Raw genomic sequence first — 72,089 nt, 5'->3', positions numbered from 1 at the left:
TCCATGACAGGCAACTAGTTCAAAAGGACATGGAGCAACATTGTTTAGACATTGCGTTGTGAATTATAGTGGGAGTGGGAATTTCTTTTCAAGTCAGTGTAGGGTTAGCAGGTAGGCCAATACCCAGTGGTCTAATAAACAATCCCCCAGACCCCAGTGTCTTATCACAGGTGTAATTTATTTCTGCCTCACCTCATAGATCAATGCAGTCAGTGGTGGGAGGTGGGGCAGTACGGGGCTATGCAACACAATGTGTGGGAGGGTCTCCTATATACAGGCCTTTAAAGATTAGATTAGGCTCCTTCCATGCTCTGGCTCTGCCAGCTTCAACGTGTCACCTTCAAGGCCCTGGCATCATCCAGGTGGCACACAGGGGAAAAGCGAGAGCACATGGGGAAGGCATGCCCTTCCTGACTGCCATGATGGCAAAGTAACACAGCCTTTCTCACATTTCATTCCCAAGAAGAGATCATATGATCCCACTTCTAGGTATAAGGAAGTCCATAAAATGTAGCTTATCAGGGTGCACAGGAAAAGGAAATACATTTGGTGAATATCTGGATAGTCTCTTCCATGGGGAGTTTTAAAAAAGTATTTGGGGGCACCTGGTTGGCTTTACCAGGTTGGTAGAGCACGTGACTCTTGATCTCAGGGCTTGTAAGTTCGAGCCCCACTTTGGGCTTAGAGATTACTTAAAAATAAAATCTTTGGGGCGCCTGGGTGGCGCAGTCGGTTAAGCGTCCGACTTCAGCCAGGTCACGATCTTGCGGTCCGTGAGTTCGAGCCCTGCATCAGGCTCTGGCCTGATGGCTCAGAGCCTGGAGCCTGTTTCCAATTCTGTGTCTCCCTCTCTCTCTGCCCCTCCCCCGTTCATGCTCTGTCTCTCTCTGTCCCAAAAATAAATAAACGTTGAAAAAAAAAATAAAATAAAAAAAAAATCTTTGAAAAATAAATAAAAAATAAACAGCTGTTTGGATTTTTATCTGCTGGTTATGGTTTTGGTCTAATTCTAAATGAAAAAGAGGAATTGAACTAGATATCCATTCTCAAAGGCCTTCTTATGGTTGTGCATGAGGGTTTTTAAAAGTGCGTCCTTTGTTTAAAAAGTGTTTTATTTTATTAAATTTTTAAAAAATGTTTATTTATTTTGAGAGGGAGAGAGAGACAGATTGTGAGCAGGGTAGGGGAAGAGAGAGAGGGAGACATGGAATCGGATGTAGGCTCCAGGTTCTGAACCATCAGCCCAGAGCCCGGTATGGGGCTCAAACTCACAAGCGGTGAGAACATGACCTGAGCCGAAGTTGAACACTTAACTGAGGGAGCCACCCAGGCACCCCAAAAGTGCTTTAGAGCAGGAGCACAATCTGAAGAATTCTCTGATTCAACAATGCCCTCAAAGGTAGTCACCCACCTGGTGCCTCAGATGGAATGTAGGCTAGGAGTCTAAGCCTTCAATATGGAAAAAAGGTTTCTCCCTATAATCCTTGATTTACTAGAGATAACTGAAGTTTTTCAAGGCCTAGTGTGTTTTATTGTCAAGATTCACTTTCTGCTCCATTCTGAGAAATCATTAGTCCAGGAGCTCCTTAACTCAGACTGCCGAACAAGCCAATTCCAGAGGGGAACACGGAGATCCAGTAATACAGGTCATCTAAGAACTGAAGCATATCATATTAAAATGCTTTGCTTTGAAAGACATTTTCAAGTGACTACTTAAATCATATAGAATTCAGCTAATTAAACAGTCAATTTAAATGCCAACTCTACTAACTGGATTTTGAGTTACATTTAATCTTAATTGTTTCTGTTCTCTAAAAATATACATGAGAACTTTTTAATTTTAATTTCACTTTTTACGCAGCAGTTAACTCTCCCACACAGTCAACTCCAACAGCCGCAAAAGCAGAAATATGCTTGCTGAGGGTACAGTTTCCCAGTTTTAAGCTTTTTAAAAATTCATCTGTTGAAGTGTTTAGATTAAATTCTGCCCTTTATCTTACCAGTCTCACAAAGACTGAGCAGACAGAGTGGTCAGTTTGAATGTAATCATGGTCACATTTTGACTTTACGTAGTCTTTTTTGGATTTAAAATAGTTTCTTCTCCAATAAAATCAGTCTTGCCTCTTTGGATACATTGGGTTAAGTAGAAGATACTATTAAAAAAAACAAAACAAAACAAAACAAAAAAGCAAATAAAACACATCCTGCCTCTTCCTCTTGATTGCCAAGTCAATATTCTGGCTCTGTTTTCATTTGTTCACTTAAAAAATATATTAAAAATTGTCTACTTAGCCATGGGACTTTGGGCAACTTACTGTGCATTATAGAGCTGTAGCTTCCTTATCTCTGAGATAGGAATAGTCTCATAGGTTTGTTGAGAAGACCTCAAAGAGGACGAAGGATAGGAAGGGGCTTTGAAAAGCCTGTCAAGGGCTGTAGAAATACTGGCTACCATTATCAATGTTACCCTAAAACCCCAAATGATAGAACAATAAGTGCTGAAGTTTGGAGAAGGAAGATAGTGTGATTTGAGGAATCTCTTTGAGAGCGAGAAGTGAGAGTGGGGAGGTAGGATTTGTGCAGTGTCATGGTGGAGTTAAATACGTGGAGAGGAGAGCAGTGGTCACCTCAGAAAGAGCTGTAAGATGTGAAAATGCACACAGGTGGGAATGAACAACTCAAGCTGGCTGCCTCCGAAGCAGGTTGTTGACTTAGGTGTATTGAGGAGTAAACTTAAAAAGTAGATTGGGATTAAGTGGAGAGGGTCTTTTCATCGACAAGGACCTTAGGTGTTTGATTAGGATATAGTGGGAGGAGGTTAGTATCTTCACAGAATCCAAAGCAGGCTCCAGGCTCCAAGTTGTTAGCACAGTGACCAACGTGGGGCTAGAACTCACAAACCATGATATGATGACCTGAGCTGAAGTCGGACGCTTAAACGACTGAGCCACCCAGGCGCCCCTGGATTGGTATCTTTAGAAGACTCATCTGGCAAGAAGAGAGAGTGACCAGGTGTGCCAAGACAGGTCAGAGGACAGCCATGCCAAACCTGGTGAGAAGAAATAAAAGCCTGAACCGTATGACAGCAGTGGAGTAAGAAAGAATGGTATATGAGGGAAATGGAAAATCACTACTGTCATCATTGCACCACCACAAATACCACAAAAACCAAAGCACTGCAAGAGAGTAGCATGGATTTTGGTTTTGGTAGGATGGGTAAGGAAAGTAGTCAAGAATGATTCTAAGCTTTAGAAGTTCGGTGACTAGGAAAATGACATCATCAATAGACAAGATGGTACCCTTTGGGGGAGAGAGGGAAGCAGGCTTTAGTGTTGGATATATTGAGTTTGAGGTGAAGGCTGGAGATGCATGTGAAAAGGTCAGAATTTCACTGCCTGCAACTCCTTGCTTTGAATGTTATGTCCTTGTAATATTGAATACGGTAATATTATAGTCTCTTTTTTGCATGCACCATACTGTCATAATTCCATGACTTTTGCTGTTGTCTCTGATGAAATGTCCTTCCTACACTTATTTTTATTATTTTTCAAAGTCATGTTTAGTGATGTATAATGTATGTACAATAAAATCTATCCTTTCTAAGATGTATGGTTTGAGTATCTACAAAAATATACAGTCATGTAATCACCACTACACTCAAGATATAGGCATTTTTGTGTGTGTTTCTTTGGAGTCAATCCCCTCATCCCATCTTCCAAACACTAATCTGATTTTGGTACCATAGTTTTGTCTTTTCCAGAATGCCATATAAATGGAATCATACTTTGTGTAGCCTTTTGTGTCTGGCTTCTTTCCTTAGCATAACGATTTTGAGTTTCATTCATGTGTTGTATGTATCAGCAGTTCATTTCTTTGGATCGCTTAATAGCATTTCTATGTACAGGTGTGCCATACTTTGTATGTATACGTTCACTAGTTGAAGAACAATTGAATTATTTTTATTTTTGGCTTTATGCTTAAAGCTACTATAACCTTCCACATACAGGTCTTTGCATGGACATATGTTTAAATGTTTCTTGAATAAGGACCTAGGAGGGAGATTGCTGGATCATAATATAAATATATATTTAACTGTATAAGAAATTGCTAAACTGTTTCCTATAGTGATTGTACCATTTGCATTCCCACTAATAATGTATGAGTCCAGTTCCTCTGTATCCTCACAGGCTGTGGTTGTTTTGGGTGTCTTCTCTTTCTCTCTCTGTCTCTCTCAGGAAAGCCAACTACAAGTTGTTAGCAGCTCCATGGAGATGCCTATGTGGTAAACCCCCTGCCCCTGCCCAGCAGCCGTTGAGGGACTGAGGCTTGCCAGGAACTACATGAGTGAGTGTACAAGTGGGTTCTTCACTCCTGTCGGACCTTGAGATGATCGCAGCCCCATCTGATAACTTGGCTGCAATCTCATGAAAGACCCTGATTTGAAACCTCCAGGCTCAGAGGCTCCCAGAATTCTGACCCTGAGAGACCATGTGAGATAATAAATGTCTTAAGGTGCTAAGTTTGGGGTAAACGGTTATACAGCAATAGATAATTTGTACACTGGACTAAGACACTGCCATGAAGGTCAACAGAGATGCCAGGTCTGGGATAGAGATTTCATGTAGAACTATAAGAGAGGACTAGTTTTGCATGGATTATTCTTGAGGTCAGAGATTACCACCCTAGCTCTGGGACCGCATCCAGAATATCTTTATCTCAAAGGGTATAAATAATTTTCAAAACAAAATTAATTTAAAAAAATACAGTTTTGGGGGGCCACATACTCAAATAATGGTTGTGTTGTCTCAACTCTCTGAATTCTAGGTGTCAGTCTCCACACTGGTTTTTTCCATCTCTTTATCAACAATTGTAATGCTATGTTTTATGGCATTCTATTCTTTTGACAATTTTCAGGTATTTTTCAGGTAAAGTTCTTTACCTCCCACACTTCCTCCCCCTTCTCCTTCTTCTTTTTATCCTTGGAATCCAGCTTTAGTGTTTCATGGAGTGATCCAAGTTGAAACGGCTCCCATGGAATCTGGTCAGGCATAGAGAAGGACGAAGTGGGGAAACCTTTACCCCTATTTCCAACTGGTCCCCAAATCCAAGAGAGTACATTTATCCTGAAGATGTGACTATGGGCAATATACGGGTGTGGAGAAGGGTTGGTGGGTAATGGCTGATTCACATGGCCTCTAAAATGCTGGCGAAATATGGAGGGATGCCTCTGTGGGAGGCAGAGTCTCCCAATGAATGATGACTGGGACTCACACCAGCTCAAATGAGGGTTTGGCAGCAATTAAGGGCTGAAATTAGACAGACTCCTTCCATCCTCCGATTCAGTTTGAGCTCCAGGGTGGTTGGGTATGTGGGGAGGGGGATGTCAGGATAATGTTTGTGACAGGGTCTCTTTTTCCTTAAACACATTTTCTTTTGAATAGAAACCAAGATTTGAGGCCAGGAAAACTGGCACTGCTGGCCCCTCCTTTTTGTAGGAACAACGGGATTTCTGTTAGCCACACCAAAAACCGTGTCCAAAGGAAATCTCCTTTACTTTATAAAAGTGGCTCCAATTCTCTCCCACCAAGTTCTTCACTGTCTCTAAACCTGCACATGGCCATTCATACAGCCACAGAAGGAAAGTACGCAGGTTTCTGAATGTAGCACCCTAGCTCCTCAGGGCAAAATAGCCAAGCCCTTTAGGGCAGAGATGCTTTAGGCAAACCCACGTGACATCTAATGTCTCCTAAGACTTCCCCTGAAAAATTAGGGTAGGAAGTTCTGTTGGACCTCATTTGCCTGTCTCCCATACTGCACTATAAATACAACTGAACCTCTCTCTATCAGTACCATTGCTTCTTTTTCGGTTGTGTACAAAACCCGTTTCTTTTGTGAAGCTTTTCATTGATAGCTCATCACCAAAAGCTTTCTGGAATGGAAGCAGAAGGTATGTGCAAATCAGAAAGAAATGGGAAATAGTTAAACAAATTACTTTTCACCTGTGAGATTTTCCTCCCTTTCTCGGCAGCCTTATTTGCCTCATCTATTGACATTTCAGACTAGAGGAAGATTACGCATAATTGTACCAGCAGGTTCTTTATCTCTCTGTGGGTTCAAGTGACAGGGGTTGTTAGCCTGAGAAACAGGATGTTTGCATTATTGATTAGGCTATGCTGTTTTGACTGAAATAGTGGAGAATATTCTTGGCTGCTTTGCATGGGTCAAGTTGGTCTGCTTCTTGTCCATCAAGTCTGGGGAGATTTTGTTGCTGCATCTATTAGATATCACATCTCAGGTTGTTCTTTCAGACTGTCAGTCACCTTACCTGCTGTGCTGATTAAAAATCTTATCTCAACCAAGAAACTCTGCTGCTGTTTTTGTGTCTGTGACCATGGGGTAGTTGGTGTTTTGGGCTATCTTTATTGTAGATTCCCATGGCTGCGTGTTTCAGCTGTTTTTGTGGAATGGAGGCTCACATAGCTGAACAAATGACTTTACCATTTTCAATTTAGTTATGCTACAGGGGCAGCCGAAGATGAAAACAAACCATATTGTTTCTTAACTATGTTTCCGGCTTACTAAACAGTGTTGTACAGTCATGGTTCTCAAGCTTTGGTGTGTAAAATGCAAATTTCTTGGCTCAACTGACAGAGATTTTGATTCAGTAGGTCTCAGATGGGACCCAGGAATATGTATCTTAAACAGCCTGAAAATTCTGATTTAGTGGAGAAATGGGACATACTGCAAGAAATATAGCTACACAGCATCAAAGAGCTGAGTGGAAGTTAGGAAATCAAGATTCTGTCTTAGCTTCATGGTAAGTCAAAGAAAATGTTGAAGGAAAATCCCAATACCTCAATTTATAGCAACGAAATGGTTAGCAACTTAAGGATATGATTTACATCTAATTTCTCTTTGGTTGGTGATGTACTTTGCTTGGTAAACTTGATAGGTAGGCACTAAGTAATGAAACCAAATACTTAATTATCTTAACCAAATTAGAACATCTATTATCATTTATGGAACAATTTTTATTAATATGAATCACAGCAAAAAACCCAAAACTAGACCCCAATATTTGAGAATTTAGTAACATTTCAAATTAGCCCAGAAAGAAAAAGGACTGATTATTCCTTCCCCACATGGTATTATAACAACTGATTTGCCATTTAGATTTATTTTTTTAAGTATATTTATTTATTTTTGACAGAGAGAGAGAGAGAGAGAGAGAGAGAGAGAGAGAGAGAATGCATGCATGAGCTGGGGAGGGGCAAAGAGAGAGGGAGAGAGAATCCCAAGCAGGCTCCACCCTGAGTGTGGAGGGCTTGATCTCATGACCTGAGCCCAAACCAAGAGTCAGTCATTTAACCGACTGAGCCACCCAGGCTCCCTGCTATTTAGATTTAAAAAGAAGCTGGATTTCTACTTCACTCTTCATTCACAAATAAGTTATAGGTGAGTTAAAGATCTAAACTGAAAATAAATAAAGCTGTACACATTCTGGAGTAAAAAATGAATACTTCTTTTTAGTATCTTGGCATTACATAAAATCAACAAGTCTAAAAGTTAAAGATAGATACCTTTGCCTACATATACTATTGTATGGTAAAAGTTCCATAAAAGAGTTAAAAGTCAGGCTTAAAATTAAAGATGAAATTAACAGCTTGAGATTTTTTTTTTTTTGAGAGAGAGAGAGAGAGGGAGAGAGAGCACGAGTTGAGGAGAGGCAGAGCGAGAGAGAGAAAGAGAATCGTAAGCAGACTCCACTCCTAGCATGAAGCCCTATATGGGGCTTGATCTTATGACACCAAGATCATGACCTGAGCCAAATCAAGAGTCGGACAACTAACTAATTGAGCCATCTGGGTGCCCTGAGAAAGATTTTTGAACAGGGAGTTCATGGAAAAATAACCCATGAATGAACTATAATTTATTTTTATTTAATTATATGTTTTATTTTTTAGAGAAAGAGAGAGAGAGAATGTGTGTGAGCAGGGGGAAGGGGCAGAAGGAGACAATCTTATGCAGGCTCCATGTTCGGGGCAGAGGCTATCCCTGGACTCGATCCCATAACACTGAGATCATGACCTGAGCCAAAATCAAGAGTCAGATGCTCATTTGACTGAGCTGCCCAGGCACACCTGAACTATAATTTATGAAATGATGCTGAACCCTGCTCAAAATTATATAGATGCAAATGAAAATAAAATTATTTTTTTATGTATTTCATAAAACTAACATATTTTAGAGCACCGGCTTTGAAGAATGGTGCAAAGCACTTGAGTAATCTCTATACAAGTTTTAAATACTCATATTCTTTGATCCAGCAATTGCACTTATAAAAATGTATTCTAGAACTATGATTGTATGTGCAACCAGAACAAGGATGATAATTATAGCATTGTTTACAGTAGTAAAAAACTGGAAATGATGCAAATGATCATTAACAGAGGGCTGGTTAAATAATTAATGGTCCATAATCCTTTGTGCTATTTAAAAAGTATGGCTAGATCTGCATATCTGCATGTGGGAAAACCCACTAAAATACATCATTAGGTTTAAAAAGAAGAAAGGAGCGCCTGGGTGGCTCAGTTGGAAAAGCATGCAACTCTTGATCCTTGAGGTTGTGAGTTTGAGCCCCATGCTGGGTATAGAGAGTACTTAAAATGTATACATACATACAAACATACACGAACAAACAAATGTTAAAGAAAATAAAAAGAAGAAAGAAGCCAGGGCACTAAACAATACGTATATTATATTTCTCTACAGTTGGAGGGGTTCAGTATAGCCCTCCGCCCCAGAATGTGCCATTTTGGCATGTGGATTATTTTGAGCTGAAGGCACTGAAGGCACTTGAGACCCTGTGGAGTCAAGAGAAACTTCTGCCCCCCTTCCTTTAACCACACAGAAGAATCTAAATTGTGAGTCTTTCCCAGAAGAAGGATTATTAACGGAGATAAATTTTATCTGAGTGACCCATCTGTATTGCAGGGCAAACATGTGCTCTCCTTATTGCCTGTAAAGTGCATTCTTTTCCTCTAAAGTCCCAGGCCCCTATCTCCTTCTCCTTAGTTCAGAATGACATACAGTATATACTTCATTTTGCCTGACTGTCTTTGGAATTTCCATGTCTATGTGGATTCCCGGTACAAATGCCCATTAAATTTTATTTTCTCCTATTAATCTGTCTCATATCAATTTGATTCTTAGTCCAGTTAGAAGTACCTTTGAAAGGACAGGAATTCTTGCTCCCTGACACAGTATAATCTCTGAAAACATGTCTATATACATAGAAAATGTCAGCAAACAAGAAATTGTTAAAAATTAACTTTGGGACAGGGAATGAAGGTTTTGAGGTAGAAGGAAGACTTATTTTTTGTTGTATGTACTCTTGGGTTGCTTGAAACTTTAAAATCATGTAATGTAATTTGTTATTGAGATTACTGAAAAATACACTACTTGAAAAAGCAAGCATTTATCATGCCTCAGCTGTTCTTCTGATTATAGCATAGTGTTTGTGATATCACACTTTGCTATTAGGAAGATCAAATTAGGTTTAATAAAACAAATCAAGTAAGCATATGAAACACTTGTAAAGGTTGTTACTTAAAAAAATTCAGTGCGTAGATGACAAAACTTCACTGGGAAAAATTCATGCATTTAGCATAACCTCATAAAACTCACTGTGTCCTGCTACTATGTAAAGATGATCCTGACCTACTCTCCATACCATGCTAGGCTTTCAGCACCTTGCCCAGTAGGGGTGGCTAGTTGCCTTGTCATCCCAGTGTCTTCAGCCAGTCTACCTTCTTGGAAATGGGCACTCCAAATTTTAGGATCTGGAGGGTAAGTATAAATGAATGAGGAGTGGCTTGGATCTCTTACCCACCAGGCCCTACCAGTTCTCCAAGAAGAGGGAAAATCGAGCTGCCAGGTACGGGATAGAACTGTCAATAATACAGGAAAGCAGCTACATAAAACAATGAGACTTAAGAACATATTTTTGCTATTGGTACTTTACCCAGTAGTAATTGAAGAGTGTTATTTCCCCATTAACTAAAAATTCATTTCCCCAATTATAATGAAAAGTAATAGATGCTCATTTTTGAAGGTATGAAGAACTATAATTTATACTATGTTAACAGAAAGAAATATCCCTAAATTATGAGCACAAATTCAATTTCCTCCAACTTGTATTCTGTTTATCCTGTTAACAAGAATATGAATGGGGAAGGGGAGTTAGATATAATTTACTTATATATACATACATAGGATAAAAGCAGAAATATATATAAAAACTGAAAACATCATTCCTTTTATTTTTGTCTCCGGTTTTTTTTTTTTTAATGTTTATTTTTGAGAGAGAGAGAGAGAGGCAGAACATGAGCTGAGGAGGGACAGATAGAGGGTGGGGCGGGGGGGACATGGAATCTGAAGCAGACTCCAGGCTCTGAGCTGACAGCACAGAGCCTGACGCGGGGCTTGAACTCATGAACCATGAGATCATGACCTGAGCCGAAGTCGATGCTCAACAGACCAAGCCACCCAGGCACCCTTCATGTTCTTATTTAAATTCTAGTTTAATAACATATAGGATAATATTGGTTTCAGGTCTAGGATGTAGTGAATCAAACGTGACTCCTGAATAGGGAAACTGGGGCCTGGGGAGGGGGAGAAGTCACACATGGAAGGGACTGTTTCAATAACTTTTTTTGTCTAATTTATTATTTGCCACACCATTTTTTTTGAATATGAAAGCACTGTAAACTTTAAAAACACTATGAAAACTTTAATATGAATCCTCTAATATGCCTCATTCTTATGCAGAAACATGAAATAAAAATGAAACCCATTACTAAATCATAAACCAAATGAAAATAATTTCATAACAGCACACAAGAAACATCCTATTTACTTAATCATGCAGATAAAAAACAAAGAATGATCAAAAGAAGGCACAAATGGAGGAGAAAGAATAGAACAAAATGTCTGAATGGAGGGAAAAGGAGGCTATCCCTAAGACTAGAGAGATTTCCTTCCCCTGGAGCTATAAAGACTCAAGATTTCCACAATAAGTGTGCGACTTTGAGAATGTACTTCTAATCCTTCAAGATGTAAATGATAGAAATTCATGAATAATGGTGACAGCAACTGTCACCAGGCAAAGGTAAACGGATAGAGTGGATACTAGGAGAAACTATTGGAAGGAGATAATGGAAATCTGAAAAGGTGTAAGAACTGAAACAATCAACTTATCACAGATAATAAATCACAGAACAACATTGCTTTCTTTGATCTGTGTCTTTTTGTTAAACAAGAGTTGCTTTTTGTATCACAAGAATCTTCTAAACCCTCCCCTGGGGAGGTCCTTGGTGGTTTATATCTAATGCCAATTCCTACAGAAATGGAAAGAGGGACCTTTGAGGGATTATATAATCTCTGGGTCAAAGCCATAGCTGAGTCCTGAGGAGCATGGTAGTTTTAGAGAGTCATGGATTGGGAATCTTGGAGTTACATGTCCCATAGCTGGCAAGCCGTAACATGTATTTTTTTGTTTAAGAAGAAATACAGCTTTATCAAAGTGAAAAAAAAAAGGGCACAATATTAAGAACCAATCAGTCCTTCTCAGAATCATCTCATTCTTTCTCTATGCATCCTTATTAAATCCAAATACATATTTAATGTTAGAAAAGTCTAAATAGGTATGGGTTTTATTTTTCTGTTTCCTCCTAGAATAACGTAAGCCTGGAAATGTTCTGTATCTTTATCTGAAATTTACAGCTCATCTCCTATTTTAAGTAAACATCAGGTACTTAGCTAATTAAATGCAATACTCATAGGATCTTGTTTATAGGAAAGTGTCAGCTTTCAGGATGTTGTGTGCAAGTCTTGATAAAATTACGTAGAAAATGACAGTGTACCCTCTTTTCATAGGCTGACCTTGCAGTCACCACCGCCTGAAAATGGCTCAAAACAAAAAATGATCTGAGGGTTGAAACAAGATAAGATCAAATTGATGTCATGGTAATTACATGAAGGACCATTCAATCATTGGGTGGAATTTACTGTTGATCCCTGGGCTTAGATGCAGGTGGGAACATGCAGTTTTTATTACTCTGCTGGTATAAAAGACAAGTGAGGACTTTATTAACTGTAGTTACTGAGAAATCACAAGGCAAAGCCAAAATCCCTCTTCAGATCCACGGTCAACTGCCCTGAACACATCCTGCAAAAAGTCCGGAGGAAGGTAATATGAATGAAACAATTTTTGAGATTTTAATTGAGTGCAGAGTAAAATATTCAATAATATAGGGCGACTATGCATAAGCCTTAGTGAGGAGAGAGACAGACATTTACACATTCTCTTTTCAACACTCATGATTGAATTGGGAGGAAGTCTGCAAAACTGTGGTCTGTGATCACAGGCTAAGATGTTATCTAACAGAAACCAGAAACCAAATGTCTCCTGCTGAGATGTGCAAGTGCCTGTCAGTATCTAAAAAATTTCCTTAAGAAATACTGGATGTCATTTGAAAGACATTTGTTTGAGTGGCTTACAGGGGTCAGGTAGAAGGAGAGTAGACATTATGTAAGTTGCTGATATTGTTTTACCATAAGTTTTTAAATGATGCATTAACTATATCTTCAAGCTGACCAGTGATAAAGGAGCTCACCTCTTCAGCTGAAGGACCACAGCTTCTGACATCTTTTGAGTACATGTTCTCCTGTAGACTTGAATATAGCAACACTAACAATTTTTGGACAGCATTGTTTCCATTTTCTTTTTTCATAAAATGCTACAAAAATAAGAGTCAGTGCTATTTCTCCAACTATTACTGATGACCTTGTAATTCTGAATCTCTTGACCAAATCCAGTTGGTTTGTTCCAGTGAGAGTTTCTGGACACTTTTGCTAACCTTAGTTATATTTACATGAGCACTAGTTGAAATGGCAGCTTACTGAGAAATTGAGACTAGAAAATAAAAGTGCTCTCTTGTTTGTGTTGAGGAATAGGATTTGGGCGCATGGAAGAATTATGGGTCCTTTGGGAATGTGGAAGCTCCATTTAATCTGCATAGGAACTTTCATTCCCTAAGAACTTCCAATCCTTTCCTCACTCAAAAATAAAATATTTTATATTAGAACAAAGGAATCTTCTTAATTTTCTGAAGATGTCTTTTAAATAATTACTTGACCTAATACCAAATCAATTATTCAAACTATTGGTCACCCAAATTGCATTGTAATATGTTGTTATATAGTCTTGAATTATTTTAAAGAGATAAGAACAGTTACCATTTATGAAAAGTTCATGTGCTTTCATTTCAATTTTAACTTTGGTTTTGGTTTAAGTTTCTTTTCTTTTCTTTTTTTTTTTTTGGTAACAGAGTTTTTGAAATTTTGAGTCATATTTCTTACCATTTCCTGCTGAAAAAGGTAGCATGTGAACAATGTTAGAAAAGCAATTGATTATGTTCCAGAACAGATTCTTGGTTTCATTGTACATTTCTTATAAATGTGGGACTCAAATTTACGTGAAAACTCAAAGTAAGAGCTGGGAAATAGAAATAGCAAAATTAGAAGGTTAATGTGCATCTTGTTCAAAAACAGATCAAGATAAATCTGACTTTCACAGAGAGAAAATGTAGAGCAATCAAGATTTCCATTGAGAACAGTATGACCCATAGCACCAAACTTCTGTTTTTACAGACTGTGAATCCTAGGGTAGTTTGCTATCAATTTGTGACCCTTGCAAATTCTGGGTTTGGTGTATAACGTTTCAACATTACCTATTGTAATGTTGCACAAAGTAATCTGGTCATTCCTCGGTTCATCAGACTCAGAGATAGCATTATAAAAATGCTCTACCTTCCTTAATACGCTGGGGTCTAAGAGAAAGTGAGGGTTTAGATGGGGCTTAGGCTGAACTGAGAGTGGAACCAAGGGCAGTGTTGGGAGTCAAAATAGAAAAGACAAGGCACCTGGGTGGCTCAGTCAGTTAAGCGTCTGACTCTTGATTTGGGCTCAGGTCATGATCCCACCGTTGGTGGGTTTGAGCCCTGCATCGGGCTTTGGGCTGACAGCATGGAGCCTGCTTGGGATTCTTTCTCTCCTCCTCTCTCTGCTCCTTCCCTGCTTGTGCTCTCTCTTTCAAAAATAAATAAACTTTGGAAAAAAATGGAAAAGACATTTGTAACAGCATGATCTATGTGTAAATCAATGTCCTAAAGGAGGTAATGGATTAACTATATACCTCTGGGCTGTAGGGGTAGTACAGGCGGAAAAGCATGATCTTAGGATCAGATCACTTTCCAAGTGACTTTGGCAGATCTTTTTAATTTTCTGAAGTGTAGTTTTCTGGTCTATAAAATAGGTGCCATAAGGATGCTTTCCTCCCAGAGGTGTAAAAAGAATCAAACAAGGGAATGCATGCGAAAGCCAATGTTTCTACCTTTCTCCCACAATCAGACACTAGTCCTCATAATTGATCAAGTATAAAATGCCTCTCGATCTAAATGAAATGGCTTTCTTAAGGCTGTTCTGAAGAAGGTGAAGTCAGACAAATATGTAAAATAAAAAATTGCATTGGCAAGTTATATTTAAGCTGGCACAATATAATGTTGCTCTAAACAAAAAATGTCAGCATCTTATTTAGGGACATACCATCTGAAAAAATCATTTAAGAACTTCATTGTAAAATATAAAGATTTGCAGGCAGTATAGTGAAGTGTGGTTCAGAGCTTCGAGTTTGGAGTTATAAAGAGATGTTCTAAAATCTTGGCTCCACCAGCAAAACATTTTGTGACTTTGTATGGGTTACTTTGCCTCAAGAATTTCATTATCTGCCAAAATGAGAATAACACTTCACAGATTGTCATCAGTGTTGAATATGTTTGTGTGTTCAAAGTGCCGAAAGGAACATTTATCACACACAAGTGCTCCATTAACTGTAGGCATTATTTTTAAAGTATAGTTATTATTATTACCAAAGCCAGTATTGCAGATACTGTGTAGAACGCTAACTCCAACATTTTTTCACACATTGCTACATTTCCCAAATAGAGTAACTGGATATGTGTTATATAAATAACCATCCACAGAGGAAAAGTAAGGAGAAAGTAGAAAGAGGAGAAAGCAGAAAAGCAAGATTGGAGTCCTATATTTCAGACCCTGGAGGAAAAATTTTTGTTATAAGAGACAGCGATAGATAATTGTTCCAGTTATCTATCGCTGTGCATCAAACTACCCAAAAACTTACTGGGTAAAACAACAAGTTATTATTCTGTCATGGTTCTGTAGGTGGCCTGGGCTCACCTGGGCAGGGTGAGAAACGGGTTTCTCGTGTATTTGCTATCAGACAGTGCCTGGGCCTGGAGTCATCTGGAGGCCCCACTGGACTGGTCATCCAGGATGGCTTCTTCATTTCTTACTTCTTGGCCTTCTTTTCTCTCTCCATGTGGCTTGGCTTCTTACCGATGGTGGGCTCAGAGTAGCAGCAAGTGTCTTCTAAGAGACCGGAAGCAGGAACTACAGGGATACACCACAACTGGCACAATGTTGCTCCTGCCATATTCTATTGGTTAAGTAGTCAGAGGATCCACCAACATCAAATGGGGCACAAAAATAGACACACCATGTTTTGATGTGGAAGTGGCAAGGTCATACTGCAGCAGGAACGTAGGTTGAGAGAGATGTTTGTTGCCATGTTTGGGAAGCACGACCTGCCATAGCAATGGAAACTTAGGGGCCGGGAACAACAAAGGAGTTTCTCTTTGAAGTTCTTCTGCTGTTTTTATCACAGAAAAAAAATCCTTATAAAGTCAGGTGCGAGGGAGGAGAAATCAATAATCCTGGTCTGTCTATTCCATTATTGAAAAACTTCAAGGCAAATGAAATATGTTTTAATGCTTTAATGCCTTTAAATGGGAATTAAAGTTTGTGTGTCAAAAGACTGCATAAAAATAGCTCAGATAAACATGACAAAATACAATGCGCGAATTTAAAAAGTTGTAAGAAACATTCTTCTATGACTGTAATCATGCTCCGTATAAAACTTTTCTAGCCTTTGGCTATTTTACTTTTCTGAGTGATAAATTGATACTATCCAGTATTTGATCCTTGACAGCATTTATTACTACGATAATCTTAATCTTAAAAATTGGGTATTTTTAAACAATAAACATTTGAAATTCTCATTTAAAACAATATTTTATGGTGCATAGAGTTTGTCCTATCAAAATTTCTTATTTCAATGATTTAGTATGCAGACAATTTAAAAACAGACTGATGTGCTAGGAAAACCAGAGGGTAATGGAAAAACCAATATTTTAATTACATAATTAAGTTAACATTGTAAAGTGCCTTTAAATAACGAAGCAGAAAGTACACATTTTACTATATGACTCTTAAATTTATTTAATTAAAAAAAGAAACCTTTCAGGATGAGAAGAAACTGCCTGGATGGCTCAGTTGGTTGAGTGTCCAGCTCTTGATTTCAGCTCAGGTCATGACCCCATGAGCTCCCTCTCTCTCTTTCTCTCTCTGTCCCCACCCCACCGTGCCCCCACCATGCTCCTCTCCCATGCTCACGCTTGTGTGCTCTCTCTCTCTCAAAAAGAAAAAAAGAAAAGAAACTTCTCAAGATATGATTGTTACAAGAATGGTCATAAAGGGATTGAAATCATTTTTATAAATCCATGAACCTTTCAGTTTTCTTCTAATTCCTGCTTACATTTTTCCCTTTATTTTTAAAATGAGTTTTAAGGTCATCTTTTGTTCAGTGTTTCTTTATGGAAACACCTGTGTTTGGTAAAGCATAGTTGTATAAGTTGTGCTGTATATTTCTTCTGTCCATGAGATCCTTGTTTCCCATTCCTTTTCTCTCCATTTCATTTGGAAAACAAGCTGGCTCCCTTTAAAACTTTATTGAAGGAACAAAACACTTTTTGGTTTTTTTTTTGAAAAGCACTTGTTAGCATTTAATGAAACTTCCTTCACATGGCTCCAAGCTACCAGGACGCAGGCTTTTCTTCCCAATCCCCCCCCCCTCCCCCCCTCCCCGACTCCCACCGGCCTGGCCCTGAATCTTCTTCATAATGACAGGCTGTTCTGGGAACTTTCCCTTTCCCAAAACGTTGTAGTAGCCCAACCTCATCACATCAATGACAGGAACGGCTCTAGTCTTGTTTTTGGCGGCATTTACCCGTGTCCCCTCACTGATCAAGGTCCGAAGTTCATCAAGGTTGAAAGTTGGGCTGAGGCTCTGATTCCTCCTTAAGTGGTAATGCCTCATAGCAGCTTTTCCAAAGTCACTTGGGTGATATTTGTGGAAGTTGATCTTGTGGTGGTGCCACCAGCATTATCCTGGCTTCCTGGGTGCTTTTGGTGCTTGCCCATGTGGCCCTGGCCGTGCCTGAGGTGGTCCTGAAGTTTCTGGGTCTTCCTCAGTCAGGATGGCATGTCAGCAGCCCAGACAAAAGAGGCACAAAGCACTGTTAAGTGACTGAGAGACAGAAATCCATCCCAAATATTGCCAGCAAGCTGTGTGGCTTCACTAAGCCTTATTTTCCTCTGGATCCTGGGGCACTTTGAGGAACAGGGACCTCTACCTGCTGTGTGAATTTTGAGGACCACCGAATCCATGAAGTTCCTGGACAAATGTCAAGATACTAATGTATATATTTGCTGCTGTAGTGATTCTTTTTCCATCAAGTGGATGCTCTTTATTGTCATTTGCTTGTCATCTCTCCCTTTTCATGTCCTCAGCCCAGCAAATGCCTCCATGTCCACAGATGCTCTCATTCCAGCTTTAGTCCCTCTCATGGTGACTTGCCTTTGTATCTGGGTCAGAGAGCGGGAGACTTCTTCCTGTTTGTGTCATCCATACTTGGCATAGTGCTGGCAGGTAGCAGGGGCTTATTCAAAGTCTTTATATCTTTCACGTGTTCAATTTGGACATTAAATGTTGCACTTAATAACACCGAGCTCCCGTCAACTTTTCCCAAACTCATCTTTTTATAAGATAGAGAAAACAGTAATTACCTATACCCAAGAGTGGATGAGATGACTGGGGACACATTGAGGGAGCATCGAGCAGTCTCTTCTTGTTCTCCCAATTGCTCAGCCATCCACATCACCACCTTTGGAAAAACTATCTGTGAAGGTGTTAATGGGTCTGAAGGTCACTGTGGTACCTGGGAGCAGTGTTTGAATGTCTACGTGGAAGAACTGGGAAGCTGGAGGTTTACTGAGACTAGGGGTTGGAGCATCGGATCATGAAAGGCGCTCATGCTGGACCCACGGTGCAGAACATGCTACCATAACAAGGTAGAAACTCACTTACTGCAAGTAGAGCACACGAGGAAAGAAAAATACTTGCCAGGGTCACTCCAAGCTGAGATCTCCTACTACTGACTGCAGGCTCTTTAAATTCATCCACCCGGAGGCAGAGATGGTCACTCAGCGGGAGGTGGATGCTTGGTGGAAGTTGTGGGAAGATGAATTCCAAACCTTCTACTTTCCCTTGTGGCTTTTCTCCTTCAAATCTTTCATCAAGGTGAACTATGGCCATGTCCTTGGCACCAGGCAAGATGCTAAAACTTACAGGCCTATCCTCTGTTTAATAAACAATTATTGAATACCCACCTCATTCCAGGCAATGTGCGAGGGATTAAAGGCTTTATTTTCAGGGTTCCCCTTCATTAGTTATGTTCATTGAAGGCAGCCTACTTGTTCCCTCCTTGGTAGGTAGCTGGGTTAGATGGGGCTAATGAGGAGAAGCCTTAGGTTAACCGTCTAGAAATCAGTTAGATTTCTACTGTTTTGTTAACAAAGAATTGTGCTTCTAATCGTAGCCAGTCATCTCAAAAGTGTGCTATGAGTCAGATGGGCTTCCCCATGTGGAGAGTATGGATGAGTCACCCCTGCCGTCACCAACGTTAGAAAAACCGAAAATTTTACTCTGGCAGTGGGGGAGCAACGGCAGCATCTTTGCAAGTGAAGGGCAGGATGTCACATTGTACCAGACACTTGTAGTCTTCCTGGCGCAATCTCTTACATATGTGTACATCTACATATATGTGTATACATATGTGTATGTATACATATGTGAGCAGATAGGTACACACATATAGATGTGCACATCTACCCATGGATAAGTATGTGAAAAGATATTCAATTTGCCTTGAAGTCTTTCCATAATAGGATAGATAGGCCAGGATTATCGATAGACAGGCATCTTACTTTATAAGGTTTTTTTTCTGTAATGAAAACAGAGGAGAGGAGGCAAAGAGAAGCCCCCTGGTTATTCATTGCCCCTAAGTTTTCATGTGATAGCAGGTTGTAGTTCCAAAGAAGGCCACAAAAATATCTCTTAGACTAAATTCGCTCTGCAGTATGAGAGTACGTGTGCCATTTCCATATCAAAAAGAGGTGTGTCTGTTTTGCATCTCCAAAAGTGGTATGTGAATTGTGTGTGTGTGTGTGTGTATGTGTAGGGTACTTGGTCTATCTAACTAGCTTGTATGGTATGCTGATAGAGCGTTTACCTGTTTCATAAGTCATTTAATATATTATATATAATCACAATGAATAATATTATGAAAACATTAAATAATAATAGTAAATTATAGCAATAATATTCTTTTATACTTTTAAGAATGCTATGTTTTCCCCACAGTCTTATCAAGAATCCAAATTTGTGCACACATATAGTTTGATATAAACTAAGAGACGCCCAGTTTAAACCTTGAAGCTCTTATGTATGCTTTTTATGAATGCTTTCTTTTGAATTTTTACGACTTTTATATCTTTGCATAAGATGGCTTCTGCTTGGGGGCACCTAGGCGGCTCAGTTGGTTGAGCATCTGACTCTTGATTTTGGCTCAGGGCATGATCTCGAGGTTACTGAGTTTGAGCCCCGCATCGGGCTCTGTGCTGACAGTGGGGATCCTGCTTGGGATTCTCTTTCTCCCTCATCTCTGCCCATCTCCCCTTTGTGCTTGCTCTCTCTCAAAATAAATAAACTTAAAAAAGAGAGAGAGATGGCTTCTAGCTGTGGCATATTTACCACTTATAGGTTCACATGTTAGCCAGCTACAAATTGTAGAACTAAGTGAGAACATAAGGCCTCTAATGAATTTATTATTTGAAATTATTTTATTTTATTAAACATGTACTCAAAGTCCTCATTCAAGAGTTATCTTGTTCCTTAACGAGAACTCTACATTAGCAACTTTGAGTTACATTATTATTACTGTTCTAAATTCCCAGTGCAACATACTTACATCTAGTCTGTACAAGGACCTATGCTGGGGTGGTGGTAGGTCAGAGGGGCCTAGTTTCTACCCTTAGGAGCTTTTCACAGAAATGGAGAGACAAACATATACATAACGGGCTAGAGATCAGGGCAGATTGTGGAACTTCGTCTAAGAATTCTGAGCAAAGTGATAGGTGGATGCAGTGGAGACAATTATGTATTCTGGCTTTGGGCTTGGGTAAAACCTTCACAGGGAAGCTGGCAGCTTGGCGGATCCTTAAAGCACTGAGGTGGATGGACTGAGAAGGGGGAGAAAGGCACTGGGCCAAGTTGAGAAAACACACATTCTCTTGGACTGACATCATTCTGATGTGTCAGGGGGCAGGAGGTAAAACCATGTTGAGTGGACATTGCAGGTGCACTGTGGGGTCAGATGTGCACGGTCTGTGACATCTGCAAGGTACTCGCTTGGAATGCCAGAAGAGGTTGGGGTAGTAAATCTGATTTCGCTTGAGCACATCTTGCAAGATAGCATAAATCTCAGCCAAATGTAATTATTTTCCCTGTCTTGATTGTTAATATTTTCCTTCCAAATTCCAAAACAGAAAGATCTGAAGGTGATTAGAATGATAAAAACATTTATTAAAATGTTTTCAAGATTTGGAGGTTAATCCTTTTCTGCTTGATTAATCTCATTTCTTCTCAAAATAAAGTCACTTCTGTTACTGAACGCTACAGCAATGGGGACTTTGATGGTGACTTTGGTTCTGCCTTTTCAATCTTCTTTTCACTTTATCATAAAGCAAATTCTAAAATGTGCATTGACTTCATGCTCTCACATTCTGCAATCTTGTTATAAATGTTTCTCTCTGAATTAATTCTGATATAATTGTTCACTGCATAATGCTGAATTTTCATAATATATGAGCTGCAATATCAAAGCACAAAAATGATACTAGTTTAAAAAAGGAAACTAGTTTCAATTCTGAAAATTTTCTTGTGGCTTTGTGTATCACTTAAGCAGTGGTTCTCAGACTTTTGGGTCTCAAAAAACTGTTTATGCTCTTAAAAATTGTTGAAGAGTTCAAAGAATTATTTTATGAAGTTATATTTGTCAATATTTACTGATTTAGAAATTATGTTAGAAAAAGTTGTAACATATTTATTCGTTTTATTTTTTTTTAATTTATTTTAAAGTTTATTTATTTAGGGGTGCCTGGGTGGCTCAGTGAGTTAGGCATCTGACTTCGGCTGGGATCATGACGTCACTGTTCGTGAGTTTGAGCCCTTCATCAGTGTCTCTGCTGTCTGCACAGAGCCTGCTTTAGATCCTGTCTCCCTCTCTTTCTGCCCCTCCCCCCTTGCTGTCTCTCCCTCTCTCTCTCTCACACAAATGAATAAGCATTAAAAATTTTAAAAAGAATAACGTTTATTTATTTATTTTGAGAGAGAGAGAGTGAGAGAGAGAGTGTGTGCATGCAGAAGCAGGGGAGGGGCAGAGAGAGGGAGAGAGAGGATCACAAGCAGGCCTCACACTGTCAGCATGGAGCCTGACTTGGGCCTCAAATTCACTAACTGTGATATCATGGCCTGAGCCCAAATCAAGAGTTGGTTGCTTAACCAGCTGAGTCACCCAGGTGTTCATTTACTCATTTTAAAACAACCACAATTAACCTATCACATGTTAACACAACTGTATATTTATAAAAAAAAAATGCCAACTTCGGGGGGCACCTGGGTAGCTCAGTCGGTTAAGCCTTCAACTTCAGCTCAGGTTCTGATCTCACAGTTCATGGGTTCGAGCCCTGTGTTGGGTCTGTGCTGACAGCTCCGAGGTTGGAGCCTGCTTCAGATTCTGTGTCTCTTTCTCTGCCCCACCCCTGCTTATGCTCTGCCTTTCTCTATCAAAAATGAATAAACGTTAATTTTTTTAAAATGATCACTTTCAAAACAAAAAAAATCAGTGAGAAAAGTGGCATTTAAATTTTTTTTTCATAATTTTTTAAAAGACTGATCTAATAGTTGGATTTTCATGTATATCTTTAATCAATCTGTTGCAATGTACATGTCATGTAGCTTCTACAAAATATCTCTGAACACTCCTGGGAGGCTGAGAGTGAAAACACTCAGTAACATCTCAGTATTGCTATGAAAATCATTTTGACCTCACGAATCCACTGAAAAGTGTTTAGAGTCCCCACATCACACTTTGAGAACTACCAATCTAGAACAATATTTAGTTAGTTCTAATTACGTATGGAGACAAATAAAACCCATAATTACTTACATATAAGTATATACATCAGGTAGAAATAATAGCATACCTTTGTTTTAGCCTTACCTATATTTATGCAGTTTTTCTATATTTTAAACTGTTAGTTCTGCTGTCTGACAATTTTTCTTAAAAGATGTATAGGTTGATATAAACTTTCGGCAAAAATATGGTCTTATGTCAGTCTACATGAAAAATAACCACAAATTTTGACTCATGCAATTTTAAACTTTATTTTAGAATGCCTTTTTTTAAAAAAGTAAACTTTTTGTTTTGAAGAATTATAGATTTACGGGGCGCCTGGGTGGCGCAGTCGGTTAAGCGTCCGACTTCAGCCAGGTCAAGATCTCGCGGTCTGTGAGTTCGAGCCCCGCGTCGGGCTCTGGGCTGATGGCCCAGAGCCTGGAGCCTGTTTCTGATACTGTGTCTCCCTCTCTCTCTGCCCCTCCCCTGTTCATGCTCTGTCTCTCTCTGTCCCAAAAATAGATACACGTTGAAAAAAAAAATTAAAAAAAAAAAAAGAATTATAGATTTACAAGAAGTTGTAAAAATATGTACAGAGAAGTCCTGGGTATACTTTAGCCAGTTTCTCCCAAAGATAATACTGTGCCTAACTCTAGTACAATGTGCAAACCAGGAAATAGATGTTGGTGCAACCCACAGAGCTTATTTAGATTTCACTGGTAGTGTGTGTGTGTGTGTGTGTGTGTGTGTGGTTCCATGTAATTTAATCCCATTATATATTAGTGTGACAACTATCACAATAAAGCTTCAGAACTATTTCATCACCACACAGCTCACTCGTGCTACCTCTTTATAGCCACACTTCTCCTCCATCAACTCCCTTCCCAATACTAACTCCTTAAAACTGCTAATTTATTCTGCATTTCTCTAATTTTACTATTTCAAGAGTGTTACATAAACAGAATCATGCAGTATGCAACCTTCACTCAACACAATATCTGAGATCCATCCACGTTACATGTGTATCCATATCAATAATGTGTCCTTTTTAGTTGCTACATAGCCTTTCTTGGTGTGGATGTATCACCATTTATCTGTTGAAGGCATTTGGATTGTTTCCAGTTTTTGGCTATTATAAATAAAGCTGCTCTGAACCTTCATATACAGGTTTTATACGAACACAATTTTCCTTTCTTTGAGGTAAATGTCTAAGTACAAATACTGGATTATATGGTAAGTTTTATAAGAAATTTATAAATGATTTTCCATTTTGTATTCCCATGAGTAATGTTTGAATTATCCTGTGTCTCTGCATCCATGCCAGCATTTGGTATTATCGTTGTCTTTTATTTTAGCTATTTTGGTAGGTATATAATATTTCACTGTAGTTTTATTTCTCACTGTAGTTTAATATTTCACTGTAATTTGCTTGTTACTGATGGCTGATGATGTTGAATACTTTCCATGTCCTTATTTGCCATCCATATATCCTTTCTGCTGAAACACCCATTTTCTAATTGGATTTTTTTCTGTTGACTTTTCAGAGTTTGTTATATATTCTAGATACTAGCCCTTTGTTGATATGTGGCTTGTGAATATTTTTTTCAAGCCTGTATCTTGTGTTTCTATCTTCTTTTTTTTAAGTTTATTTATTTATTTATTTTGAGAGAGGGAGAGAATGAGCAAGGAGGATAGGGGCAGAGAGAGAGAGAGAGAAAGAGAGAGAGAGAGAGAATCCCAAGAAGGCTCCTAACTGCCCAATGTGGGGCTCAGTCCCAAGAACCATGAGATCATGACCTGAGCTGAAATCAAGAGTGCATAATGATGCATAACTGACTGAGCCACTCAGGTGCCCCTGTATTTTTATCTTCTTAACAAAGGATTAATCTATAATTTGGATGAGGTCCAATTTATCAATTTTGCTTTTATGGGTCATGTTTTCATTGTTAACTCTTAAAACTCTTAACCTAGTCCTTGGTCCCCCCAATTTTTTTTTCTATTTTTTTTCCAAAAAATACTTATAGTTTCACATTTTACATTTGTCTTTGACTCATTTTCAGTAGTTTTAATACAGGGTATGAAGTTTACATTATTCTTTTCTCTTTTTTTTTTTTTTTTTTTGTCTATGGATGTCCAATTGTACAGGCAGCCATTGTTGAAAAGGTTGAATTTCTTTGTTAAATTGCTTTGGCATCTTTGTCAAAAGGCAGCTGGCCATATTTGTGTAGGTCTATTTCTGGGTTCTCTATTTTGTTCTATTGGTCTATGTATCTATCTTTCTGCCAATATCACACAGTTTTGATTAGCTATATACTAAGTCTTAACATTGGGAACAGTGATTCCTCCCACTTGCTTTCTAAAATCGTTTTAGCTATTGTAGATCTTTTGCCTTTCAATAATAATAATCTTGTCTATATCTATGAAAGCTGTACTGGGATTTTGATAGACATTTCATTTAACAAAAAGATCAGTTTGGAAATAATTGACATCTTTATCATGTTGAGTCTTCCAATTCATTAACATGATATGTCTCTCCATTTATTTAGGTCTTTGATTTCTTTCATCAGTATTTTGTAACTTTCAGCATACAAGTCCTGTATATATTTTTGTAGATTTATAGTTAGGTAATTTTCTTTTCTTTGGAGCAATTGCAAATGGTATTGTGTTTTAAATTTGTTTGTACATTATTGTTTTTAGTATGAAGAAATGCAATTCATATTGTGTATTGATCTTATGTCATGCAATCTTGTTGAACTCATTGCTTAGTTCCAGGAACTAAGTTCCTTTTTTTTTTTAAACATAGATGATCATGTCATCTACATATAAGGATGTATTTCTTCCCTTTCAATTTGTGTGCCTTTAATTTCTTTTTCTTGCCATATTGCACTGGCTAGAACTTTCAGTACTGTATTGCATAACAGAGGTGAAAGTGGACATCCTTGCCACATTGCTGATCTTGGGGGGGAAACATTCAGTTTTCACCATTAAGTATGATATTACCTCCAGGTTTTTTATAAATGCTCTTTATCAAGTTGAGAAAAACATTTGTTTGCTGATACTTTTTATTATGAAAGCGTATTGGATACTGTCAAATGCTTTTCTGCGTCAACTGATAAATCATATGACTTTTTTCTTCTTTATCCCGTTGATATGGTAGATTATATTAAATGATTTTCAAATACTGAACCAGCCTTGCATGTGTGAATTATTCCATGTTGGTCATGTATAAATCTTTTTATACATTGCTGGGTTCAATTTGCTATTATTTTGTTTAGGATTTGGCATCTAATTTCATGATGTATACTAGTCTTTCTTTCTTTCTTTCTTTCTTTCTTTCTTTCTTTCTTTCTTTCTGAATTTGTCTGATTTTTGTGTCAGGGTAATCCTGGTCTCACAAAATGAGTTGGAACTATTCCTTCCTCCTCTATTTTCTAAAATAGATTGTGTAAAGTTGGTTTTAATTCTCCTTTAAATATTCTGAATTGTCTTTTTATTGGTAATTGATGCTCTGTTCATCTTATCTCTCATGGTTTGAACATAGGCAATCCATAACACTCTCACTTAAAAAATAGGAATAAAAACTTGCCCATTTTATCTTACATGAAAATTTTCTAGGACATGTGGGGACACAGTCCAATTCCTTGTCTTCCCATTCTCAGGTGCAGTGCTGTCAATGCTGGACATGGTCAGTCACTCAGATGACTTTGGCTAGCCTGATCTTAAGCACTAAAAATGCTCAGGTAAAGCTGTATCTACAGGTATAAATAAGTCAAGAAGTGCAGTTAGGGAAACTTTGATAAATATTCTCTGCTGTCTACTCTTGCCACATTGCTAGGCTAGCATTTTCTGTTGCACACTGATAATGAAACTTAGAGCTCATTTACCACCAGTGAATAAAAAGAAGGGCAGACATTGTCCTTTCCTTCTATTCTTCCACCTGACAATATAGGAATGGGAAGGATGAACTCATCTGCTTGTACAATTTATACATTGTATATAAGCTTATTTATTTTATATGAGCTTATCTATCTATCATCTATTATTTCTCTGTCTGTATTCTTAGATATTATCTAGTTTAAGTTTCATGTCTTACAAATAAGGACACTGAGGCTTGACAGAATGATATATTTAAAAAGAGAATTTTTTTTATTAGCATCAAGTCCAATTCTATTTGTTTATATGAGAAATGGAAAGATTAGATGCCTTAGTTTCTTCCTTAGGAAATTTTTTTTCTTCTTTACCTGGCTCCAGAGTGTATTGGGAGCTGTAAGAAGAGGGGTCAAGACACCGATGACTATTATTAGTAGTAATGCTGAAACTACTAGTTGTTGTAATGACTGGTAAGCCAATTTTAGAGTAACTTTTTTCTTCCTCTTCTGTTTTGCAGGAGAGCCATGGATTACTACAGAAAATATGCAGCTGTCATTCTGGCCATACTCTCTGTGTTTCTGCATATTCTCCATTCTTTTCCTGATGGAGAGTTTACAATGCAGGGTATGTGACCAAACAGATTTTCAGCAATAGGGAAAACACACATTTCTAGATATATGTCAATAACTCCATTAATTACATTTCTACTTCCTTTTTAAATGTGATAAATCTTTGCTGCTGGATACATACCTAGGCACTTTTAGATTGTAAACATGAAGTTAAATTAGTTTCAGAAAATCTATAGTGAAGTTTATCTAACATGTCCATTTAAATAGCAGCATATACATTGTCATCTGAAACAGATTCCATATTATTTTTTATCTGAGTTTTACAAGCAGAAAATGCTCCTTATTCAGTTAGCTCAGTTTTTTTTTACAGTTCTCTCAGATTTGAGAAGATTTCAACATTACTTTTGTTGATGAATTTTCACATCAGTTAACAAGTGAGAAAAACAAAACCATTTTGTGCAGTACATTTATTTTGCTGTATTGTTTGAAAAATCTCATATAGAAGCTGATATAAGTCCATCTGCTAAGAAACTGTGACCTACTCTTGGTTATAGTTTTTCCTAGACAAGTGGTAATATTTTAATCTCAGTTCTCAAGTGCGGGTACTCCATCCAATATCAGCTCTCTACACTCAACAAGCTTTCTTAATTCTGACATGTTTTTCTCTGTCAATATTTGGAGTTTCCATGAGGAAAAACAATAGCAGATTCTAAAGGGGAAAATATTTCACCTCTGGGCAAAACTCTCCTTTCAGATGAACATGGTGTTTTCATCTGTCATATTTTGTGCTCCCTATAGGCATGCCATTAGCATTGGGATAGAGAATCTATGGTTGAAGAAAGAGGAACCACAGCTCTTTTTTAAATATTTATATGAGAAACTACTACTCTTGAGATCTCCTACACATATCTGCAAAAATTGTTTCCCATGAAAATAACTATAATCAATACAAATAGATTATATGCATGAAGATTAACAGTGTTTATTATTTTCCTTTTATTTACAATAGAAAAAGAATATTTACTGTCTCATAATAAGGAAAAATTCAGTTTATTTTTTTTTAATTTTATTAAAAAAATTTTTTTAAGTAAACTCTATGTCCAGTGTGGAGCTTGGACTTATGATCCCGAGATCAAGAGTCACATGCAGCCAGGCGTTCCTCAGTTTCTTTTTGAATCATCCTTGGATTATTCTACTCTTTGCCTTTTTTTGGTGATAGGGTGCCCAGAATGCAAGCTAAAGGAAAACAAATACTTCTCCAAGTTGGGTGCCCCAATTTATCAATGCATGGGCTGCTGCTTCTCCAGAGCATACCCCACTCCAGCAAGGTCCAAGAAGACAATGTTGGTCCCAAAGAACATCACCTCAGAAGCCACATGCTGTGTGGCCAAAGCCTTTACCAAGGTGAGAATTAAAGGGCCCCAGCAGCTTTCTAACAGTCCAGCCAGAGAAATGTCCTCAGAACACACCCATGGAGTTTAATGTCAGAGGTGTCTAATGACCCATCTTTGCTGGGCATTTGTACAAAGACTTCTCCCCTTTAATCAAAAGAATAACCTTGTGGGGACAGGCTGGATTTATTCAGAATGAAAGGAATAGCTGTGGAGGTGATAATGGGTAGGCTGGAAGAGAGTATAGCATACATAGTGCAAACCCAATGTTTTAGAGTGAAATATTAGCTGAAATGGAGAATGTACAAATGTAGCAAGCATCTATTTAGTACAGATGACTACAGACAATTGTATTTAGCATTTTTCAATTTTGTCCATCCATCCATCCACTTTTTCCCCCCTTTCTCTTTAGGCCACGGTAATGGGAAATGCCAAAGTGGAGAATCACACAGAGTGCCACTGCAGTACTTGTTATTATCACAAATCTTAAATATTTTGCAAAGTGCGTGTTGATGACGGCTGATTTCCTGGAATGAAAAATTAATTTTTTCAGCGTTTATGGCCTTGTGAGATAAAGCCCTCTTTTCCTCACTAAATGACTTTGGCATGCTTCAAGGATGCGCTGCGGCTTTGTTGCTTGTCTCTTTATCCTACAGTATAATCAGAAGTCTAGTTCCTTTCATTTGGAGTGTAATACAGCATTTAGAGTGACCATAAAAAGCTGGTTCCTCTGGAAATAAAGCCTTTCAAATCATCATTCTATGTCTGGATTCTAATTTTTTTCTCAAGAGTTTATTTTTAAGAGAGAGAGAGAGAGGCAGAGAAAGAGAGAGAGAGAGCGAAGGAGGAGCAGAGACAGAAGAGAGAAACAGAATCCAAAGCAGGTTCCAGGCTCTGAGCTGTCAGCACAGAGCCCAATGTGGGACTCAAACTCATAAAGCAGCAGGCTCCAGGCTCTGAGTTGTCAGCATAGAGCCTAATGCGGGACTTGAACTCATGAACCATGAGATCATGACCTGAGCTAAAGTCTGACACTTAACTGACTGAGCCACCCAGGCATCCCTTAAGAGTTTAAAGTCAGTTACTTCTGATAGGACTAATTGAAGGGAGTGGGTCAATGGGTGAGTGGGGGTCCCATGCACTCAGTGAACTTACCCTGGAAGACCTTGACCCTACCAAGGCTTCTAGAACAAGCTGTATATCCTTCAGCCAGTGGTCTGGTTATTATTTTTTCTGAAGTTTATTTATTTTGAGAGAGAGGGAGAGAGAGAATCCCAAGAGGGGTTGAATCCATGAACTGTGAGACCATGACCTGAGTCTAGATCAGGAGGCAGTTTGCTTAACCTAATGAGCCACCCCGGCACCCTAGCCAGTGGTCTAGTTATAAAGCAATTTGTTTGAGTGAGGAAAGAAAACAAGAACTTCTACTGCTATTCGTTATTATATTCCCCTCTGATGAGCTTTTGTAAAAGTACATATACATGAGTATGACAATAAACGTATAAAATTTATAAATAAATAATTATGCATATATTGAGGATATGTGGTCAGGTACTTTTTACTGGTAGAAGTGTGCAAAAAAAAAAAATTAGAGAACACTGCTCTAAGTTTTGAGCAAGACAAAAAAAATCCTTCCCACCCTGAAATTTCTATCCACTTGGCTTATATCTAGCCAAATAGAAGCACATTTTATTAGTCTCTGGCAACTAGGTTATAATCAAATAGTGGCTAAGGAAAGGGCATTGTTGTTCTCAACTAAAATTGGGCGTTGCTCTTATACTCCACATTCAAGCCTAGGTGGGAATGAATAAATGATGAGCGAAATACTCACTGAACACTCACTGCGGGCCAGGTGGGGTGCCAAGCTTTTTACTTTAGTAGAATTTTGTGTAGTTCTATCCAAATGCATAAGAGCAGTGCCACATTTATTGAGAATTTATATTTTAAAAACAGATACTCCTTACTCTGAGGATTATAGTTTTATACATTAAATTATGTTAGCTATGGAAGAGATCAAAGCCACTCAAAAAAAATCTACTTCTAAAGGAGGCTGAAATTTTAAAAAAAAATCACACTGGTCACAGATAAGGTTTTCAAAAAATTTTTCAGTTATCACCAATTTGTCAAGATTCCATTTCTAAGTGAAAAGCTAGTTCCTAACAGGTTGGTAAATGCACCAGGTGTCAGGATGAAAAACGAGAATGAGTGCATATACTTTTAAAGAAAAACAGATGAAGACATTACTTCATTTTTTCATTCATTTGTTACACTTTTTTTTTTTTTTAGTGTCTAGTAAGTGCTGGCACATTGCTACATCATGGGGATTCAGAGATAACAGGATTCTTTGAAAGATAAGATTGAGAAAATATAATGCAGCTTGATTGAGAGAACAGTGGTGCTGATCATTAGTTCATCCAGACATTTAATAGATATTCATTGAGAATCTACTATGTGTCAGGTCTTGAGAGCTCAAGGGAGGATTCAGCAGGAGAGGAAAGCCTTGATCAGAGTGTCCTTGTCCATCTGGGATCATCTAATTGACAGAGGGGAAGGAGACATCCTCAAGGTCATTCAGATAAGTCAGATCAACCCTGGAGAGCACTAGGATGAAATGTCTTGGCCATACTGATGTCTTCTCTGAGCATGCAGGTATGGTGCTGGTCTTGGGAAGGTCAAGATGAATAAGACACAGACCTTGCTCTGAAGCAATCCATAGTCCAGTGGGGAAGAGAGGCATAAATGAAGAATTATAATCTAATGAGATACATGCTATGGGAGAGGTGTGGACTTTGGTAGCACAGAAAGAGGGATGGTTAACTCAGCCTGGTAGGGTTTGTCATGGAGAGCTTCCCAGGGCAGGTGATACTTGGGTCGGGTCTAGAAGCTAAGTAGCAAGATGGGAGAGGGGCTCAGCTTAGTTTGAGGAAAAGAGCATAAGAAAACATCCTGAGATGGTAACCAGTATGATGATCACAGAATTGCAAGAAGTTCAGTGTGACTGTATTGCTAGGAGATGGATGGAGGGCTGGAGCTGCAGAGACAAATAGATACCTGTCAAGAAGTTCCTTGTATAATATGCAGAGAAACGTGCATTCCAGTGGGGATCCTAGCTTCTCAAACTGGAGGGCCTGAAGTTTCCTGAAGCCACACAATAAACGTGCATCTTTCTTCTTCTTCTTCTTCTTCTTCTTCTTCTTCTTCTTCTTCTTCTTCTTTTAATGTTTATGTACTTTGAGAGAAAGAACACATGTGGGAGCAGGGAAGGGACAGAGAGAGGGAGAGAGAGAGAGAGAGAGAGAGAGAGAGAGAGAGAATCCCAAGCGTGCTCCACGCTGTAAGCACAGAACCCAATGAGGGGCTCTATCTCACGAACTGGGAGACCATGATCTGAGCTGAAATCAAGAGTCTGATGCCTAACTGACTGAACCATCCAGGAGCCCCAAACATGCACTTTTCTACAGGATCAATTTTGCTTGAAGATTTGGGAAGATGTTATTTTAATTTTAAAACAAAAACTGATACATTTTAAATAGAATGCAAAATTGCAAAAATGGGATTAAAAAAGCAAGGTGGAGCATCCCAGATCTTGCCTCTCTGAAGACTGTTGGAAGCTCCTGCACTTTTCTTGCTTTAGGAATACTTAAGTGGAGAAGCTACTATTAAAGAAATAATTTGGTCAGCTTTACACTTTAGAAAAATCATTCTGGCAGCAAGCAAAGGGTGATTTGAAAAAGAGAGACTGGGCACAGGATCACAAGTTGGGGTCCTTTCAGTTGTCTTGGCAACTGATGTCTTGGCAAGAGAGATATCTTGGTCTACTGGCAGTGAGGGTGAGGATAAGAGAAAGGGACAGATTTGGGAGGAATTGGGAGGAAATGAAGAAGTAATTGTGGGTGTGGCTCCTGTTTTTTGTTTGTTTGTTTTGTTTTGTTTTGTTTTTTGGTGGCTGGTGGATGATCATGTCAATAACTGGGAAATGGAAACAGTTTGCATGGAAGCAGAGTGGGAAGGTGACGTTCACTCTGGAGCCTTCTCAGTTGAAGTGTCTAAGGAGTACCAGGTGAACATGTTTGATAAGCATCATGTACAGTGATATGAGGCTAAGGAAAGAATTCCAGCCTGGAGGTACAGGCTTGAGGGTTATCAGTTGTCAGTGGTGTCAAAAGCACAGAGGGTGGCTAGGATTGTTTAGGAGGGTGTGAGAGGTGTGGGGAAGAGAAGATGTTGAACCACCGAGGATAAACATGGGCCAGCCTGGCTGAGAAAATGATCGTTGTCTTGTGGGACAGTCAATTTGAAAGCCCTGATATGAGCGCTCTAGAGAAAAGATTATACCCTCAAGTATATAAGTAGCAAGGAGAAAGAGAGACAAGTGCAGAGGCTGGACATCTAAACATTTTTTAAAAATATTTTATTTATTTTTGAGAAAGAGAGAGAGACAGGGTGAGCAGGTGAGTGGCAGAGAGACAGAGAGAGAGATACAGAATCTGAAGTAGGCTCCATTCTCTGAGCTGTCAGCACAGAGCCCAATATGGGGCCTGAACCTGCGAAATGTGATATCATGAGCTGAGCCGAAGTCGGATGCTCAACCAACTGGGTCACCCAGGCGCCCCAAGGCTGGGCATTTTTTTAAAGTCTATCTGAAAAATTCCTGAAAGAAAGAGGTAGAATGAGGTGTTTGAGGTGTTATTCTATTAAAAAATTCTCATTTATCTCAGCCAGAATGCTGCCTGAAATTCTCCCATTTGAGATTCTCTCTTTTGGACTAAAACACAGTATCCCAGTCACCTTCCTTTTAAATGATAACGCCTCTAAAAAACCAAACACACACACACACCCCAAACAAAAAACAAACCCAAAAAGCAAGTAAGCAAACAAACAAACAAAATGATAACGCATCGGACTGAGGTAACACCACAAGATAAGTCAAACGGACCACTAGGTCTGTCTGCATGGGTCTGAGACCCTGGTCACCAGGGAGAGAGGGGTGTCAGGCAGAGTGATAAAAGGATAAAGCAGCAAGACTACTGTTACTTTGTAGTTGTGTCCAGAATTGACCATGAGCAGAAACCCCTAAGTGATTACAGCGATGTCACTGATGCTTAGGGCTCAAGGAAGAGGTCAAGGGAACAGGGATGGCTCCTGTGCATCAGTCTGTCCCCTGAGAGTGGGAGGAAAAAGCAGGCAAAGATGAAAGGAAAAGAGCCAGGGGGAAGAGAAGAGGAAAAAAAAGAATGAGGGGATAGAAAAAGACGGGGCAGGAAAAATGTGTAAGAAGGAAGGCGGAGAGGCAAGAAAAGGTGCTGGAGGAGTCTGCGGCCTCAGAGGTGGCTGTCCTGGAGTAGGGCAGGAGGAGAAAGCCATGGCTCTGCATACCTCTGCCTCTTCCCCCACCACTGCCGGAATCTAAGTAATCACCCAAAGTCAAGACCTCTGGCCTATATGGAGCCTTTGTGCAAATGGACAAAGACACCCTCTCTGGGCAGGCAGAGCACCTTGAGTAAATGGCTTCATAACTAAAGGGCACAGAAAAGTGAGTATTAGTCAGTTCTTAATCCCTGGCTGGGCATCTTTCTGTAGCATACACACTGTGCAATCTTACATGGCAGCCCTGATCACAATCTCTTTATCCTAATATGACCATGGGAGATCATATCTTACATTGCTGAGAATCTTAGTTGACATCTGAGATTCCAACTGTTGATTCCTAATTATCTACATACGGCTGGGAGGCTTCTGGAGAAAATATTGCCCCAAATAGTTTGGTTTCACTTTTACTAGCTATAGGGAAACTAGTAGAGTTGCTCATAATCTGGTCCAATAGGAAGGTAAAACCAAAGAATCCACGTGTAAATGACCATGGAGCTGATATGACGAAGGTGGTTAGGACCACAAACCTCAAGAGGTCCAGAGAGGTCCCCTTACTTGATAAAAAGTTAATCGACATCAAACCACCTGACAATAGTACAGCACTTTTACTTTCTCAGAGATTTCTGTGTCTAATATCGGTGAGTCTGACTCAGCCTCTTGTGGACTGCAGATCAAGGCTGGTGGCACTGTCTCTATCTGACAGTTGGATAAATGGAGGCACAAGGAACTTTAGTTGTACAGGACTGAGAATGTATGGAACCAACGGGGTTCCCCATGTCCAGTTTTGTGCTGCTTCTTTCGAATTCCAATTTCTTCTCAAGGTATGAAGTTTTTGCTTTAACTACAAAGAACCTATTTCTCCCTGGGTACTGATAGAACTCTCTTGCAGATTGCCCAAGGTGAAAAGCCATCGTATTAAAAGAAATGAAGTCTGAACTATGAATCGTCCATTGATGTTTTGTCTGGAAGCTTGAACTTCAGTTTTACCTTTATTACACTTTTTGGTTCATTCAATATATCCTCCAGACACTTTCTTTTTGAACTGGATTAGGAGAAACACAAAGAGATTTTCTCTTCTGAAACCCAAGTAGGATTTCCATATTCTCCTATTCAAAACTGTGTAGCATATGGAATTGTAAATATTAAATGCTGTTTTCGTAAAGAACTGAAGCCAAACCTGAGTCTGCTTGAAGCAAAGAGAGAAGTTAATTATTGCATCAAACTTCAAAATGGGAGACATAAAAAGGAAATGATGGTTGGATGTTTTTTTAATGAATTTCCCTTCTGAACCCTAGAGAAGCTCACACTCTGATGAGTACTTTCCTATTGAACCTGACTTCCAGAGCTCACTCATCTGAAGGATTTGCAAGCTTTGGGAAGAGAATGAGGAAAATGGGGGTCAGGGAGGACTCTTTGAAGAAGCAACCAGAAAGTTTGGCACACAACTGAAAATTGGTAAGAATGTTTCCAATGAAGATGTTCTGCTGTCTTAAGGCCATTTCCATTAATGAAATTGTCGCAGAAGAGTAGGATAGTAAAGGGGAAAGCACAAAAAGCTGTATTAATTTTCTCTAAATGCTCTTGATCAGAAAGTGTGTTTGACTTCTAGTCACTTATTCATCTGTAAATTGTCTGTAACAGTAATTGATTCTCAACTGAGTTGACAGTAGGATTTCAGCATGTACAGATTTCCTGACACACACCTTTTTCTCAGTTGCAACTCACGTTCAGAGTAATTAGAAAAAGGCAGCATTAGGGCTAGGCCGAGGAAACAGGAGAATGGGGAGGCAAAGCAGAAGTGGTGGTTTGCCCAGGATAGTTTCAGAGGGATGAACGAAGAGGAAGAAAGGAAACCAGGGCTTGACCTACAAATGCACTGCAGGTTTGTGAGCATGGAGGAAGTGGTGTGTGTGTGTGTGTGCGTGGAAGAGGTTGCTGGCAGAAGCTTAAGTTGAAGTTATGGTGGGAGGAATTAAAGCCTTAACTTTGGGTAATAGGGATAGAACTTATTAACTATTTAAATTAAAGTATGGTTAGTCTAGTGACTGTATCTCTAGTATCACTCTGTACTATGGAAGACGGTCGTAACATCAGGGATGTGTTCACCATTTGCTGAGACAGAGAGACCTCTGAAGGTGCGCCCTAGTGGTGACTGAAGCTGAAGACACAAGTGCTCACCACAGCGTTATGAAGCTGAGCCTGACCAAAGAGAGGCGCTCCCCTACGTGGTGGACTCCTCCAGTCCATCAATCAGAAGCAGAGGTGCCGCTGGCCCTAGTGGACAAGAGGCACATTGAGCTTTTGGAAGAGTTGGTGGGTGAGACTGGGGAGGGAGCCTGTGTGTTTTCCAGGGAGGCCTGGCAGGATGGGTCCAGCTGACTGGGTACATTTGTCTTTATGTTGATGGGATCCTTCTGTTCATTTACCTCTTCATGTGCCCTTTTAGACACATTCAACTAGCTGCAGGGGGACAGCTTCAATGCATGGGCACTCAGCAAATTATAGCTTCAACATTCTTCAGAAATATTTGATGAGCTAAATATTTGATGAGCTCAAAAACTATTCACATTATTACATGAATTTCAATGTGACAATTGTCAATGAAAGAAAAGGAAAAGCCATTGGGTCCTTTACATTTAGTTTAAATTATTATAAAGTTTTGCATGTTTGTGAAATAATGGCTTAAAATTTTTTTTAATTCCTTACATGAACAAAGTTTTTACCTGGTGAGGACTATCAAGAATTTGAAGAGATTTTCATTAAAAAGTCTTGAGGATGAATTTCACATTTCCTCTTTTAGTTTTAATTTAATTTAGTTAATTTATTTTTTACAAGTAGGCTGCATGGAACCTAATACGGGCTTGAACTCACAATCCTGAGATCAAGACCTGAGCTGACAGAAATCAAGAGTCAGATGCTTAACCAACTAAACCACCCAGATGCCCTCCACCTTTTTTTTAAGGATTTTTTTTAATGTTTATTTATTTTTGACACAGAGAGAGAGAGACAGAGCATGAGTGGGGGAGGGGCAGAGAGAGAGGGAGACACAGAATCCAAAGCAGGCTCCAGGCTCTGACCTGTCAGCACAGAGCCCGAAGCAGGGCTCGAACTCACAGACCGTGAGATCATGACCTGAGCCGAAGTCAGACGCTCAACCAACTGAGCCACCCAGGTGCCCCCCACCCCAACTTTTTAAAAATCAAGCCCTATATGGGCATCTCCAAAACGCCCTAGTTCGTCCTACTTTTTTTTCTGTGTGTCTTGCTTGACATGAAAGGTTAGGAAGCAGTAGGATAAAGGACAAGATTAAAAAAAAAAAAAGACAAAGAAAGACTGGTTGTCATCTATAACAAAACATACACAAATGCATCTACTGAACATTCAGGAGAGATCCTGAAAAATGTTTAGCAAGATAAGGATGGGAAATAGAATAATTATATAGTAATCTATATAATTAGATAATTTAAATTAAATAATTTAAGATGTGTGAAATTCCATTAACATTATCTTCATTTGTTTTGCTGTCTTTATTGTTTTACACTAGTGAACATAAAAATATTCATTAAGTGCCTTCATACGTTCATTCTGCCAAGTCCATTTTCTCTCTGTGGCTGGAAAAAGGGCCACTAAATATCTTTTCATCTTTATGGGCTCATTTACACATTTGAGAGCTGAATTTGGGTAAGATAGTGAGAATGACTTGTTAACAAGGATTCAGAGAGTTCTTCTTTTAAAGTTTTAAAATGTATTTTGAGAGAGAGAGAGAGAGAGAGAGAGCAAGTGAGCATAAGTAGGGGAGGGGCAGAGAGAGGGAGAGAAAATCCCAAGTAGGCTCCGTTCTGTCAGTGCAGAATCTGACAAGGGGCTGGATCTCATGAATTGTGATGTCATGACCTTAGCTGAAATCAAGAGTCAGGCACTTAACCAACTGAACCACCCAGGCGCCCCAGAATTCAGAGTGTTCTGAGCCCAGTTTACTGTACAGATAAATAACAGATAAATTGTGACCAGTGATCGTGGCTTTTTTTTTTCATAACATTAAATTCTTAATTAGTTTATTCAGGAGATATTGTTGAAAACCACTATGCTTTTTAATTCATTTGTTTTTTCCCCACTTTTACTGAGATATATTTGACATAAAACATTGAATTAGTTTAATGTATGCAACATAATGATTTGATACATGTTTACTGTGAAGTGATTGCCTGCTGTAAGTTAACATCCATCACCTCACAGAGTTAAATGTTTTGCATGTGATGAAAACTTTTAAAGTGTACTCTCTTAGCAACTTTCAAATACACAGTACAGTATTGTTATTATTGTTAACTTCGTTGCCCTGCTGTACATTACATCCCCAGGATTTATTTAACTCCTGAACTTTGAAGGGAATAGTTTCTCTCCACCTATCCACTGTTTGCTGGGGGGGAGAGGTTATAGCTGGACCCCTTTGCTGCCCTAATTGGCCATTCCTACTCCCTCAGGACATGAAGGGAAGAGAAGGAAAAGGAAGTAAAGGAGTGGTAGATAAAGACCGAAGTTGGGCAGGTTTATGGGCTCTCTCACTGGGCACGTCACAAACTTCCTTCTCAAAGAATTCTACCCCATGTCTTGGAAGAAATTCTGTTATCAATTCCATAATTTCTCTAAGGGCATCTCCAGTTGGAATAACTTTTGAAGTTTTTAGGCTGTTTTATGCCAGATATCAGAACCTCAGCAAATTTTTGATCACAAATTTAGAATAAAAACAATGTACTTTCACCTTTTGGCATGACCAGTTTCATCATAAAAATGGGAAGCAGCAATTTGTGGTGAAAGTTGGGGGTGGAGGAGAACTTCCTGAAGGCTGATGCTTACCCCACACCAGGAATATTAAAATCTCTGAAGCTCTCCTGGCTCCCAGACAGGTCCACTTGCATCCCAGATGGTCCCTTTGCCTTTCAGAATTGCCTTAGGAGGGCTGATGAGCCTGGGAATTCAAGAGAGTTGTAGATTAAAGTTATGTTTTAAAAGGACAATAAATCTAAGGCCAAAGGCAGGTTAGAAGGGGGTTTAACAACAAACAACTGTGTTCTCATTTCCAGAATTTCCTATATTAGTGTTTCTCTACCTTTACTCCCCTGCCCATCACAACTGACGTGAAGGATTGTATACATACATTAGTAACAGGTGCTCACTGCAGCTTTGAAGGAGATGCTGTGGTTGGGGCCCCACAGGTGATTCTGACCCTCCCTCTGGGAGAATGTGCCTCCTCTCGTCCACCTGTAAGATGGAAGCAGATAATTTAAAATCATACTGGCTGCTTTATAACAGCCTTCGACATTATCCAAGGCTCCCAGTCAACCTGTCCTAAGGTTTGGGAAGGAAATGAGTGGAGAGTTTTATCAGAGTAGAGCATTATAGTGCAATCTTTCTATAAGGCTGATTTTATGTTTTTAGAGAGAGAGAGGATGTAGGGGGGAGGGAGAGAGAGAGGTAGAGCGAGAGACAGAGAGAGAGAGAGAGAGAGAGAGAGAATCTTAAGCAGTCTCCATGCCCAGCACAGAGCCCGAAGTGGGACTCGATCTCATAGCCTTGAGATCATGACCTGAACTGAAATCAGCAGTTGGATGCTTAACCAACTGAGCCATCCACATGCCCGAAAGCTGATTTTATTTTAAAAGCTGAAATCAAATCTTTAGATTAGAAACTCCACTTGATAGAGTCATGTTGAAAAGCACAGGAACCAACCTAAAAGAACTGCCAATGACCAAAGCTGGAAGAATTTGAGTAACAAAATAAATAACAATAATAATTGATTAAACCCATTGTACAAATATCTATGAATCCATGCTAATACAAACGCTTAACTGTGTATGTAAATGAGGACAAGATACAGCTTCTCCTTATGGCAGAATCCCAATTAATAGATGGGGAAAGAATGATAAAAATAGAAAGTCACCACCACAGTAATAATCATAGGTACGTCCACTGTTGGATGCTAAAATTAGTGGGCAGAACTTTGAGGAAATACAGGATATTACTTTATCAAAAAGTATTTACTCAAAGACACTTACTCATTACAAAGGGGAAAGTCATAACTTTACACCAGTAATCAGGTGTTATCAACATCAAAGCCCCCAAAATGACGTGCTGAGAAGGGCCAAAAATTCATAACCTTGAATTTTGCTTTCATACGAAAGCATCAGACAAACCCAAATTGAGGGACAACCTACAAAATAACGGACCAGTTCTTTTTAAAAATGTCAAGGTCACGAAAGTCATGGAGAGATGAGAAACTGTCACAGATGGGAGAAGACTGAGGAGATACAACAACCAATTGCAAAGTGGGGTTCTCGGCTTAGACCGCAGAACACAAAAAGAACATTAGTGAAAAATTGGTGAAATCCAAATAAAGTCAGTACTTCAGTTAATAGTATTGTGCAAATGTTAATTTCTTGGTTTTGATAATTGTACTATGGTTATGCAAGATGTACATTAGCGGGAGGCAAGTGAGGGGTATATGGGAACTCTGTTCTACTTTCCTACTTTTCTGCCAATCTAAAAGTATTTCAGTAAAAAGTTCACAGAAATCCTTCTTAGGATCATAGTCCTGTATCCCCTCCTCTACTGTATTGAGTCTCTTTATGGTCATTAGTGATTTGTTTATGTGCCAAAGTCTAATGTTTTTTTTTTGTCTCTTTGCAACATCTGACCCTCTGGGCCTCTTACTCCTTAAATCTCTTTTTCCTTTCAGGGACCCCTGGGTGGCTCAGTGGTTAAGCATCCCATGCTGGATTTTGGCTCAGGTCATGATCTTATGGTTTGTGAGATCATCTGACTCTGCCTCAGAGCCCGCTTGGGATCCCCTCTCTCCCTCTCTGTCCCTCCCTCTGTCCTCCCCCAAATAAATAAATAAACCTTGAAAATGAACCTCTTTTTCCTTGCCTCATATAACACTTTCTTCTTTCCTCACATCACATCCTTCTCTCCAAGTGTTCTATTTAAACCCATTTCCTTTCTATGTCTCTCAAGAAGGTAGTTCCCAGAGTTTTGGCCTTTGCCCTCCTTTCCTTTTAGATCTAGGCTCTAAGGTTGCCTTGTAAATTAAAATTCCCATTAAAATTCCCCTGTGTAATGACAGGCCCTTCACAGTGGGCTCCAAACCAACCCTTCTGCCTCAGTTTTTTGTATAATTCTACTTACCTTCTGGCCACACCCAACTTGTGTTTCACAAACACTTATATCCTTTCATGCTTCCGTACCCTTGCTCTGGATATTCTCACTGCCTATAAAGCTTTCCTTCTTCACTGCCCCGAATCCTATTAATTGTTCCACACTCAGTTCATGTGTCGTCTTCTCTGTGATGCTTTCTTCGATCTTCTCTAACAGTATTCATTCTCTTCTTTTTTCCTGAAGGCATGCTGCACTCCCTTCTCTTACATCATATTTGTTTGTCCACCCATCCATCAAGCAATAAAGATTTTGCAGCAGCTGCTCTGTACCTGGCACTGAGCTAGGTTTTGTGTATACATGGAGTGAAATAACATAGTTCTTCCCTTGAGGAGTTTATAGGCAAGAGGCAAAGACAGAAAATAAACAAAGAAACAAATAAATTAGTAAGTATATAACTACAAATTGTGGTAAGGGCTATTAAGAAAACCAATGTCATGAAGTGATAGAGAATAATGGGTTGAGGATATATTAGACGTTTTTATAAAACAGAATGTCTCTTTGTTTTATGATTTTTTATTTTTATTTTTTTTCAATATATGAAGTTTATTGTCAAATTGGTTTCCATACAACACCCAGTGCTCATCCCAAAAGGTGCCCTCCTCAATACCCATCACCCACCCTCCCCTCCCTCCCACCCCCCATCAACCCTCAATTTGTTCTCAGTTTTTAAGAGTCTCTTATGCTTTGGCTCTCTTCCACTCTAACCTCTTTTTTTTTTCCTTCCCCTCCCCCATGGGTTTCTGTTAAGTTTCTCAGGATCCACATAAGAGTGAAAACATATGGTATCTGTCTTTCTCTGTATGGCTTATTTCACTTAGCATCACACTCTCCAGTTCCATCCATGTTGCTACAAAGGGCCATATTTCATTCTTTCTCATTGCCACGTAGTACTCCACTGTGTATATAAACCACAATTTCTTTATCCATTCATCAGTTGATGGACATTTAGGCTCTTTCTATAATTTGGCTATTGTTGAGAGTGCTGCTATAAACATGGGGGTACAAGTGTCCCTATGCATCAGTACTCCCGTGCCCCTTGGGTAAATTCCCAGCTGGGTCATAGGGTAGGTCTATTTTTAATTTTTTGAGGAACCTCCACACTGTTTTCCAGAGTGGCTGCACCAATTTGCATTCCCAGCAACAGTGCAAGAGAGTTCCCATTTCTCCACATCCTCTCCAGCATCTATAGTCTCCTGATTTGTTCATTTTGGCCACTCTGACTGGCATGAGGTGATACCTGAGTGTGGTTTTGATTTGTATTTCCCTGATGAGGAGCGACATTGAACATCTTTTCATGTGCCTGTTGGCCATCCGGATGTCTTCTTTAGAGAAGTGTCTATTTGTGTTTTCTGCCCATTTCTTCACTGGGTTATTTGTTTTTCAGGTGTGGAGTTTGGTGAGCTCTTTATAGATTTTGGATACTAACCCTTTGTCCGATATGTCATTTGCAAATATCTTTTCCCATTCCGTTGGTTGCCTTTTAGTTTTGTTGGTTGTTTCCTTTGCTGTGCAGAAACTCTTTATTTTCATAAGGTCCCAGTAGTTCATTTTTGCTTTTAATTCCCTTGCCTTTGGGGATGTGTCAAGTAAGAAATTGCTACGGCTGAGGTCAGAGAGGTCTTTTCCTGCTTTCTCGTTCTAGGGTTTTGATGGTTTCCTGTCTCACATTCAGGTCCTTTATCCATTTTGAGTTTATTTTTGTGAATGGTGTGAGAAAGTGGTCTAGTTTCAACCTTCTGCATGTTGCTGTCCAGTTCTCCCAGCACCATTTGTTAAAGAGGCTGTCTTTTTTCCATTGGATGTTCTTTCCTGCTTTGTCAAAGATGAGTTGGCCATACGTTTGTGGGTCTAGTTCTGGGGTTTCTATTCTATTCCATTGGTCGATGTGTCTGTTTTTGTGCCAATACCATGCTGTCTTGATGATGACAGCTTTGTAGTAGAGGCTAAAGTCTGGGATTGTGATGCCTCCTGCTTTGGTCTTCTTCTTTAAGATTACTTTGGCTATTCAGGGCCTTTTGTGGTTCCATATGAATTTTGGGATTGCTTGTTCTAGTTTCAAGAAGAATGCAGGTGCAATTTTGATTGGGATTGCATTGAATGTGTAGATAGCTTTGGGTAGTATTGACATTTTGACAATATTTATTCTTCCAATCCATGGCAGGGAATGTCTTTCCATTTCTTTATATCTTCCTCAATTACCTTCATAGGCTTTCTATAGTTTTCAGTATACAGATCTTTTACATCTTTGGTTAGATTTATTCCTAGGTATTTTATGCTTCTTGGTGCAATTGTGAATGGGATCAGTTTCTTTATTTGTCTTCTGTTGCTTCGTTATTAGTGTATAAGAACGCAACTGATTTGTGTACATTAATTTTGTATCCTGCAACGTTGCTTAATTCATGTATCAGTTCTAGCAGACTTTTGGTGGAGTGTGTCCGGTTTTCCATGTATAATATCATGTCATCTCCAAAAAGCAAAAGCTTGACTTCATCTTTGACAATTTTGATGCCTTTGATTTCCTTTTGTTGTCTGATTGCTGATGCTAGAACTTCCAACACTATGTTAAACAACAGCGGTGAGAGTGGGCATCCCTGTTGTGTTCCTGATCTCAGGGGAAAAGCTCTCAGTTTTTCCTCATTGAGGATGATGTTAGCTGTGGGCTTTTCATAAATGGCTTTTATGATGTTTAAGTATGTTCCTGCTATCCCGACTTTCTTGAGGGTTTTTATTAAGAAAGGGTGCTGAATTTTGTCAAAGGCTTTTTCTGTATTGATTGACAGGATCATATGGTTCTTATCTTTTGTTTTATGATTTTTTAATGTTTATTTATTTTGAGAGAGACAGAGTGAGAGACAGCAGGAGCTGGGGAAGGGGAGAGAGTCAGAGAGAGAGAATCCCAAGCAGGCTCCACTCTCCACATTTAGTGCAGAGCCCAATGCAGGGCTTGATCTCACGAACTATGAGATTCTGATATGAGTTGAAATCAAGAGTCAGTTGCTTAACAGACTGATTCACCCCTGAGAAGGTGCCCCTGAGAAGGTCTTTTTTAAAATGAGTCTTAATTTTATGAAAACATCCTTATTAAAACAATTCGGTTAATATGGAAAATTCAAAAATCAGTGCAAAAAATTGCTCATAGTTCCGCCACTCAGAAACAATAATCATAATCAGATATTTTAATATGTACATAAAAAGAAGAATAAATATACATACCAACATGGCCACACTGTATATGCTGTTTTATTTCAGTTTCATTTGGATTCAACCTAAGTGAAAAAGAGAATTGTCTACTTTCAAACAAATATATACTAGATACTAGTAATAAGGCAATGATTCTCAACTGTGGCTGCCCATGAAAATGCCTTGAGGCGTCCTAGCACAATGTGGTGATGTCGGGTATTCAGCTCTGCCTGGGATAGGAGGTTGGGGCAAGGATCACTTTACATGGGTGGTAATATCTGAGGCAGTCTTTGGTGGAGAAACATAGCTTCACAAGGCAGGAAAGAAAAACCAAGGACATTCCAGCCAGAGGCAAAGGCTTGTCCGTGTGCTCTGGGGCTCTGTGAGCTGGTGTGAGTGAGGGAGTAGTCCGGCACATTGGCACAGTGGTTCGGTGCTGTGGGCTGGGGAATGTGGAGCCCTGGCTAAGTCTGTATGGGAGACATGACAAAGGGGCTGCTCTAAGGAAATTATTTTGTTCTCAATTGGGTTTTGTTCTCAATCTATGCAAAGGGGTCAGTGAAAGAATTATTTGTGTTTTCATTAAAAAGATTAGTAAAGAAATTCAATTAAGGGGCTTAATTGTTCTTTAATCACAGACTCTTGCTACTTTCAATCTTATTAAGCATCTATCTAAGATACTTTTCTATGTTTATTAGAGCAGAAAATGAATCTTATGAAAATCAGCTTGTTGTCTCTTCGCCTTAGTTTTGAGGAGACTCAGGACCAGCCATGGGTCCTAATTCAATGCCTTTCCAGACTCTGAAAGTCTAGCTGCTAGTGGCTCTCCAGGTTTCAATTACCTCTGAATTCTTGGTGACTATGTTCTCCCCACACACCTTAATTTGTGGTGGATCGTCCTGATACTGACGGGCCCCTTCTCAGTAAAGCACATGTCCTTTCAGCCAGACAGGACTGCTCCCAGGGCCACAGCTGGGTCCCTGCCCTGGCACCTGTTCCACACAGGGGGCATCTAGTCCATGTTCCTGCCCCACCTTTTAAAGTCCAGCTGACATATTGAAATAGCCAAAGCTGGATGGTATGGCTGGAATGAGTGAAGGTAGGCAGGGGTCACATCACAAAGGATTTGCTTTTGTTCCAAGTACAGAAAGAAGATAAATGCCAGTTGTTGTGTTGTCTTGTACTGACAATCTGCTCATAGCCAGATAAAGGCCATACACAGTTCAGAGAGTAACTTTGATAAGCAGGATTTAATTATCACTTATGTGGCTGCAAATAATGGGTAAATGATTATTGGTTAAGAAAATCCTAGGTGTAATTTTAGCTCTAATAATGACTCTTTCCCTTGGTGGGCTGACTCAGTTTCCTTAGTTCAACAAATGGAGCATACATTAGTGATTAGAAATTGCATTGGAGAATAAAAGGCAGAATGCCATGTTCCTTTAGGTAATAGAGGTCTTGCCTTTAGATGCGTTTTCTAATTTAAAAAAATCATAATCTCGACACTCTGCCTGGAGTGTAACATTTGAGGGGCTGGTGTCCTCGGCACCCAGCACTAAACTGGCAAGAATTTTTTTTTTCCCCACCCAGCCACCCGAGAAATGTTTTGATGAAGTGAGCTAATCCAGACCTCAGATTCTCAGTCAGGCATCCCATATCCTTCTTTGACTGGTTCTGACACCAACAAGCCATGTGGTCTCGAGCAAGCCTCAGTTTCCTCTTCTGCAACATGGGCTTCATGCTTGGTCTTCTGCAGGGTTGTAAGGATTAGACAGAGTACAGAACCGACGGGAGAGGGAAGATGGCGGCGTAGGAGGACGCTGGGCTCACCGCGCGTCCTGCTGGTCACTTAGATTCCACCTACACCTGCCTAAATAACCCAGAAAACCGCCAGAGGATTAGCAGAACGGAGTCTCCGGAGCCAAGCGCAGACGAGAGGCCCACGGAAGAGGGTAGGAAGGGCGGCAAGGCGGTGCGCCCTCCACGGACTGGTGGGAGGGAGCCGGGGCGGAGGGGCGGCTCGCCGGCCAAGCAGAGCCCCCGAGTCTGGCTGGCAAAAGCGGAGGGGCCTGACGGACTGTGTTCCGACAGCAAGCGCGACTTAGCGTCTGGGAGGTCATAATTTAACAGCTCTGCTCAGAAAGCGGGAAGGCTGGAGGACAAAGGGAGGGAGAGCTGCTGAGCCCCCGGACGACAGAGCTCAGTTTGGTGGGGAACAAAGGCACTCGCCAGCGCCATCTCCCCCACCCGCGCCATCTCCCCCGCCCATCCCCCAGCCAAAATCCCAAAGGGAACCGGTTCCGGCCAGGGAAATTGCTCGCTCCGCGCAAACACCCAACTCTGCGCTTCTGCGGAGCCAAACCTCCGGCAGCGGATCTGACTCCCTCCTGCTGCCACAGGGCCCCTCCTGAAGTGGATCACCTAAGGAGAAGCGAGCTAAGCCTGCCCCTCCTGCCCCCGTGCACCTTGCCTACCCACCCCAGCTAATACGCCAGATTCCCAGCATCACAAGCCTGGCAGTGTGCAAGTAGCCCAGACGGGCCACGCTACCCCACAGTGAATCCCGCCCCTAGGAGAGGGGAAGAGAAGGCACATACCGGTCTGACTGTGGCCCCAGCGGTGGGCTGGGGGCAGACATCAGATCTGACTGCGGCCCCGCCCACCAACTCCAGTTATACACCACAGCACAGGGGAAGTGCCCTGCAGCTCCTCACCACTCCAGGGACTATCCAAAATGACCAAATGGAAGAATTCCCCTCAGAAGAATCTCCAGGAAATAACAACAGCTAATGAACTGATCAAAAAGGATTTAAATAATATAACAGAAAGTGAATTTAGAATAATAGTCATAAAATTAATCGCTGGGCTTGAAAATAGTATAGAGGACAGCAGAGAATCTCTTGCTACAGAGATCAAGGTACTAAGGAATAGTCACGAGGAGCTGAAAAGCGCTTTAAACGAAATGCAAAAACAAAATGGAAACGACGACAGCTCGGATGGAAGAGGCAGAGGAGAGAATAGGTGAACTAGAAGATAAAGTTATGGAAAAAGAGGAAGCTGAGAGAAAGAGAGATAAAAAAATCCAGGAGTATGAGGGGAAAATTAGAGAACTAAGTGATACACTAAAAAGAAATAATATACACATAATTGGTATCCCAGAGGAGGAAGAGAGAGGGAAAGGTGCTGAAGGGGTACTTGAAGAAATTATAGCTGAGAACTTCCCTGAACTGGGGAAGGAAAAAGGCATTGAAATCCAAGAGGCACAGAGAACTCCCTTCAGACGTAACTTGAATCGATCTTCTGCACGCCATATCATAGTGAAACTGGCAAAATACAAGGATAAAGAGAAAATTCTGAAAGCAGCAAGGGATAAACGTGCCCTCACATATAAAGGGAGACCTATAAGACTCGTGACTGATCTCTCTTTTGAAACTTGGCAGGCCAGAAAGAATTGGCACGAGATTTTCAGGGTGCTAGACAGCAAAAATATGCAGCCGAGAATCCTTTATCCAGCAAGTCTGTCATTTAGAATAGAAGGAGAGATAAAGGTCTTCCCAAACAAACAAAAACTGAAGGAATTTGTCACCACTAAACCAGCCCTACAAGAGATCCTAAGGGGGATCCTGTGAGACAAAGTACCAGAGACATCACTACAAGCATAAAACATACAGACATCACAATGACTCTAAACCCGTATCTTTCTATAATAACACTGAATGTAAATGGATTAAATGTGCCAACCAAAAGACATAGGGTATCAGAATGGATAAAAAAACAAGACCCATCTATTTGCTGTCTACAAGAGACTCATTTTAGACCTGAGGACACCTTTAGATTGAGAGTGAGGGGATGGAGAACTATTTATCATGCTACTGGAATCCAAAAGAAAGCTGGAGTAACCATACTTATATCAGACAAACTAGACTTTAAATTAAAGGCTGTAACAAGAGATGAAGAAGGGCATTATATAATAATTACAGGGTCTATCCATCAGGAAGAGCTAACAATTATAAATATCTATGCACCAAACACCGGAGCCCCCAAATATATAAAACAATTACTCATAAACAGAAGCAACCTTATTGATAAGAATGTGGTAATTGCAGGGGACTTTAACACCCCACTTACAGAAATGGATAGATCATCTAGACACAGTCAATAAAGAAACAAGGGCCCTGAATGAGACATTGGATCAGATGGACTTGACAGATATATTTAGAACTCTGCATCCCAAAGCAACAGAATATACTTTCTTCTCGAGTGCACATGGAACATTCTCCAAGATAGATCATATACTGGGTCACAAAACAGCCCTTCATAAGTTTACAAGAATTGAAATTATACCATGCATACTTTCAGACCACAATGCTATGAAGCTTGAAATCAACCACAGGAAAAAGTCTGGAAAACCGCCAAAAGCATGGAGGTTAAAGAACACCCTACTAAAGAATGAGTGGGTCAACCAGGCAATTAGAGAAGAAATTAAAAAATATATGGAAACAAACAAAAATGAAAATACAACAATCCAAACGCTTTGGGACGCAGTGAAGGCAGTCCTGAGAGGAAAATACATTGCAATCCAGGCCTATCTCAAGAAACAAGAAAAATCCCAAATACAAAATCTAACAGCACACCTAAAGGAAATAGAAGCAGAACAGCAAAGGCAGCCTAAACCCAGCAGAAGAAGAGAAATAATAAAGATCAGAGCAGAAATAAACAATATAGAATCTAAAAAAACTGTAGAGCAGATCAACGAAACCAAGAGTTGGTTTTTTGAAAAAATAAACAAAATTGACAAACCTCTAGCCAGGCTTCTCAAAAAGAAAAGGGAGATGACCCAAATAGATAAAATCATGAATGAAAATGGAATTATTACAACCAATCCCTCAGAGATACAAACAATTATCAGGGAATACTATGAAAAATTATATGCCAACAAATTGGACAACCTGGAAGAAATGGACAAATTCCTAAACACCCGCACTGTTCCAAAACTCAATCAGGAGGAAATAGAAAGCTTGAACAGACCCATAACCAGCGAAGAAATTGAATCGGTTATCAAAAATCTCCCAACAAATAAGAGTCCAGGACCAGATGGCTTCCCAGGGGAGTTCTACCAGACGTTTAAAGCAGAGATAATACTTATCCTTCTCAAGCTATTCCAAGAAATAGAAAGGGAAGGAAAACTTCCAGACTCATTCTATGAAGCCAGTATTACTTTGATTCCTAAACCAGACAGAGACCCAGTAAAAAAAGAGAACTACAGGCCAATATCCCTGATGAATATGGATGCAAAAATTCTCAATAAGATACTAGCAAATCGAATTCAACAGCATATAAAAAGAATTATTCACCATGATCAAGTGGGATTCATTCCTGGGATGCAGGGCTGGTTCAACATTTGCAAATCAATCAACGTGATACATCACATTAACAAAAAAAAAAAGAGAAGAACCATATGATCCTGTCAATCGATGCAGAAAAGGCCTTTGACAAAATCCAGCACCCTTTCTTAATAAAAACCCTCAAGAAAGTCGGGATAGAAGGAACATACTTAAAGATCATAAAAGCCATTTATGAAAAGCCCACAGCTAACATCATCCTCAACGGGGAAAAATGAGAGCTTTTCCCCTGAGATCAGGAACACGACAGGGATGCCCACTCTCACCGCTGTTGTTTAACATAGTGCTGGAAGTTCTAGCATCAGCAATCAGACAACAAAAGGAAATCAAAGGCATCAAAATTGGCAAAGATGAAGTCAAGCTTTCGCTTTTTGCAGATGACATGATATTATACATGGAAAATCCGATAGACTTCACCAAAAGTCTGCTAGAACTGATACATGAATTCAGCAAAGTTGCAGGATACAAAATCAATGTACAGAAATCAGTTGCATTCTTATACACTAACAATGAAGCAACAGAAAGACAAATAAAGAAATTGATCCCATTCACAATTGCACCAAGAAGCATAAAATACCTAGGAATAAATCTATCCAAAGATGTAAAAGATCTGTATGCTGAAAACTATAGAAAGCCTATGAAGGTAATTGAGGAAGATATAAAGAAATGGAAAGACATTCCCTGCTCATGGATTGGAAGAATAAATATTGTCAAAATGTCAATACTACCCAAAGCTATCTACACATTCAATGCAATCCCAATCAAAATTGCACCTGCATTCTTCTTGAAGCTAGAACAAGCAATCCCAAAATTCATATGGAACCACAAAAGACCCCGAATAGCCAAAGTAATCTTAAAGAAGAAGACCAAAGCAGGAGGCATCACAATCCCAGACTTTAGCCTCTACTACAAAGCTGTCATCATCAAGACAGCATGGTATTGGCACAAAAACAGACACATAGACCAAGGGAATAGAATAGAATAGAAACCCCAGAACTAGACCCACAAACGTATGGCCAACTAATCTTTGACAAAGCAGGAAAGAACATCCAATGGAAAAAAGACAGTCTCTTTAACAAATGGTGCTGGGAGAACTGGACAGCAACATGCAGAACGTTGAAACTAGACCACTTTCTCACACCATTCACAAAAATAAACTCAAAATGGATAAAGGACCTGAATGTGAGACAGGAAACTATCAAAACCCTAGAACGAGAAAGCAGGAAAAGACCTCTCTGACCTCAGCCGTAGCAATTTCTTACTTGACACATCCCCAAAGGCAAGGGAATTAAAAGCAAAAATGAACTACTGGGACCTTATGAAGATAAAGAGTTTCTGCACAGCAAAGGAAACAACCAACAAAACTAAAAGGCAACCAACGGAATGGGAAAAGATATTTGCAAATGACATATCGGACAAAGGGCTAGTATCCAAAATCTATAAAGAGCTCACCAAACTCCACACCCGAAAAACAAATAACCCAGTGAAGAAATGGGCAGAAAACATGAATAGACACTTCTCTAAAGAAGACATCCAGATGGCCAACAGGCACATGAAAAGATGTTCAATGTCGCTCCTCATCAGGGAAATACAAATCAAAACCACACTCAGATATCACCTCACACCAGTCAGAGTGGCCAAAATGAACCAATCAGGAGACTATAGATGCTGGAGAGGATGTGGAGAAACGGGAACCCTCTTGCACTGTTGGTGGGAATGCAAACTGGTGCAGCCGCTCTGGAAAACAGTATGGAGCTTCCTCAAAAAATTAAAAATAGATCTATCCTATGACCCAGCAATAGCACTGCTAGGAATTTATCCAAGGGATACAGGAGTTCTGATGCATAGGGGCACTTGTACCCCCATGTTTATAGCAGCACTCTCAACAATAGCCAAATTATGGAAAGAGCCTAAATGTCCATCAACTGATAAATGGATAAAGAAATTGTGGTTTATATACACAATGGAATACTATGTGGCAATGAGAAAAAATGAAATATGGCCTTTTGTAGCAACGTGGATGGAACTGGAGAGTGTGATGCTAAGTGAAATAAGCCATACAGAGAAAGACAGATACCATATGGTTTCACTCTTATGTGGATCCTGAGAAACTTAACAGAAACCCATGGGGGAGGGGAAGGAAAAAAAAAAAAGAGGTTAGAGTGGGAGAGAGCCAAAGCATAAGAGACTGTTAAAAACTGAGAACAAACTGAGGGTTGATGGGGGGTGGGAGGGAGGGGAGGGTGGGTGATGGGTATTGAGGAGGGCACCTTTTGGGATGAGCACTGGGTGTTGTATGGAAACCAATTTGACAATAAATTTCATATATTAAAAAAATAAAAATAAAAAAATTAAAAAATCATAATCTCATATAAGACTTAAAAAAAATTTTAGATCCTGGTGCCCAACCCCAGAACCAATGAATCAGTATCCCTAGTTTTTTGAGGTCAAGTATATGCATACTTTAAAACTCCACAGGTGTTTATTAAAATTTTATATCTAAGTAATCTCTACGCCCAACACAGGGCTTGAACTCACAACCCAGAGGTCAAGAGTTGCATGCTCTACTGACTGAGCCAGCCAGGCGACCCTCCACAGGTGTTTCTAATGTCCATCATTTCTTGAAAAATGGTGTTTCAGATGATTATAAAAGTCGTATTTGCTGTAAGAATGCAAATAAGAATGGGGACTGGTGTTAACTATTTTTATTTCTGAAATTGCTTCCCTCAAGGACATTCCATCTTAATTTTGAAGTACTTCTTGAAAATCCTTTATTTTGCATTTTTCCCCCTAACTCTCTTGAATAAACATCTTGGGCTAAGTTTTAGCAAGAGAAAGCAGCAATGATTATTGTGTTTAGTCCCTGTAGTTTTTTGGCTGTACTCAAATTAGAGGAATTTCCCAGTAGATTCACTTGTCATGTCACTTCACATTTTTATGTGAAGAAAGTTGGTTAGGGGATTCTCATTAAGGCATATTCTTTCTCATAGGTGGCAGGAAATAAAAAAAAATCACTGCTACCACAAACAACAACTCCATGAAGTCATAGCACAAAGGAAAATATTAAGTCTTTAAACTTGTTCTTGACCAAATAAATTCAATTGTGTATTGTCTGTCCATTCTCTATTTAGAAGGGAAAGAGAAAATGTTCCACTTAGTCACATTCTGTGATCATTCCATTAATCAAAATATCAAAGAAGGCCTCGATGACTATTTTAACTCAAAGAGACACATACTGGTGGGATTCAGAAGTAATTTAATTTCTTGATCCAGGAATTAAGAATACTGAAGTCATCTGCTTGGATATCTGTTCTCCCCACTGTGTTCACTTACTGAAGTAACATTATTGAATTTCTTGTACCTTTTTACAGAAGCAACAAAAACTGATATCCACTAGAGGAGAAATCTAGATCAGTGTGTCTTGTATGAATACAGTAATGCCCACCAAGAGGTCCAAGTATATTTCATGCTTACAGGTGGGTAGAGCCATATGACCACTTCTGACCAATTAAATAGATTACATAGGAGTGAAGTGACTTTCCTGTACGTTCTCTTTGCCTCCCACCGGACTGTTCCAGGGCGAATTTCCAGATGATGGAGCCTCTCTGAGTCTGGGTCCCTGGGTAACTGTATGCACCAGGGCTCCCCAGCTGCAACGGACATGTAACACAAGTAAAAAAAATTAAGCTTAGTTCTACTGAGCCACTGAAATTTTGGGATTGACCACAGTAGAACTGCCTACCTAGACTTGACCAATGTAAGCATTATAAGGTACCAAAAAATTCCCCAAGACATGGGCTCATTTGCTATGTTTTCTTTAGAGTGATCAGTGTTTGGAACATCAAAATGAAACCTGTAGGGGGAGGTACAACTTAAAGCAATGAAATTCATAGATACAGAAAAAAATAAAATAAAATAAAATAAAATAAAATAAAATAAAATAAAATAAAATAACACACATTTTATTTCACAAACTTTTGGGCCAGAAGACTCGGCACTTAGAGAATAGCTCCATATTCAAGAATGTTAAAATCATTTTAAAAAAATGCTGTATGTCCTTGGTTAGTTATTTCTAAAATTTCCTGCTAACAGCAGTTCCTATGACATCCTTAGAGGTTGCTGGAGTGTTTTGTTGACCAGAGCCTTCAGGAAGAATTAATCGGCTCAGTGCTTGATGCCAGAGAGGTTGCTATTTTCTCCCTTTGGCAATTCCAACAAGACTTTGTTATCTCAGGAAATCCAGAGTCCTGGACTCACATCCACCTTCTTAGAAGCTTCCATCTTCCATCTATATAACATTGTCAGGAAATGTTATATACATTAATTCATTCAATTCTCACAACAACCTAAGTGGTAGGTATTGTTATGATTTGTGTTTCAAAGATACAAAAACATGGGGTGCCTCGGTGGCACACTCATTTGAACGTCTGACTTTTGATTTCGGCTCAGGTCATGATCCCAGGGTCGTGGGATTGAACCCCACCTCAGGCTCTGAGCTGAGTGTGGAGATTAAGATTAATCTGCTTAAAATTCTCTCTCTTTCTCCCTCTGCCCTTCTCCTCTGCTCGTGCTCCCTCCCTTTCTCAAAATGACCACGCAACAAAAACAAAAACAAAAGCAAAAAAAGCCCCCAAACAACAACAACAACAACAACAACAAAAACAAAGGAAAAAAAAAACAAAGAAAAAAAGCACAAGTGAGGTTACGTAACCTTGCAGCTAGTTAGATTTAGGTGCTCTCCAGTGACTACAATGGATGGAAATTAAAGTCAGCAGAATCAAGACTCCACTGAGTCCCTTTGGGAGCAAAGGGGATGCGGAGCTTATTTTGGGTGAAAAGTCCCACTGGAGGGGAGCCTGTGTGGCTCGGTTGAGAATCTGACTTTGGCTCAGGTCATGATCTCAGGGTTCATGAGTTGGAGCCCTGCATCAGGCTTACCTCTGTCGCCTCAGAGTCAGCTTTGGATCCTCTGTCCCCCTCCCTCTCTGCCCTTCCCCTACTCTGTCTCTCAAAATGAATAAACATTAAAAAAAGAAAAGAAAAAGAAAAGTCCTACCAGAAAGCCAGGTTTCCCTTTACCCTTGGATCACAGTGCTGCTCTGTGGGACCAAGGAGCTGACGGGGGGGGGGGGGGGCAGCAAAGTAGCTCATAACCAGGACACCTTCCCTCAGGCTCAGTGCATTAACTAGGACATCCTGAAATCTCAGTGAAATGTACTTATAGAAAAGGAAGAGCATGTGTTTTGGTGCAGAGATGCATCTGAGCCAGGTACTGCCATTTCCCAGCTGTGTGTCCTGCATAAGTTACTTAACGTTGCTGAGATTTCATTTCTATACTTGCAAAGTGTAGATAATAATTCCTTCCTTATAGGATTGTTGTATTAAAGGGAATGAGGAAGTAAATTGCTTAGCACCAGGCATGTAATAAAAGCTCATTAAGTGTCAGCTTTTTATTATTATTATTATTATTACCCAGCACCACCAGCATTTTGTTATTACTCAACTGTATTTTGTTAAACCTTATTAGGTAAATCATTACAATAAAAGGAAACTGAAAATTGAAAAAAAATGTCATTCTAGCTACAAAAGAAAACGCGAGAGCCAATCAAGACACATCGACTTCCATCTTCTCTTTGTCAAAGGACCTTTCAGCACACGCTCTATAGGTAATGAAAAGCTCATTATTCTTTTCTTCTCTGGTTTGCAGCCCTTGCTTTCAGGAATTTGACAACGGGGGAAAGTGCAAGTTGCCTCATCTATAACAGTGCAATAATTGGTTGTCCAGGCGACATTTTGTATTTGCTTTTCCCAAAGGGATAGATACTGGAGCCAGACAGACAGTCTGGACCCCAAGGGCATCCCCTGGCCTTCTTTGCAGGAATGCATTTAACATATAGTCAAAAAGAAGAACATATCTACACAATGTCTATATGCAAAACATAGCTTCAAAAGAGGCAAGCGCCTCTGTGCAAGTGAAAAAGCTGAATAAAAAATAAACAAATCTCCGTATAAGCACAATTCCGTCACTATTGAAAGCCACCGATCACACCTTCAGGAGATTGCACATTATTGATCTCTGAAAACTGCTTCAGCAACCTCTTTCATAGCTGGCTGGTTTTTTGTTTTTTTCCCCTGCAGTAGCAGAGATGCTTTTTTTCTTTATAAAGATGGCCACTTCCTCTCCTTTGGTGTTTGTGCTCCTTTATGCATCAACACAAGAGACAAAATGTTTTAAATGTTTTGTGTGTGTCTGAAAACCAGTCAGTGGCTGTCTGTTTTTTATTTACTTGCTTTCCACAACCCCAAGGTACTTTTGTGGACATTGAGCACCACCCAGTGGCAATATGTGGCCAAAAACGTAAAAAAAAATTATTTGGAGATGGAGGAAAATATTAGAAATAATTGATTAGTTTTCTTTGAAATGAACTGAAGAAACTGGTGATTCCAAAGTTGGCATATGAAGAGGTCATTGCGATCACCATGACTGTATTTCTTGCCTTTTCATTCTCTTTGCTTTTGTTTCTTTGGTTATTTCATGACATTTTATTATATTGTTGCTGCCATGTGTTAAAACAAAAACAAACAAACAAACACCCCCCAGAATCTAAACCTGAGTTTTGTGATAGTTTGTAGTGTCTATTCACTGAGGCTGTTAATAACTTTCCTTTTTGTTTCTTGAGAGAGAAAGAGAGTGTGAGTGGGGAGAGAGGGAGAGGGACAGAGGGAGAGACAGAGAGAGAATCTTAAACAGGCTCTATATCCAGTGCAGAGCCCAAGGTGGGACTCGATCCCACGACCCCGGGATCACCACCTAAGCCTGAGTCGGCACTCAACCACCTGAGCCATCCAGGCACCCCCTGAGGCTGTTATTGAAATGGACACTTCAATAGTTTATTTTTTTAATTTTTAAAAAGTGTTTATTTATTTTTGAAGGAGAGAGAGAGACAGAGGGTGAGTGAGGGAGGGGCAGAGAGAGAGAGACAGAGACAGAGACACAGAATCTGAAGCAGGCTCCAGGCTCTGAGCTGTTAGCACAGAGTCTGATGCAGGGCTTGAACCTAGGAACCGTGAGATCATGACCTGAGCCGAAGTCAGCTGCTTAACTGACTGAGCCACCCAGGTGCCCCTGACACTTCAGTAGTTTAAAAACTGGATTGATATCCATGTAATCCAAGTCTGCATGTTCCCACCACCATTTTACGAGGACCTTTAAGGAGGGTAATAGGACTGTGATGAGCAGAGAGCTTCCTTCCCTGCCTGTTGCTCTGGGGCCTGCCACATCATGTGTCTCTGTTGCTTCCTCCAGGACACTGCCTGTCTTGAGTACGGTAGTCATTCCTTATTTACAGCTTTAGTTACACACGGTCAACTGTGATCCACAAGCAGATGATCCTCCTACTGCCGTATCATCAGAAAGTCAGTAGTAGCCTGATGCTAATGTCACAAAGCTTGTATCATTCATCTCACTTCATCTCATGCATGATGTAGGCGTTTTATAGTCTCACATCATCTCAAGAAGGGTGAGTACAGTACACTTAGACATTTTGAGAGAGAGAGAGAGAGAGAGAGAGAGAGACTATATTCACATAACTTTTATTACAGTATACTATTCTATTTTATTATAACTAATAATAAAATAATTATTTGTTACTAGGCCTAATTTATAAATTGAACTTTGTCATAGGTATGTCTGTATAGGAAAAAACCATAATATATACAGGGTCTTACTATCCATGGTTTCAGGCATCCACTATGGGTCTTGGAATGTACCCCTGTGGATAAGAAGGACTACTGCAGCCTAAATTTTCATCTGTGACAGGGCTCTCATGTTAGCTCATATCAAACTCAAAGCCACGTAGGTCTTTCAGACACGACTGGCTGCTAGTGTAGGGTGAGGCGCAAATGCCAGAAAGATTGAGCACGGGGCCTTCCTTCCACTCACATCGAATTTTACCTCATTGGTTCTGGTCCCAGTGTTGTTGGGGACCACTGAATTGTTTTATTTATCTGGTCTAGTTCCATGTCATCTAGAAATGTAATAACCATTCCATCCATGTCTCACGCTATTGGTAAACATGTTGAATATGAGAAAGTCAGCAAATACAGAGGCAGCACAGCAGAGTTCTGTTCAGGACTCTTAGGCAGCATTTTGTGGGTTGGTTTTAGGAACTTAAGAGGCTGGTTCTTATGAAATTAAGAAAATAATCATAACTACATGATTTTATTTATGTATGTATGTATTTTTATTTTAAAAAATGTCTATTTATTTATTTATTTAGAGAGAAGGTGCAAGCAGGGGAGGGGCTGAGAGAGAGGGAGACAGAATCCCAAGCTCCATGTTGTCAGCACAGAGCTCAAGGTGGGGCTCAGTCTCATCAAGCATGAGATCATGACCTGAGCCAAAATCAAGAGTCAATCGTTTAAATAACTGAGCCAACCAGGTGCCCTTTATTTTATTTTTAAAAATATTTTGTTGTTTTAAAGTAATCTCTACACCCAACATGGGGCTTGAACTTACAACCCTAATGTCAAGAGTTGCATGCTCTAATGACTGAGTGAGCCAGGCAACTTTCAACTACACTGTTTTGAATCATCTTTCATACCTAGGTTTGTATTATTACCATGTATGATTTCAAAGGTTGGTGACATTTCTGCAAAATAGACTTTGAAGTCTATACTATTATCCTTAGTTTTTAAGATATCAAGTGGAAGAATGGAAAAATTAAGTGATATGCCCTTGGTCACACCCAACTCGAAAGTGATTGAGCTGGATTTGCACATACACCTGACTGACTTCAAGGTCTACACATTTTTGCTATACCAAATTGCTTCACTGTTTCATCTTGGATGAATCTCATGGATCTCTAAAAGGTAATCCGTGGTCAAAAGAAGCAGAGAAATAGAATTACAAGTCCACAAAGCTCAGTTCAAACAATTAGTATTGTTGGAACAATTAGTTCATTATTCAATGCAGTCGGAATGCATAATTGTAATTGTTCCTGGGAATAAGGCAAAGTCACATTGTGATGAGAATGTCAGACTACTTTTTGTCAATATGATAAATGGAATAAGTACCAACTACTCTTTAGTGAATTAGATGTTTTCAAGTTTATAAAAAAATTATATGCGTCTCCTCCAGGATGAAGACTAGGAGTGACAGTGCAGCCTTGTACCTCCCCTGACCCTACTGGGGATGCTTTTAATGTTCTGTTCTTACTTGTGATGCTTAATGCAGGTTTCTGATTAGCTTTCATTAGAATGACGAAGTTTTATTTCTATATCTAGCTTGCCAAAAGAATTTTTTTAAAAAGCAAATGTTTGGGGCGCCTGGGTGGCGCAGTCGGTTAAGCGTCCGACTTCAGCCAGGTCACGATCTCGCGGTCCGTGAGTTCGAGCCCCGCGTCAGGCTCTGGGCTGATGGCTCGGAGCCTGGAGCCTGTTTCCGATTCTGTGTCTCCCTCTCTCTCTGCCCCTCCCCCGTTCATGCTCTGTCTCTCTCTGTCCCAAAAATAAATAAACATTGAAAAAAAAAATTTTAAAAAAATAAAAAGCAAATGTTTTTTATATGTCTAATAAAATGGTTATATTAAACTTTTTCATTGAAAAATACATCATACATAGAAAAAAGTCTCTAAAGCATGTATGCACAGTCCAAAGAACAATATTAGAATTAATACCCTTGCATCAACTCATTTGTCAGTTAAAGAAAAGTCTCTTAGAAGCCCACTGAGACTTCCCTCCTTTCTTCCCATTGGTAATTATTATCCTAACACTTATGTTAACGGTTTGTTTTCTTTATGGTCTCACTGTCAATGTACATATCTTAAGAATACCTAATTTATGGGTCGCCTGGGTGGCTCAGTCGGTTGAGCTTCCGACTTCAGCTCAGGTCATGATCTCACCGTCTGTGGGTTTGAGCCCCACATCAGGCTCTGTGCTGACAGCTCAGAGCCTGGAGCCTGCTTTGGATTCTGTGTCTCCCTCTCTCTGACCCTTCCCCGTTCATGCTCTGTCTCTCTCTGTCTCAAAAATAAATAAACATTAAAAAAATTACATTTTAAGAATACCTAATTTAATTTTGCCTATACTTGAGCTTGATAAATGGAATTACTGTATTTCATTATTCTTCCGCAACTTCCTTTTTTGGGGTCCAACATTGTTTGTCATTGCATGGTAGTAGTAGTCCAGTAGTTGCTGAGTAGCATTCCCCTGTATGCTTGTGCTGCTATGGATTCATCATCCTGCTGTTGATGGTCATCTGGATTATTTCCAGTTTGGGACTATCATTAACACTGTGCTACAGATATTTATGTATATACCCCGTGGAACACATGTACCATTTTTTCCCTGTGGTGGCCATGGAACTAGTCTTTCCATCTGCAAATCTGTTTGACTGTTTTTCTTTAATCAGTGTCTTTTACCCTTAGGTGAATTTTTGGCAAGACCTTAGCCCTTCTAAAATTCCTATCAGTCTTCCTCCATTATTTGATTCTGAAAATTGGTATTTTTTCACTGATATTCAGTCACTGTTCTCCCCTTACAACCAGATCGCTGGATGGTCTTTCCTGACTTGAATCTCTCCTTCCTTCCCACAACCACAGATACACATGTTGTATATTTCTCTAACTCAGAATTTTCTGTGTCACATAAACTTCCTTTTTTTTTTTAATGTTTATTTATTTTTGAGAGAGAGAAAGAGAGAATAAGCAGGGAAGGGGCAGAGACAGACAGAGACACAGAATCTGAAGCAGGCTCCAGGTGTTAGCCGTCAGCACAGAGCCTGATGTGGGGCTTGAACTCACGAGCCATGAGATAGATCATGACCTGAGCCAAAGTCGGACGCTTAACCAACTGAGCCACCCAGTCTCCTCTCTAGATCACACAAACTTCTTATGTTGTCACTGCCAGCTACATAATTTGCATGGCCAAGTACAAACTGAAAATGTGGGGTCCTTTTTCCAAAAGCAGGAGAAATATATAGTTTTTCCTTTCTTCCACAGTCTCTCTATTCAATTGTACAGTGTTTTTATTTGACACCTAATGTCATTGTAAGTAAAGAAAAATTAAAATTTTGAATCATCATGATTTTTATCTTTCATTTTATATCATGTCATGACAGTTTTTAAATATATATAATAGCATTTATCTTGTACACTTAATCATTGAAATTACACAGGTTGTATTTTGTAGTTCATACATGCATACATATTTGGTTTTCTTCAGTACAGTGGAAACACTTCACAAAACCAACTCAACTGTTCCTCTTTGGCTTTTTGACACACATTCTACCATCAGTAGATGAGTAAGGAAAGACTGAAATTATAAAGAACTGTGAGTTACCTTTTATTTCCCTTTCTTTTGACGTCGTTATTTTCAGCTTAAGTCATTCACTAATACAGAGAAGTAACAGTAAGAAAAGATATCTTAAGTGTCTTTGGTCGGTGATATTTCTTAGAACACCATTGCCTTCTTTCTCCACTTGAAGCAAGTTCTGGTTGCAACAGAACATGTAGCCTCTTGGGGCCATTAGAGTCCTCACTCACCCAATCAAAGATTAACATGCTTATTTTGAAATTGCTTTGGGTCTTGTCTTGCTGAACTTCCACATTTTGTGGATCTACTGAAATTCTGTGCTCATCAGATGAATGCTGTAGGCGAATGGAGCAGCAAGTGATGGTGGGCACCCACTGTATGTTGTGTCTCCTCTGCGCGAGCACATGCCCCATTATCCATTGGTCTGCAAGTTCAAAGATAAAATCATCAAGAATTTCAAGATGGTGAAAGCAGAATATTAAACCAAATGGCCGGGGGTCAGGCTTCTGAATAGGGAATCTGAGGACGGGTTGCATGCCCATCAAACTGACCCTGTGCCATTATTTGCCTCTGGACTTTTGCACATTGTGTTCTTGTTGCTTGGGATATCCTCTCTCCTTCCTCTCCTTCCCCTTCTAACTCCTACGTATCCCTCAAGCTCTGGCGTAGACCCCAATGTCTCTGAAAAGTCTCTTCTGAGCTTCTTCTGTGAAGTTTTATGTTGGTCCTCTGTGTTGTAATAGCGTTCTTTGCTTTTCTCCACCATCAACTGTATTGCATTAAAATGTTATATTTCGTCATTTAGATGAAACCTTCCTTATGAATAGGACCTTTGTCTCATTTACGGTTATGTCTCAAGCAACTAGCCCACTTCTTGACACATACTAGGTGCTGAATAAATACTTTTGAGTATATAAATTGAGCAATTCTTTCATTATGATTTGTTCTAACTTAATGGTGTCATGGGACTATTGAGATGTGTAAGGTTTTTTTTGCTCTTTGCCTTTAGATGAAATGTCAGACTATTAGGCTTCTGATTTTTTTCTTTCTTCCCACCGTATCAAACTCTTGTCTGCTATTTCTCATGGAAATTAGTGTGTTGGTTTTTCTCCTGCTTCTAATCTGTTGAGGGCTTGAATGTAGATGTTATACTTGATAGAGTTTTGCATAAAAAACCAGTAAGTGGATACAGAAAAGAGCACGTGTTGCTTCTCTGAGAAAATGCATGAAGTGCAGTAGACAAACTATATTGGCGGTTCAGTCACATTTCTGCTTATTTCCTAGTTCTTACCTACATTTGGAATATGTGATGTGTTACAGAGTTCTGAATTGCTGTTTTCAGCTCTGCTGTCCATCCGTAGCCCCCCCTGGAAATGCGTCATTGCAGGCTGAATCTGTCACTCCCTCTGCTGAATGACAGGAAGGAGGCATCCTGGCATGCTCTGCACATTCTAGTTGGAGCCCTTTTGGGATCAATCGCATGGGAAAGGCAGCCTACTTACCTTTACTCCTCCTGCTTCTGGTTCTGTTTCTTCTTCTGCATTTTAAGCAGCAAAGTTTCTTGTGAGTTTTGAAATGAATTTGAGATAACATAGGGCTAATTTAGGATTGTAGTGTGATGCCGCCTGGAACACCTCTTCCCTCCTGGCCCTGTGCCCCATGCCAGCCATTCCTTCTTTTTCCCTAACTTTCTTCTCACTGATCCATCCTGTGCAATAGCTCAGCCCCTAAACCAGCTCCATGTGCTATACTCAAGGATGATCAGTCACCTGGGGGTGCTTGGGTGGCTCACTTGGTTAAGCATCCGACTCTTGATTTCTGCCTTAGGTCATGATCCCTGTTGTGAAATCGAGCCCTGAGATGGGTTCTAGCTGGCCGTGGAGACTGCTTAAGATTCTCTCTCTCTCACTCTGCCCCTCTTCCCCACTCATGCTGTCTGTCTGTCTAAAATAAAAATAAAAAGGAAAAAAAGTTGTAAAGGGTTATGCAAATGTTAACCATATCAGTCTTCATGTAGGGCAGACGGTGAGTGAAGGAAGAGAAACAAGGTTGTCAAGGACTTCTAGGAGAGCTGACATTTCTGGACAATATGAGTTTAGCTCGCACAGAGTGAGTGAGCGCAGGGTGGAATGAGGAATGGGGAAAGGTTACCATGTAACTTGGTGTAAATTGAATTATTTATCTATTACATCTACATCTATTTTCTTTCCATTAGCCTGCGACAAGGAACACATTATTCTGCTTTAATATATATATATATATATATATATATATATTTTTTTTTTTTTTTTTTTTTTGAGAGAGAGAGAGAGAGAGAGGAAGAGAGTTTGCACGTGCATGCACGTGAGCAAGGGGGGGCAGAAGGAGAGGGAGAGAGAGAATCCCAAGCAAGCTCTGTGCCCAGCTCAGAGCCCAACACAGGGCTCCATCTTACCACCGTGAGATCATGACTTGAGATGAAATCAAGACTTGGATGCTTAACCGACTGAGCCACCCAGGCACCACTACTGTGTGTTTTTATTTATTATTATTATTATTTAATGTTTATTTAATTTTTTTTTGAGAGAGATACAGAGTGCAAGAGGGGGAGGAGTAGAGAGAGAGGGAGACAGAATCCGAAGCAGGCTCCAGGCTCCACGCTGTCAGCACAGAGCCCATCACCAGGCTTGAATCACAAACTGTGAGATCATGACCTGAGCCAAAGTTGGATGCTTAACTGACTGAGTCATCCCTATATAGTGGACACTCTCTGGCAACCTGTTTTTCAGAGCACAGCCATGAATCAAGAAGTTTGCTGCACAGTTAAAAGAGGACTTGAAGTCCACACTCTGAAGCTTAGAGACTTTACTCAGAGGAACCACTTAAACAACTTAGATTCTGCTTCAGACACTATTCACACAGTACTCTCTTTCTCCCCTGTGTCTTCTTTTCCCCCTCTTCTTCTGGAGCCCAGATATTGATTTAATTATGTGGAAATCAGAAGACAAGTTAATTCCTTGGATGTGATTAAGTATAAACATCTTATTTCCATGGTAGTATGCAGTGTAAGGGCACAGACACTGGAATGTGGTTGAGTTCAGCTCCAGGCTTGCCCACTTAGATTGCTTTGCCACTGTAGGCAAAGTTACCTAACTTCTCTGAGCTGCAGTGTTCATGTGAAATTGGGATAAAGGTAATACCTACCTCCTAGGATTGAGATGATTAATTGAATAAAATATGTAGAACAGTAGCTGGCATAGAGTAGACACTCAATAAATATTTACTCTTATTATGCTTTGCAGAATCTGAGATGTGAATTTATCTAAAGGGTGCAAAGAAGAACTCACACCCTTATCATAAGAGACAGATACATCATTCCTATTGCCAAGCTCTGTTTTGGAATGAGCTGGCTCACACATTTCATAGACAAGTATATGCTTAGGAAAGGGAAATTTCTACAGAGATGCTTGCAAAGTTTCTGTTGATTTTATTTTTGATGTAATGATCTTCTCTCCCCATTTTTTGTCTTAGGTTCTTTGGAGGTAGCGTGGAAAACCTAGAACTTCTGGTCCACAGTAGCTCTGATTACAATCCAGTTGGTTCTGGGTAGGGGCCAGTCAGGCATGCTTTTATTATCCTTGAAATCAGTCAGGGTTGAGGATCATTGAGTTACATGATCTACACATTCAGATCATTATTAGCAAAACTAACATAATCTTTGTCTACTTCAGTCTTTCATCTGTAACATGCAAACATTGGGTGAAGTACTCTCTAATTTTTCAGATCAAGCACCCTAAGTTTGCTAGTAACCATTACTTTTCCACGCATGATCATTTCAACAAACTTAACCCTTAAAAACTATATAAGTAATTCAGCTTCATTGTAGAAAAATTAGAAACAAAGATTAACAGAACAGGGGGAAAATATATTTGTTAACATTTTATGGCTTTCCATACTTTCTTTCACCTTTATTTATTACATTCTTTCATTTCCTTAAGGATAAAGGTACCGCCTTGCTTATGTTCCTCATCTTATTAGAATTTTCTCTCCTCACACAGACTCTACTATGTGACTTTCTAGCTAATGTACTGAAGGTAAAATTTCATTCTTGTGTGCTTCTTCTAAATGGGTGAGAATGTTTACTCTGAATTTTAGAGGTGTTGAAACAGGTAATCAAATTGCTGTACATGAGGCAAGATTGGTGAAGCTTTGAGAAATCTAATTTAATTCTACTTTATGAAAAAGAAACATTGTACACCCTTTCTAATGTCTTGAGTCCCAAGATACTTCAAGGGAATTCACAAATGTTTATTCACATAACCCACTGGAGTGGAACTATGAACATTATCTCTTACAATAATTTCTTTTTCTTTTTCTTCCATGATTGATCACCATCTACTATTCTCACATGAAGACACTTTTACCATAACCTAGCATATTGGATTACATTATTTCCTAGGCTATTATTTCTGGTGCTATTGCTCTTTTTTTTTTTTTTAGATATATAGATCAATTTTGAAAACTGACTTTTAAAAGCCAGTTGGCTCTTTGATTAAAATATCATATAGTAGTGCCATCTGTCATAGATGACATATTCACCCTCCGCCTCCCCCCTCCCCCAGTGCCTATGTAGGGACTTGCAAACATTATTTAAGTTGAAGTTAGGGCTCTGGACTAGAATTCATGTTATTTACTTCACCATGTAGAACAACTGAGATCTTTTAGGTACTACTGTAAAAGATATTAGTTTATATCTTTTAAGGAGACCATCCATGTTCTTTACTCCTGTCATTCTATTAACATGTTCATTCAATGAATATAGCCCATGTTAGGAAGTGTTATAATACGAAAATCATACCTACTTAGCCAACAAACATCTACCGAGCATCTGTAAGTGTTAAATATGAGATAAAGATGCCTTTTATCTCTTGCCAATAGACAATGAAAAACCTGATAAAAAATAAAATTATAGTTAACAATCCAAGTGTAAATATAACCCCAACTTTAAGAAATATATCACTTCTTTTTCAGATGTTTTTCACAAGTCTATGCTATTTATATTTTTAAATCTTCTCTTATGCCATCCACATGACCCCAGCATGTCTTATTGAGGTTACCAATAATGTCCATACTGCTAAATCCATCGAGAACTTCTAAGTTTTCATCTTGTCTTTTCAGCAGCATTTGGCAGAGTTGATCATTACCTCATTCTAGAAATACTTTATTCATTTGGCTTCCAAGACACCACATTATTCTGGCTCTCCTCCTATCTCACTAGCCACATTTTCTCAGTTTTCTTTTTCTGGTTTCTCCTATCTTCTCAATCTTCCAGTTTTGGAGTTTCTCATGGTAAAATTCTGCAGCTTCTTCTCTTCATTACCTTCACTCACCTCATTAATGATTTTATCCAGTTATGTACTTTCAAATATCAACCATATATTAACAATTCCTAAATTTATATCTCTACTCTGGACCTCTCTCCTGAACACCAATCTGGTGTATCCACCTATTATCTCAGCTACTTGGAAGTCTAGTAGACATGTCCAAAATTAATCTCCTGACTTAATGTCTCCATTCCTCTCCCTATGTGGGTCCTTTCATGGTTTTCTGTCTCAGTGTATGGAATCTCATCCTTCCAGTTGCTCAGGCAAAAATCCTGTTATCCTTCACCTCTTTCTTTCTCATATACCTTATATGTAATTCCTCAGCAGATCTCATTGCTCTATCTTAAAAATATATCCTTTGATAACCACTTGTAATCACTAGTCCCCTGGTCCTGGTCTATAAGACTATTATTTCTTGCTTAGATTATTGCAGTAGGCTCCTAACTCATTTTGTTTCCATAAACTTTACTCTTAACACAGCAGTGATCTTTCTGTTAAATTATTAAGTCAGCTCATGGTGCTTTTAAGAAGAACTGTCCAATGATTTTATCATTATCCTGACTGTGAAAGTTGAAGTCCTTATAATAGGCAGCAAGGTGCCCTATATGACCTGACCCCCATGATCTCTATGGTCTCATCTCTTCCTCTTCTGTTCTCACCTCCCCTGATGCTGCCCTTTACTCCACCTCAACCACTCTGGTTTCCTTGTTGTTCCTGAGTAGGTCTGGCATGATCCCTCCTCAGTGGATTCTTACTATGTATTCCTCTGCCTGAATTGCTGTTTCTCAGACATCTACATGGCTTTCTTACATCTTTCAAGTCTTTTCTCCAATGCCACACTTTCCTTCAGGGTTCTCTGATCACACTATTCAACATTTTAATGTACTGTCTGCTCTATGCTGTGGCATTCCATCCCACTTTCATGTTTTGTTTTTTTCCATAATATTTATCACCTTCTACATAGTTATATTTTATTCATTTATTTTGTCCAGTATCTCTCTCTTCATATGTAAACTCTATGAGAGCAGAAAAATTTTTCCCCTTGACCTATCCCTAGTACCTCAAACCATGCATAGCATATGGTAGGCTCCCAGTAAGTGTTTAGCTGCATGCATGAATAAATATGGCAAGGTAAGTGTTAGTAATAATCTACAAATAAAAATACTTAACATTTTAGAAAAATTAAAAATTTTTTCCCAAGGTGTCATCTAGGATTGAGGATGATTGAAGAGAGAAAGAAAAAGTATTTCAAGGGTCTCATCTTATTGGTAGAGGTCAGGAGTTAGGAGTTAAACAACTCTGGAACAAATGAAATGCATACCTTTTTCGTGGATTGAAAAACAGTATCATAAAAGTCAATTCTCAAAAAATTAACAAATGCATTTGATGCAATCTTGAATTGAATCCCATAGGAATATGGTGGTGGGGGGCGGGGAGAATTGGAAAATGGAATAAAATGATTTAATTTTTTAATGGAAAAATAAATTCTCCAAAACCAAAAAATAAATATAATTTTAGGGAAAAAGGATAGTAAGAGAGGACTTTCCCTAATAGATATTAAATGCTATTGACCTAGGAATACACAAGTAGATTCATGAGACAAGAATAGAGAACAGAATCTAAAAATATATCCCATTATATGTGAGAATTAATAAATACAAAACTGGTAGGTATATCAGTTCAGTGAGAAAGAATGAATTATTTAATAAATGGTGCCAGTGTAACTGGCTATTAATATAAAAAAGTAAATTTACACTCCCACATTTATTCCTATTTTAAATTATAAAAAAATTTCCAATGGATTAGAAACTTTACATAAAAATATTAATGTTGTGGAAGAAAATCTAGATGACTGTGAAAAATCTAGGTGCTTAAAAGAATCTAGGCATCTTACTCATTACTGGAAACCTAGAAACTGTTAAGTAAAAGATAGAATATTAGATTATATCAATAGGGCAAAAAATACTATAAACTAAATCATAATGCAAATGAAAGCCTTGGGAAAATATTTGTAATACAGACAAGAGACAGAGGGTTAATGTTTATAATACTTAAAGACCTCTTACAAATTAAAACAAGTTGCCAAAAGACCTCAGTAGAGATAATATCAAAAAGCATGAGCAAACAATTCACATAAGAGAAAATTCACATGGGTAGCAAACACATGAAAAGATTCTCAAAGTCACTAGTGACCCAGTGATGCAAATTTCATTTTAGAACTCTCAGACAGATGGAAATGGAAAAGCCCAGTAACACCTATTGCTGGTGAGGATGCCAGGCAAAGCCTTCTCACATTCACTGCAGGTGCAAATATGCATTGTTACAGCCTTTTGGTGATATAACATCTGTCAACAGTTTTAAAATTATAAACACATATATAACTGGAGAAATTTCACTCCAGTTAATCTATCCCTTATAAATAAAATTACCACTGCTTAAAATATCTGTGCAATCACATTTATTATAACATGGTTTATTAGTACAGAAAATCTAGAAGCAAAGTAAGCACTATCATGCAACATCCAGGTCGCAGAATTTTATGTAGCCGTTACAAAGAATGAATTAGTTCTACCTATTCCAGTTGATTCGGAGGGATTCTCATGGGATAACATGAGCGAGAAAAGCAAGTTGCCAAAGAGTGTGTAAAATAATCCAGTTTTTAAAGAACCATTAAAAACTCCTGTGTGTATATATGATTAATAGAGTTCTTACATGCTTATATGAGAGAGAAGAAAATTATGGTAGACTAGGTTGTTCACATGGGTTGCCTGAGGCAAAAAGGGGAGTAGGGGAAAGAGGGAGAACTAAACAAAGAAGAAGGTTAATATAAAATAAAAGTATGTTGGGGTACCGGGGTGGCTCAGTTGGTTGAGTCTCTGACTTCGGCTTTGGTCATGATCTCACCGAGCATGAGTTCCAGCTCTGCATCAGACTTGCTGCTGTGAGCCCAGAATCTGCTTTGGATCCTCTGTTCCCCCCTTCTCTGCCCCTCCCCCACTTGAGCCGGGCGCTGTGCGCGCTCTCTCTCACTCTCTCTCTCAAAATTAAATAAACATTTTTTTAAAAGATGTAAAATAAAAGTATGTTGATATAGTCACATTTATGCATTATGCAATTTCTATGTATTCATTTGTAAAAGTGAAACAGTGAAATCAAATGTGACGAAATAAATAAGATAGCCTGTGTGCAATTATCCCTCCTGCACTCTCCCCTCTCCTCCCACCCATCAGTTTTCTGCCTCTTTTCTTCATTGTGATTTGCTTACATAAGTAATATATGTAACGATTCTATTTCATAGCTTGCTAGCTGCCCGGCTTGGAAGACGGAGAGGGTAGGTGTGACTTTAGGAGTGGGGCTGGGGAAACTGCTGCTATGAATAAGGCACAGGCGTCGCTGATTTAGACTGGGGATATGAGGCAGGCCTTCATTACTGGTGCCAGTCTGGCCTGAATGAGTAGTAGAAATTAGCCTAAATTGTGCTTTAATTCAACGGGTGTCTCTTTTTCTGAATCTGTCTGAGAATTCCATCTGATCACACTACATGGAACTTTCAGTACGTACTCACATTTCATTCAGTGAGTCAATACACATTTCCTTAGCATCTGCTGTGTGCCAAACACTGGGCTAGGCGCTGTGGTTTGTATAAAGATAAATGATGCCCACTGCTAGTTCTCAGGAGGCTTTTGGTTTGTGGTGAGACAAACATTTAACATTTAAGACTAAATGCGGATGTACCAAAATAGAAGTATTAAAGCAGGTGGGAGGCAGAGGAGAGAGAAAGATCAGGGAATGCTTTCAGAAGAAGTGGTGGCTGAACCCGCCTGGGTGCCCAAGGGAACAATACAAGCAAGGCTTGGAATCACAACAGTAGTCTATAGCTTTGGGATATGGGGGTTTGTCCAGTGTGTCTGGGAACAGAGCATGTGGACAGGGGAGGATTTCAGAACTGTTTGAGATCAGGTCATGGGCAGCCTTGAATTCCATGCTAAGGATTTAGAACAAGGGCGTTATATGAGCTGACATGTGCATTTTAGGAAGCTCAGTCTAGGTCAGTGTTCTAGATGAATTGAAGAATAGAGGCTGAAGGTGGGGGGGACAAGTCACACTTGAAGTTATACAGTATTCTCTGTGATGGGAGGGGATGAGACCCCGGGCTAGGGCTGGGGAAGTAGAAATGGAATAGGTAGGAAGAGATGGGTAAGTGGTATTTTGAAATGACTTAAAATAATTTGGCACACTATTGAACAAAGGAATAAAGAAAGGGACTGTGGACAGTGATTGACAGTTTTGGTCTGAATGAGTGGGAGGAGGCAGATACTACCAATGAGTATGGGGAGGAAGAAAAGCAGATTTTTTGGAAGATAAGAAGTTTTATGTGGGATTCCAGTGGGGCAATTATTCATTCATTTCTTCATTTATTCCATTCAACAGGTAATAATTAGGTACCTACTTTATACCAGTCACTGTGTAAGGCACCAGGGTATAGAATTGAACAGCACAGACAAAAATCCCTGGCCTCAGGAGCTTGCATGGAGAGATAGACAATAAACAAAATAAATGAGTAAAACATGTGTTGCAGAAAGGGTAAGTGCTATGAAGAAGAATAAGGCGGGGAAAGGGAACAGGGAATCCTGGGGTAGCTTGTGTTGCAGCTTTATTTTATTTATTTATTTACAATTTTTTAAAACATTTTTATTCATTTTTTGAGGCAGAGAGAGAGACAGAGCATGAGCAGGGAAGGGGCAGAGAGGGAGGGAGACACAGAATCCAAAACAGGCGCCAGGTTCTGAGCTGTCAGCACAGAGCCTGACGTGGGGCTCGAACCCACAAACAATGAGATCATGACTTGAGCCAAAGTCGGATGCATAACCACCTGAGCTGTCCAGGTGCCCTGTGTGTTGCAGCTTTACAGAGTATGGCTGGAATGATCTCATTGACATTAGATAAAGCTACGAAGGAGTCAGGGAGTAAGGCATGCATGTGTGGGGAAACAGTGTTCCAGACAGAGGAGACAGCAGATGCAAAGGCCCAGAGATGAGGATGTGGCTGGCATATTCAAAGGACGACAATGAGATCAAACTAGGTCATTCTAATGACTTTAAAAGTCAACAGGTAAATGCATTGATAAATAAAGATGTCAAACACACTGATGGAAAAAAGTGTGTGGAGTTGAAGAGGGAAATTTGAGCTGGTGATGCAGATTCAGGATAACTCCATAGACGTGATAGCTGAAGCCAAGAGAATAGGGAGAGAAGAAAAGAAAGGTGGGTGAAGGTCCCAACTACGATATGTATGGTGCAGTAGAGGAGTCAGTGAAGGCCACTGCAAGGGAGTAGATGTGCCAGACATTGGCTTTGTATGAAATTCTACAAGCAGGACAGATTTAAATTGCTTTACTTAATGAATTTATAAGCTGTGATTATTCAAAATCATAGTATATGCAAGATTAGCTTGGAAAATGTCCTACAGATAGGATCTTGTCTGATTGGAGTAAGCTTTGCCAGAATGCTAAGTCCAGCATTGGCAAAGATGCCACCTCCCTGCCATTTCTTTCAATTCCCTGTGTTTTCTTTTTGTGCCTCATATTGTTAGCTTTGAAAAGAGGAGAATTAAGTTATTCTGAGCAGTTCCTGGGGAAGTGCAGATGGTTTTGTATGGTTGCTGGGTGGCAAGCTCTGTGGCACAAATTGATACTCATGAGTCACGTTTGGTGAAAGCATAGAGAATATCCACCTCTTTACAGGAGCTCTATTGCACCAACCCGTGTTTCTTCTTTCTTACCCACTCAACTATAGCAAACACCTGAGTGAACTTTTATGTATCACGATCGATAATCACTTACCTCTCCTGGAAACAACATATTATTTCTTCTGTTTGTTCCTGGGTGTTTTTCCTGTGCTATAAACTCAGCTGACATATGGTT

General features: G+C 39.5%; 1 protein-coding gene across 1 annotated transcript; it reads left to right on the top strand.

The window, feature by feature from the left end:
• Positions 1 to 12,158: 12,158 nt before the first annotated feature.
• CGA (glycoprotein hormones, alpha polypeptide) lies at positions 12,159 to 28,816 on the top strand. The gene is made up of 4 exons (XM_030314583.1): positions 12,159 to 12,250; positions 26,884 to 26,990; positions 28,155 to 28,339; positions 28,739 to 28,816. Exons 2-4 carry the CDS (start codon positions 26,891 to 26,893, stop codon positions 28,814 to 28,816), a joined length of 363 nt encoding a protein of 120 aa, XP_030170443.1. The 5' UTR covers positions 12,159 to 12,250; positions 26,884 to 26,890.
• The last annotated feature ends 43,273 nt before the right edge of the window (positions 28,817 to 72,089 follow it).

This window comes from Lynx canadensis, chromosome B2, assembly GCF_007474595.2.
Source record: "Lynx canadensis isolate LIC74 chromosome B2, mLynCan4.pri.v2, whole genome shotgun sequence".
Classification (NCBI taxonomy): Eukaryota; Metazoa; Chordata; class Mammalia; order Carnivora; family Felidae; genus Lynx; species Lynx canadensis.
Note: the sequence above shows the minus strand (reverse complement) of the source record. Positions and strands in the feature narration are given on the sequence as shown.

Excerpts from the sequence above, each read along its gene's own strand:
- CGA (XM_030314583.1), top strand. The coding sequence starts at position 26,891 with ATGGATTACTACAGAAAATATGCAGCTGTCATTCTGGCCATACTCTCT. Across the intron at positions 26,991-28,154 it reads TGGAGAGTTTACAATGCAGG|GGTGCCCAGAATGCAAGCTA; the intron begins GTATGTGACCAA and ends TTTTGGTGATAG. Across the intron at positions 28,340-28,738 it reads TGGCCAAAGCCTTTACCAAG|GCCACGGTAATGGGAAATGC; the intron begins GTGAGAATTAAA and ends CTTTCTCTTTAG.